The following is a 60,948-nucleotide window of genomic DNA, read 5'->3' as shown; positions in this document are numbered from 1 at the left end:
GCCAGTTATATGGAAAACGTTATTTGAGACACCCCACTTGGAACGACCTTCAACAAATATATGAGGTGCATCTAGAAAAGCATGGAATACCCGGCATGATTGGTAGCTTGGATTGTCGTCAATGGCGTTGGTATAATTGTCCAACCGCATGGCGAGGTCAACATACACGGGGTGATAAAAAAGGGCCACCTTTGGTATTACAAGCTGTTGCGTCATACGACCTTTGGGTTTGGTCGGCCTTCTTTGGTGTAGCCGGGTGTTTTGACGATATTAATACGTTAGAGGCTTCACCATTAATAGAGGGCTACATTTCTGGAACTATACCAAAGGCCGGTTTTCATGCAAACGGGAACGACCACGAGCATGTCTACTACTTGGCCGATGGTATCTACCCGGAGTATTCGATTATTGTTAAAACGTTTTCTGAAACGTTCGATGAAAAAAGAAAGTATTTTAAAAAATTACAAGAGTCTTCGAGAAAGGATATCGAGAGGTGTTTTGGGGTTCTACAGCAACGATGGCATTTTCTCAGAAATCCTTGTCGCATGTGGCATAAGGATAGAATACGAATGACCATGTATGCTTGCATCATTTTGCATAATATGATCATTGACGATGATGGAAGAGCGATATGCCAAAACTATATTCCAGAAGATTTAGTCGAAGGAACCCAAGCAACAATGGAAGAGAGACTCGCAAATGCTCAGCTATTGCGATCTAGAGAAATACATAACACGTTGAAGGCGGATTTGGTTGAGCATGCTTGGGCGATTCGCCCAATTCGATTCAACAGTGATCACGACGAAGATTCCGAGAAAGAAGAGGTTGAGGAATTCGAAGACGGGAACTTTGAAGACGTAGGTTTGAATGCTGGAGAAAACGAAGAGGAAGAGGGAGAGAACGAAAATGAAACCGAAGAATAAATTTATTTTTTAGGTGTAATTTTTTTTGCTTTAACTTTTTTTTTATTTTAATGTATTGTTTTTTATTTAATGGAATATTTTTTAATTTTATAAAACTTAGAAATTAATTAAAAAAATTAAAATTAAATTAATTGAGTAATGATGACAAAGGAGCTTTATGACTACGGCATCAAATTGCATAACGCCCCATAAGGCCCCTTGCTGACGTATCATATCATATGTCGCATAACGCCCCCAAAAAGGCTTTATGACTACAATGGCCTTATGGCGGAGATTGGCAAGTTGGTGTAACGTATTTTATGAAAAAAAAATTAATTTAAGTCAATTTATATTATTTTAAAAATATTCCTTCAACGAATGATAAAACAAAAAATGCGACGTAATTAATTAACGGTTACAATTCCAAACTATGAAACGGAGAGACAGAGGGAGAAAATAAAAATAAAACATTTTTTCATATAATAATAATATTTCCTTACAAATGCTGCTTCAATCTTCCTATCACAAATTCATCATAGTCATACGTGACGGAACGGTTACGTCCAATTGGCTTCGTGTACACAATTGGGTTTCTCATCTCATCTCATCTGGTATGTATGTATGCTGCTGCTGATTCACTTTTTATGCAATCATACATACCGGAGTTTTACAAGCACACAGTCCAAAAAGAAGTAATTTAGTGGCAGTTGCTTTGAATGTTAAATCGTCTACTCTTCAATTGCAAAGTTGATTACAGTTTATGAAAAAAAAAAAAAAAATTCGATCTAATACCAATAATAAATATTCTTGCAAATTTTATATGATCAAGTTCCATTTTGTTGTAAAAAAAGATAGAAAGTAAAAAGGTTTTGATAACCATAGCTAGCCCTATGAAAAAGAAGAAGGAGGATGTCATAACTACAGGATGATTATTTTGATTGAATGATAATCACTCAATAAGAAGGACAAACCACAGGATGATGATTCTGATAAAAGTATCTATCATCTATTTTTATTAATTTTAATTCTTATCTTATTATATATTAGGATGTCACAGTTGGATTGAAAATCAATCATCAAATCAAATAGAAGATGGACAAGAGACCTATTCACGGTGACCCCGCCATGGAATTTCGTGATTGGAGGGCTCAACTTCAACGGAAAAGGATAATAAACAAGATGTGTGTACTTATTTGTTCTTTTTAATTTCTTATTGTTTGTGCACTATAAAATTTGGTTATGCTAATCTGCTTCAGTCTGCACTTTTATTTTCTAAAATGTTGTTTTCTACCTGAAATTTGTGCTTTGTATTTGCATCAGTTTGACTGACATGTGTCGCCCTTGTGTAGAATGGATACCTTGAAAAAGCATCTTCCTTTCTCTGGATATGAGAGACTTCAGGAACTTAAGAAAATAGCTGAGAGGGTTGAACGGGAGATCCATACTGCTGCCACAAGCCAGGTTTGTTGTGTTCTTTATATACTTCATACAAGTAGTTTTGTAGTTTTCGGTTATTGCCCTTTTGCTTTTGTGGAATGAAGAATTATTTGCAACTCTTTAAGAAATGGAAGTGATATCATGTTTCTCGTAGTACACCGTAAGGTGTTTCTGGACCTAAAATCATGTAATTTCTTTCGTTTGCAGTCTGAATATTCACGTAAGGTATGCTTCATGATGCTGACTATGGAGACTAGATTAAAGAATCCCATGCTGTCAAACTCTGCTGCTATTACGGTAAATCCCTCAGTGCCAGTAGATTCGACAGCTCAAACGGACAATCCAAACAACGGAGATTGGCAAGAAGAAGTTTACCAAAAGGTATTGTATATTATCTTACATTTCTTTTAAAGCAGTGAAAACGTCTGACATCACATAACGCTTTTGACTTGAATAAAATCATCACCACTAGTACTGTTCCATTGGTGTTATGACTTATATGATAAGTAACTAAAGGGTAAACATGCATTTTTACGTATGTTTTTTTATGATCGGTGAGCTGGAATATCAAATTCTTTCCAATTCAGGCTCCGTGACATTGATTTCATTTATTCTGATTACAGAATAAATGAAATTCTGATTACAGAATAAATGAAATCAATGTCTTACAGATAAAAGCTACGAAAAAAGCTTTTTTACGTATGTTTTTTTATGATCGGTGAGCTGGAATATCAATTTCTTTCCAATTACAGGCTCTGTGACGTTGATTTCATTTATTCCTATTACAGATAAAAGCTATGCAAAAGCTGTATCTACTGGAATCTGATGATTGGAAGGCTCAATTGCAAGACTCTTCTAGTTTACCTTCTGCATTGCCACCTGGCAATGACTTACAACAACCCACCTTGACAAACGTTGCTGGTCAAAATATAAACATGCAGACCATTCAAAATATGTCTAGTGTTCAACAAAACCAGCTCATCGGACAACAATATAACTACCTTGTAACACAGGGCCACCCCCTGTACCAGGAGCAACTCCAGCAGCTCCTGCAACAGCGGATGCTGCAACAGCAGAGGTTGAGGCCTACTGAAGGTGCAAGTGTGGCTGTTGGGGACCCCACCATGGAATCTGGTGATTGGAGGGCTCAACTGCAAGCAGATATAGGGGAAAGGATCATGAACAAGTTGTACGTACTTATATTATTCTTTTACTTCTCTTATTTTTTGTGCTCTAAAAATTTGTATAATGATGTTTTCTACCCAAAATTTCTGCTAACTATTTGAATTATTCTTGATTGACATGTATTGATCTTGTGTAGATTAGATACCGTGAAGAAGCATCCTCCATTCCCTGGACATGAGGGACAACAGGTTCTTACGAAAATAGCCGAGAGGATTGAAGAGGAGATTTATTTTGTTGCCACAACCCGGGTTAGTTTATGTTCTTTAATATTATACTGATTGTTTTGTAGTTTTTATTTTCTTCTGTTGATTTTGCAAGTTATATCATGTTTATCATATACCTCAATGTATTGTAACACCTTAAAGGCTTAAATAATGTAATTTATTTGGTTTGTAGTCTGATTATTTACGGAAGATATCCTTGAAGATGCTAATTATGGTGAATACATTACATAATCCCATGTGATCAAACTCTGCTGCTCAACAGAACATGATGAATTCCATAGAGTCCTTTTATAATCCTTACAGCAGGTCACAAGTGAGTTGGCCCCCGAATCTGATATTTCAGATTGTATGATATCTTTGTGAGCTGCTCAAATGTTGCTTGATCTTCTTATCTTCTTTTGAAGTTATGTTACCATTAGCAGGGTAGGGTTTGCTATTTATAAGGGGGTGGCGGCGCAACTTGTTGCTCGTCTACCTGCCATTAGTCTGTAATCGTCTCTATTTTAAGTTGACTTTATGTTTAAAATTAAAATATATTAAAACTGCAAAAGAATATTCAATATCCAACTCTAAAAAAAATTAAGAGTGAATTTTAAGGATTGTCCTTTATCTTTATACTCATTTTCAGGCGTTGTCCTTTATGTTCAAAGTTGACGAGTTTTGTCCTTTATGTTTTCATATCTTACACGTTTTGTCCTTTAAGCCTAACCCAATTAGTTTTTTCAGTTAAATTTGGTCATATGCTTTGCACATGAGGGCATTTTTGTCAATTCAAAGGTAAGTTCAGTGGCAGATTTACAGGTCAAAGCTTCTACAACCTTTGAATTGACAAAAATGCCCTCATGTGCAAAGCACATGACCAAATTTAACTAAAAAAACTAACTGGGTTAGGCCTAAAGGACAAAACGTGTAAGATATGAAAACATAAAGGACAAAACTCGTCAACTTTGAACATAAAGGACAACGCCTGAAAATGGGTATAAAGATAAAGGACAATCCTTGAAATTCACTCAAAAATTAATGGTCTAAAAGTCGGTTTACATTTGCATATTTCAACAGGAAAAAAAATGATCTAAACTTTTTCATGTCGTTTATGTTTATAAACTTTAGCTGTTATAGTTTCTTTTTCGAGTCTGGGAGTTTTGTTTTGCATCTTTATTGGTATTCTAACCCGGAGGTGGCGGGTTCGAGTCTTGCTCGTTCCCAATGCCCCTACGGTAGCGGATTTACCCCCAAACTCAGGCTTACTGGGTGGCGGTCTGCGAGGTGGGATCACCTTGGCGGTTGGGAGGACCGTGGAATATCCCCCCCTTCTTTCGTTAACGTCCTAACGCCCAAAGTGGTCCAAGTCAGGTAGGTCCACCTCCAATACATCAATCAAACTTTTTTGTTTTTTTTTTATTATTTTAACTTTTAATTGAAACATAACATTAAAAGATGAGTTAATTAAACTCCATTAACCGGTTACATGCTATATTAAACCACAAATAGTCTACACAAGACTCATATAAGGGCGTGTTTGACTAAGCAACTTATTAAATTATTGGCTATTTGAAAACTCATAACTCATAAGCTTAAGCTTTAAAATGATGTTTAACGAGTATATATATATATATATATATGAGGGAAAAAACCAATAACTCAATAATTCACTAGGTTGAATAGTTTTGAGTTTTGTTAGGGATGGAGCCTGCGACCAATTGCTTCGTGTGCGCCCTGCTACCGAAACCCTAAATCCGATAAATAGCCATCTGTGACTGGTATGTATGCTTTGAATGTTAAATCGTTTACTGTTATATTGCAAAATTGATATAATTTTGACTTCAATCTAACAAACACCACTACTATTGCGAAATTGATTCCATTTTTATTACAAAAAAGGTAAAGAGGTTTTGATAACCATAGATAGCCCTAAGAACTTCCTTCTGATTGGATTGGATTGGATGAAACCACTCTTAACCATAGGATATATGCATTTACAAGATAAAAATATGATAACTTCATTTTAGAGACTCAAAGTAAATGAATGATCACCAAGTAGAAGATGAATCAATACGTGTTTATTTAGCTTTTGATACATAGCCCCGGACTGGGTTTAGCGGGTTGTGTATAGTAATTTCTCGACCCGGCCCCAAACTTTGCTTTTAGTAGGATTGGTTTTGCTATTCAAAAAGGGTTGCGGCGCAGCTTGTTGCCCGCTTTATTGTAATAGTCCTTCAACGTATTATGATATTATTTACCTAATTGGAGGCCTGCTCTACGTGCAGGTGCCGCTGTCAGTGACTCCACCATGGAATCAGGAGATTGGAAGGATGATGAGCAACGCCAAATGATAGTGAACAAGATGTATGTACTTATATTATGCTTTGAGTTACTGGTTTTCTACACTTTTATTTTGTAAAATTGTGTTTTTTTACCTTAACTTGTGCTTTATATTTGCATTAGCTTAAGTGATGCGTGCCGACCTTGTGTAGAATGGATATCTTTAAAAAGCATCTCCCTTTCTCCGCATATGAGAGACTACAGGAACTTAAAAAAATAGCAGAGAGGGTTGAAGAGGAGGTTTATACTGCTGCCACAAGCCAGGTTTGTTCTGTTCTTTATATTATATATGCCAGTGGCGGACCCAGGAATTTTTTCATGGAGGTGCGGAATATTTTTTTTTGGATTTTAGGCCCGTTGGTATATAAAAAAATTCGGTTCATATCGAGTCGGTTCGGGTCGGGTCATGTAAAACAAAAGAACATCAAGCTAAAATATATATAATCATCAAAAACATGTCAAACGTCGTTACAAATATATTTAAAATGTCGCCCTATGGGTTTTCATTTTTTGAAATCTATCCAAAACTTCTAGAGCTACTTTTCTAAGCAAATCTTTCTCTATATAACATATACAACTAATTTTCAACACTAAACACTTAAACAATAATCACCAAACTTCATAATTTTCAACTTTAAAATCAAGTACTAGTTTTAATTGTTGATTCCTTCTAACTAACCATTTAAACACTCTAAAGTTTAACTAAAACAACAAAATCAGCCAACTAAAGTTTCAAAAAACAACAAAACAACTAAAATTTCAACCTTTTTTAACAATTTTATTTCTCCTAAAAATCCAAATAAAACAAGAAAACAACAAAGTAATCGAACCATACCCGGAAAGAGTGATGAAGATGTTGTTTTCATGAGTTTGGTGGCCGGAATTGCGGTGGGTTGGGTTATTATATTTTAATTCAAATTAGATTATTATATTGGGTTGGGCTTGGATTATGGTGTGTTTATTGGGTTAAAGGTTAAGAGAAAGTTAATTAGTTAAGTGGAAAGTTAATTAGTTTGTATTTTTTTTTTTTTTAAATCAGTGTTTACATAAAAAAATTTATAAATTCATAAGATTTTTTTCCTAAGGAAGGCGGTCGAAAATTTCCAAGGGGTGCGGATGAAAATTTTCAAGGGGTGCGGTCGGGATTTTATCAGGAATTTAACACTAAATTTTCTTTTTTCAAGGGGTGCGCCCGCCCACCTTATTATATATGTGGGTACGCCCCTGATATATGCTCATGTGGAATGAAGAATTTGCAATTCTTTAGGGTACGGAAGTGTTTGTCCTACACCGTAAATCATGTTTTTTTTTTTTTTTTTTGTTTGCAGTCTGAATATTCACGGAAGATATGCTTGAATATGTTGATTCTGGATACTAGATTACAACATTCCTTAGAACCATTAGATTCGACAAATCAAACGGATGATCTCAATGGCGAAGATTGGCAAGAGGAAGTTTATCGAAAGGTGTTGTATAATATCCTACATTTCTTTTAAAGCACATGACATCACAAAATGCATTTGAGTTGAATAAAATCATCACCATTAATACTGTTCCATTTCATTTGAATAGCATTGGCGGTATGATTTATCTATACTACTATGGAATGCATTTTAAATGGGTAGTAAAGTAATTTAACTTCATTTAAGATGGACACTATTGTAATTTACCATAAAGTTTAAGACACGTTAATACATTATTTAATAAACTTCTAAATAAATGCACTTATTGCACTCATATAAATACAAAAAAAAGGAGTTAAATGCCATTTTAGTCCTTGTGGTTCGGGCCATTTTGTCAGTTTAGTCCAAAGGTTTGAAACGTTGCCATTTTAGTCCACTGGGTTAACTCCATCCATTTTTTCTGTTACCTAGAAGGGTAATCCGATCATTTTATATGGTCGAATTGCCCTTCTAGTTAACAGAATTACATATAAAATGAGCGAAATGCCCTTCTAGTTAACAGAATAAAGGGATGGAGTTAACCCAGTGGACTAAAACGGCAACATTTGAAACTATATGGACTAAAATGGCAACGTTTCAAACCTTTGGACTAACCTGACAAAATGGCCGAAACTACAGGGACTAAAATGGCATTTAACTCAAAAAAATACTACAAATATAACTAGATCCCATAAGAAAAATATTATAATAGATAAAAAAATATTAATAATAATTTCATGCAATAAGTAATAACAACGTATATTTAGATGTTTTTCTTATAACCATGAGAACCTCACCAGCTTTTTCTTCCCTCAAACCGGACTGGGTTTTTTTTAAGAGGGATTAGAACCGGTTTTGGCTAGAAATCGGGTTGGGCCAAAAATAAACTGAACCTCCTAGAACCGATTGTGGTTTGGAGAAACTAAAACATTTTTTGTTTTTTGTTTTTTTTTTGTAATGTTTTAGTTGTATTTTTTTTTTTAATTCATTAGTGTTATTTTTACTTTTTCGCCTACATTTCCATTTAAATTTTGTTCAAAATCGGTGTCCCACGCCACGAAGCACGGTGGGCCACTTCTAGTATTAGTAAGCAATTTAAGGTGAATCATGTATTTTTATATATGTTTTTGATGACCTATGAGTACATGCTCTATGTCATTGATTTTTTTTCTTCTGATTACAGATAAAAGCTATGAAGGAGTTATATCTACTAGAATCGTCAACCGGAAATCCACATGGCGAAGATTGGCAAGAGGAAGTGTATCAAAAGGTCTTACATTTTTTGAAAGCAGTGAAAGCACCTCACATACTAATTTGCTTTTGAATTGAACAAAATTCATCGTCATTATTGTAAACCAAAGTTTAGTTTTGTTTCTTTCTTTTTCGCATTGATTTCAAAATATAAAATCCGAGTAAAAACAAAATAGTTACTGAAAATATCAATTAAATGGAAAGAGCGTATACAAGTGTTTTGTTTGTTTGTATGATTGTGTTACCATTCTCTTGTTTATTATAGGTTATCGCAGTTATTACTGTTCCATTAGAATGTCATTAAGCAACTAAAGGAGATATATGCAGTTTTTTTGTGAATGTTTTCAATGAACTGTGGGTAGGAATATTAATATATTTTATTCTGATTACAGATAAAAGCTATGAAGGACCTGTATCTACTAGATTTGAATGCCGTGCACCAGAAAGTCATTTCCAAATTGCAGCAGGTAAGTTAGTGGCTTGTATCAAAATTGGAAATCTTTTTAGTTTAAATGCATGTCGAATCGTTTAAAAGTTATATGTTGTCTTGCAAAGGCATTTGATGAAAACCTTTTGTTGTGCAGCATGTTTCTCTTCAGCTACCAGAAAACGAGCGAGTAGAGAAGCTGAAAGCGTTAAAATATATGTTGGAGCGTTACATGCAATTCGTACAAATTTCTAAGCGTGGAATACGAGCTAATCATAAAGACAAGCTGGGTACCTATGAGAGTCAGATTATTATTATCCTCAGTGCAGATAGGAGGTTACGAGCAGCGACTCCTCAGCAGCAAACACGAGCACTTCCTTTACCAAGTACACAATATTTGCAGCAATCTGAACCAACACATTCTCTGACACTAGTTCAATCAGGGGGTCCAAATATCGCTGCTACTCTCTCAGGGGGTTCAAATGCTCAGCAGAACATGATGAATTCCATACAGCCCATTTGATCCGGGTCAGAATAGTTGTATGAACTCCTTACAGCAGGTCTCTAGTCGGTCTCTCGGCAACAAATTACAGTGAGTGGATCTCAACAATTGAACTTTCATATTGTATAGTCCTGTTATCTTTGTTTGAAATTATGCCACCTAGGCAATAAGTATAGATGTCCTGCTTTTACATGTGTATATTTGAACTAAAACTTGTATAAACGTTCATATTATATGATGTATTTGTTTTAAAGCTTATTTGGGTCAACAATTATCTAAATCTAAATGAGTATATGATAATCTCAATCCTTATTTTTGTTTTTATTTCCTTTTAGGGAAAATTTTACAAACTAGCGACATTTCACCCCATTTTACCTCAACCTAAAAAAAGGATTCCCCCTATATTATTTACTTAATTTCTATTTAAACCAACAAAAAGCCGTTTACATTTCACCCCATTTTACCTCATTTCTCTCCAAATTTCCTTCCCTACTCTCTCATTTTATACAAATATTTCTACCATGGATCCAAACTTCCCAAACACTCCGAACCGACCCCCATTTACACCACCCTGCTACCCAACCACACCCGTCAACCCCACTAATGTGTACAAATTTGTAGGAATAGAATCGGATGGTGATGGTATGATGGTCAACCCCACTAATGTGTACAAATTTGTAGGAATAGAATCGGATGGTGATGGTATGACGGTGGGTGGTGATAGGTGTCAATTGTACCGGCGCTTGCGGAATGATACTAGATCACTTGCGGAATGCTACTAGATCCATTTTGAGGATGATATCTAGTAAATTGGATAACAAATATATTACTATTTGTAATCATTAAATTTGTGCACAAAATTTGTCGTAAACAAATTTGTCGTAGACAAAAGTTATGTTGACCATGTGCTAGTAAATGGAGACTAGAATTGTTTCTATTCAATTGAATGACAAAGAATGACAACGATGTCATTTATGGTTCTTGTAAATTGAATTCATCTAGTAAATTGAATTCATTCTTTGTAATCATCAAATTTGATTGCAATTTTGTCGTAGACAAAAGATGCCTTCCATTTGATAGTACTTTGTAATCATTAAATTTGATTACAAATTTTGTCGTAGAGCCTTGGCTAAAACAAGTATAGTTTATGGGTGTCATTTTTTGATTAAAGCCATTATTCTTTTTGGTTGTCATAAGTAGCAGTTGGTTCTAGACTTTCGTCATAGAGGGCTATTTGATCTTGAATAGCTTTTAATTCTATGAAAACCAAATCATGTCGGTATTTGAACCTCGGGAGCTCTCTACAATCACCATATGATATTTCTTCAACTTATGGTCTATCTTATATAACTTCTATTTCATTGTTTGATGCGGTTTTATAAACTTCTGTTATATAAATCCATCACAATGTCAAATGCATTGATTTCATTATATCAAAACCATTCCATGGAAATCAACTGAAAAAAAATCATTTCAATGTAAGAAATCAGATGATCAATCGACCCAACGAAGAAATCAAAATCAGACAAACAAAACTAGGAAAAAAATGATTGAACTGCCACTGGACAGAATTCAAACGATGATGTTGGTGGAAATAAAAAACGATGGTGTTTTGGTAGATATTTTCAGTTTTGCCCACCATGACCCGCGAAAACTTATATCTTACGGGGCAGGAAAAATGTGCGTTATGTGCCATTTGGCAACCACGTCAGCACGTGTCAGAAAAGTAGCGTGGTGCAAAAAGGGAGGAGCGGGAGGGGCGTGAAAGAGTGGCGTTATTTGACATGTGGCACACACTTTTTAGCTTGCATTTGTTGGGATAGATTCGCAAGAAGATGGTCGTACGCTAATGTGTTCGGATCGGGATAATGGGGTTGTGTTGTTTGAGACCGTTGAGACGACGTAGTGTTCGGTATTTCGCCTACACCATAGGGGTTGTTCGGATCGAAGGTGTGGTTGTGTGGATGCGTATTTTTTTTTCATCAAAAGTAGAGAGATGTTACATATATTTTTTTGGGTTGGGTTGAAAAGAATGTGCTAAAATTAGTGGAATACGTTAGGTTTTTTTGTAAGGTGACTTATTATTTTTTTTTTTTTAAATTGAAAATCGTTTTATGTTTAAAATTAACCGTTGGGGTCGAACGGTTATAATCCAAACCAGCTGAACCACACCAACTCATCACACAATTTCACTCCACGCCGGTGGAGTGGAGATGTTGTCACCCCACACACAACGCCCCTCCACGTCGTTCGTGAGCCGGTGTACCCAACATTTAGAGGCCACAAGGATGTTATTTCCACGCCCACCCCGTGTGGTCTAAGAGTGTATTTGGGATTGCTCATTTAACTTTAAAAGTGTTTTTTTTTGTCAAAAGTGCTTATTAACTTATAATTTTTTTAAAATGGGTTTTTAAAAAAAAATGTTTGAATTAACTTTTGTGACGGGGAACGTGAGATAACTAAAAAAGATGTTATAAGTTTCAATGTTTAGTTCCTATTTTAAAATGTGAGGGTTAAAATAGTAATTTATGTTCAAACAACCAAAAGTCATTTAAAAAGAGAGGATTTTGTGGTTCAAACACTTTTTAACTTATTGGTTTTTTTTAAGAGTAAACTGCCAAAGTGGTCCCTGACGTTTGGTCACTTTTGACACTTTAATCTGTGGTTTCAATTTTGTTGTCATTTTCATCAAAAATCAAAATATAGTTAGATTTTTTAGTTAACATCCAGTTTTTTTTGTCTTTTTTCTTTCTTTTAATAAAGGGCAAAATGATCTTTTAACATTTTATTATAACAAATTAAAAAACATGATCATTTTAGCCTTCATTAAAAGAGAGGAAAAAAAACTGGTTGTTAACGGAAAATATAACCATATTTTGTTTTTGGATAAAAATGACAACAAAATTGAAATCACCTAAAACTAATTCAAAAAATTTGAGTTTTAAACTAAAGTGATAAAAATAACGCTTGATTTTTTAAAAAAGTAAACTGGTCATAAGGTTGGGTTATTTTTATCACTTTAGTTTAAATCTGGTTTCAATTTTGTTATCATTTTTATCCAAAAACAAAATTTGGTTATATTTTAGTTAACATCTAGTTTTTTGTCTTTTTTCTTCATTTTAATGAAAGACAAAATGGTATTTTAACGTTTTATTATAATAAATTAAAAAACCTGACTATTTTGGCCTTCATTAAAAGAGAGGAAAAAAAAAAAAAAAAAAAGTAGATGTTAACTGAAAATATAACCAAATTTTGTTTTTAGATAAAAATGATAACAAAATTGATACTAGTTTTAAACTAAAGTGATTAAAAAAAAAAACCCCAACCTTATGACCAGTTTACTTTTAAAAAAAAAATCAATAACAAGTCATTCTCAAAATCAATCTCAAACGCTGTAAAGTGTGAACTATAAAAAGAAAAATGGCTTCTGAATATCTGCTTGATTGAAAAACCCTCTGATATCTTAGATACCCTCCAATTGCTCTGTGTTCGCCGGTTACCAAAACCCTAACTCCGAGAATTCGGCATCTGGTATGTACCCTTTTTACACAATCATATTGCGGTATTATATTCATAATACTGGAGTTTTAGAGTATTTGCATCACACTATTTCGTTTTTCTTTATGCAATCTAATGCGGTTATATCTCTGATGATACTTTCACATTGAGTGTCACAATATGATTGAAATTGAAAATTAATCATGAAATAGATGTAATCAGAAGCCTACTCAGGGTGAAAATTGCTCTGTTGCCATGGAATCTGGTGATTGGAGGGATCAACTGCAACGGCAAACTTTCCTGTGCAAGATGTATGTATAAAGTTATCACTTTTGATTTCTTATCATTATTGTTTTATTTTATTATGATTTAAGAATATGAATTTGATTATTTATGATGACCTGCTTGAGTGTCAATTGATTGGTGCCACATATGTTTTAAGATGTATGAATTTTGTGCTAAATAACCGCATCATTTTGCGTTGATCTTGTGTAGAATGGATACATTGAAGAGGCATCTTCCTTTCTCTAAATATGAAAGACTACAGGAACTTAAGAAAATAGCCGAGAGGGTTGAACAAGAGATTTATACTGTTGCCACAAACCAGGTTTATAGTGTTCTTTATATTATATAACTATATAAGTAGTTTTGTAGATTTTGCAACTGTTTAGGACATCTATATGTTATCATGTTTATTGTATACATGTGGATCTAAAATCTATTAGAGTTAATTGCCAATTTCGTCCATGTGGTTTGTCCAATTATGACAATCCAGGCCAAATTTCAAATTTGTACCATTTCCGTCCCTAACATTCTTGAAACATGCCAGTTCCGTCCAAAAAACTAACGGCTGTTAAAACCTGTTGTTTAATGAAGGGTAAAAACGTCATTTTATTTTTTATATTCCTTTTTTCCTAGAAGGGGTGGGATTTTAATAGGGTTTAAAAAAAGGAAAAAACTAAAGAAAAATGGAAAATGACGTTTTTTTACCCCTCATTAAACAACAGGTTTTAACAGCCGTTAGGTTTTTGGACGGAACTGACATGTTTCAAGAATGTGAGGGACGGAAATGGTACAAATTTAAAGTTTGGCCTGGACTGGCATACCACAGGGACGAAAATGGCAGTTAACTCAAGATATTAGTTAGGATAGGTTCTCTGTATATTATCCTTATTGTATTCCTATTTACAGTTAATTAATACTACATAATACCTTACAAGGTTTTCATAATTATATATAAAATCATGTAATTTTTTTGGTTTGCAGTCTGAATATACACGGAAGATATGCTTTATGATGCTGACAATGGAGACTAGATTACAAAATCCCGTGCGATCAAAGTCAAACTCCGCTATTTTATATAATAGTGTAAACCCCTCAATACCATTAGATTCGTCAGCAAATGGAGATTGGCAAGAAGAAGTGTATCAACAGGTGCTGTATATTATCTTACATTTCTTTTCTTTTACACCAGTTAAAGCACCTGAGATCACTTTATGCTTGAGAAAATAACCACCATTATTCTAAACCAAAGTTTATTTTAGCCTTTCGTTGCACTGGTTTCATATTTTACCAATCAAAGTCAAGAGTAGGGATGGCAACGGGCCGGGTATGGTCCGGGTTTAGCTAATCCCGGCCCCGGACCCGAGTAAAAAACCCCGTCCCAAACCCGATGGGTTTCCCCATGGGTATCGGGGATCCCCGTTATTAATGATTAATATCAAATATCTAGCAAGACTCAAGAGTGTGTGTAAGTTTTTTGTCTGTAATCATGCTTGTGTTGATTTTCAATAAAGTTGCTCCATTTGAATAGAAAGTGATGTTATGACATAAAATAATAAGCAACTAAAGTGGGATCGTTTATTTTTACTAATGTTTTCGAGAAACTGTAAGTGGGAATATTGATCTCTTTCAGTATAGGCACTCTAATCTTCTGTCTTTCCTTCTGATTACAGATAAAAGCTATGAAGGACCTGTATTTACTAGATTCTACAGCTCAGACCGGCAACCCAAATGGCGAAGATGTGCAAGAGGAAGTGTATCAAAAGGTTTTGTATGCTATCGTATATTTTTTGAATGAAGTGACATCTCCTTTGGCTTATGAGTTGAATACAAAATTCATCAGCATTGTTCTAACCAAAGTTTAATTTTGCTTTTTTTTTTTTTCGCACTAATTACAATTTTCAAAAGGCAAATTGGATTTAAATAATCCGAACTGGCTCTTTTTTGCCGATAATAATCTCAACGCAGTTATTTACCCATAGTGGTCCGAACTTTTCCATTTTGTTTGTAAAATAGTCCGCCGTTAAAATAAACATAAAGGAGTTAAGTTTTTTTTCCAAATTACGAACCTATGTTTTCGGGCTTTTGATCAGATCGAGGATACGAGTTTATTGATGTAAAACTTACCTCGAAACAATGCTCTTAACGACTTGATTTTTGTTGATTAGAAGTTCAAACACCCGTATTGAAGCACGTACCGTTTTCGTTGTTTAGAGCATTGTTTCGAGGTAAGTTTTACATCAATAGACTCACATCCTCGTTCTGATCAAAAGCCCGAAAACATCGGTTTGTAATTTGGAAAAAAACTTAACTCGGTTATGTTTTTATAACGGCGGACCATTTTACAAACAAAATGGAAAAGTTCGGACCACTGTGGGTAAATAACTGAGTTGGGATATCGGCCAAAAAGAGCCGGTTCGGATTATTGAAATCCAATTTGCCTTTTCCAAATCTAAAGCTATTTGAGTAGAAAAAAAGTTGTTACTGAAGATATCAATCAAATGTCAATGGTGTTTGCAGTTACTACTGTTCCAAACTTCCAATTAAATAGCCATAACTGCTAAAGGGGAATAATTAATTTTTACAAATATTATCGATGAACTATGAGTGGATATATTATTCTTTTTCAATATATAGGCGGCTATATGAACTGGATTATTTTTTTCTTCTGGTTACAGATAAAAGCTATGAAGGACCTGTATCTACTTGATTTGTTTGACATGCATCAGAAAATCGTTTCAAAATTCCAGCAGGTAAGTTGGTGGCTCTTATCAAATTTGGGAATCTTTTCAATTTAAAACCATGTAGAATCATTTAATTCAATATGTTATCTTGCAAATGCATACAGAAAAGACTTTTGATGATAACCTTTTGTTATCCAGCTTGATTCTCTTCCTCAGCAACCAGAAAACGAGGTACTTGAGAAGCTGAAAGTGTTTAAAAATATGTTGGAGCGTTACATGCAATTCTTACAAATCCCTAAGCATGGAATACTAGCCAACTATAAAGACAAGCTGTGTACCTATGAGAGGCAGATTATTAGTGTCATCAATGTAAATAAGGGGAAACCCGGGCCTTCTCAGCAGCAATCACGAGCTTGACCCGGGTCACAATAGCTTAACATTGAACTTTCGTATAGCAGCAGGTCTTGAGTCGTTCGTCCCAACAATTGAACTTTCGTATTGTGTGGCTGTTTTAAATGCTGCTTAATCTTGTTATCTTTGTTTGAAGTTATGACACCCTGGCAACAAGTATAGATGTCATCTTCCTGGCTTTTACATGTATATTTGAACTCGAACTTATTCAAACGTTTATATTATATGATGTAGGGTTCAACGCATGTTTGATCTGCCAGTAGTATATGGGTTATTGGATTTTATCATCCCAATTATTGGCTATTGGCCACTACTATTATAATATATAAACTTAAGAGTAAATTACAAGTTCTGTCCTTTATGTTTACACCAAATTACAAGCGCTGTCCTTTTTTCTAAAAGTTTACAGGCGGTGTCCTTTACCTTCTAAAATCTTGCACGTTATGTCCTTTAAACCAAACCCAGTTAGATTTTTTTGTTTAATTTGGTCATGTGCAATGCACATGACTGCATATTTGTCAATTCACATTCCTAGGTGCTATGTGAAAATAGTTAATGTCTAGGGACTACTATGAAAAAATATATATATGATTTAAAAAAAACAATATGCCTATCTATTTCTTCTTCACTTTTCTCCATATTCTTCTGAAACTTTCAATTAGGGTTTACACCTTTCATCAATGGAATGGAGAACACACAAACCCTAAATTAACTACACGATCCATCACCATGGAGCCTCGTACTCACAGAAACGGTACCGACGCCGCATCAGACGGCGCCGGCGACGCCGTTCCGCCGCCTGCACCGCCGCCGCCGATGTCCAGTGTTAATGCTCCGCCACCGTTCTTAGTGAAAACTTACGATATGGTTGATGATGCTGCCACCGATAAGTTTGTTTCGTGGGGTGCTGCGAATAATAGCTTCGTTGTGTGGAATCCACCGGAGTTTGCTAGAGATCTTTTGCCGAAATACATTAAGCATAACAATTTATTCAGCTTTGTTCGCCAGCTCAATACTTACGTGTTGTTCACTTGTTCTGTTTCCTTTAATTTCAAGTTAGGGTTGAAAATGTTATGATTGTCTGGTTGTTTGGTAATTGATTGATTTGATGTGTTTTTAAGCTATGGTAAATGATTGTATGATTATGAATTTGTAAGTTATTCGGTTTTCGACTATGATGATCAGTAGGTTTCGAGTTCAAGTTTTAGGGCAAAAAATGGGAGTGTTTTAGTTTGATTAAGATCATCCATTTTTTAGTGTGACTTGTTTATTTAGCAGCTTCGATTTCGCATTTAAAGTGTTTCTCTTTTTTCCGGCAAATTTGACGACTTGTGGAGACTGAATGATTGTGAACAGGGGTGGGTGGGGGTGGGTGGTGCTGGTCGGTAGGTATTGACAGACGGTGGTGGCTATGGTAAACATTTAAATTATACATATATCTTTTTCTTATATTACATAATAGTCCCTAGACATTAAACATTTACACAATAGTTCATGTAATGGTGAATAGACAAATATGCCCTCATGTGCAATGCACATGACCAGATTTAACCAAAAAATCTAACTGAGTTTGGCCTAAAGGACGTAACGTGCAAGATTTTTAAACATTAAGTACAAAACTTGTCAACTTTTGCGCTAAAGGACAGCGCCTGCAATTTGGTGTAAACATAAAGGACAAAACTTGTAATTTACTCTAAACTTAATTATATTTGTATTAGAGAAAAGTGCCCGGATAGTCCCTGTGGTTTGCCAGATTTCACCTATAGTCCCTACATTTCTAAAATTACAGCTATAATCCTCAAGTTTTGCAAATTCGTTCTCGGATAGTCCCTAGCGTGGATGAGGGTTAATTTATCCAGTTAAGTGGGTGTGAAATGACTAAAATGTCCTTTCCCTCCCCTTTCTCTCTATCCCCTTGTCTGCACACCTCCACACCTCACTTCACACCTCCACACCTCACTCCACTGTAACACCACCCCCAAATCCAAACCACTACAACCAAATCCTGCCGTCGCCGGAAAACGAACCACCAAACCACCGCCACTTCATCACCCCTACCCACCCACCAATACCCTCACCGGAAAAGTAAATCAAATGATAGATTAACATGCTTCTGCAGATGGCAAATAGTAAATCAAATGTCTAGATCAAGTGTTTTCTAAATTATAATAAACCCTCTTAAAACCCTAGAGAGAGAGATTGGGATGGGAACGTACAGGGGGAGGGCCATTTTGGATACTTCAGTGTAGTGCTCTTTAAGAGAACGGAGAATCATGGAGTTAACTACTGCAGACGGAGAGTTGGTGCTCGAAGAGTAGTATCGGTGGAATGGTGTGGTGGTGATTTCCGGCAACTGCAACCGAATAGTGCCGGTGGTGCGTGCCATAGCAGTTCTCACATTTCTGCGATTGATGTAGACACCCTTATGAATTGTGATTTTGATTCTTTAAGGTTGAATGTTATAACCTAGCAGTTCTCCACATTTCTGTGATTGATGTAGACGCCCTTATGAATTGTGATTTTGATTCTTTGAGATTGAATGTTATAACCTGCAAATGATAGATTAACATGCTTCTGCAAATGGCAAATAGTAAATCAAATGTCTAGATGAAATGTCAGTGGTTTGGTGGTTCGTTTCCGGCGATGGCAGGATTTGGTTGCGGTGGTTTGGATTTGGGGGTGGTGTTATGGTGGTGTGAGGTGTGGAGATGTGCAGACAAGGAGATGAGGAGAAAGGGGAGGGAAAGGGCATTTTAGTCATTTTACACCCACTTAACTGAACAAACTAACCCTCATCTACGCTAGAGACTATAGCTGTAATTTAAAAAATGTAGGGACTATAGGTGAAATCTGGGCAAACCACAGGGAATATCCGGACATCCGGACATTTTTCTCTTTGTATTATGTATGTATTAGGATATTAAACCTATGCTTATATGTGTGTAACGAAAATATTCGAACGGTTATGTTGGTTTGAGAGACACCGTTTCAATGGCGATTCCCTCCTAAATCAACCACCATGTAACCGTCATGTATTATGTATATATATGTCTTGCCGGGAACTTTTACCGGCACCAAGACACTTCCTACTCGAAATTGTCCATTTGTCTCAATACTACTCATATTAGATCCTGTATATCATAAACATGAATCCGAATACTCATGTTTGTTCCGCTGCAAATCATTATGATAATCAACAACTACCACCCTCAACTATCACTGTGACGTCCGTCACCCCCAGCTTAACACTTAGTGTGTTCTGTCACAATTTCGTTAACTTATCACTAACTTTTGATCTTGTTACTATACTTTTAGCCTTTTAGGGTGTCCTAAGATCCCTAAAACATTTCTAAGATCCCTGTGACACCCCAAAAGTATAGTACCAAGATCAAAAGTTACTGATCAGTTAAAGACGTGGTGACGGAACATACTAAGTGTTAAGTTGGGGATGACGGGCGTCAAAGTGATAGTTGGGGACGGTCGCGGCCGCGGCCAATAGCCAATAGTTAGGTGGTGATAAAATCCAATAATCCATAATATAACTATTAGTTACTTGACTTTGTATACATTTACTGATTGGCAGTTGATCTAAATGAATATGTGATAATCTCATACCATTTTTTGTTTTTATTTCTTTATAGGATTAGTTTACAAACTACTACATTTTTCAGAATAATATTATCAGTAATGATGACATATTTTCCCCAAACTAAAATATAGATCAGACTTTTATATTTGTTTCCTTTTTATTATGATAGTGTTTTTGCTTTAAAACACGTGTCTATAAAAGTGTGTATTTGATAAGCAAAAGGCATTTTGGGTGTATTAAGATGTCTATCTCGGTGGTGGTGGGTGGTATAGGAGAGGCTTAGTGTTTTAAGGGATTTAAGTTCAATTCCTGCTCTCTCCATTATTTTTTGCAGTACCTGGGGATGATGGGAGAATAGGTGAGTAGGCGGAGATTGCTAGTTTGTTTCTCGAACTGAGCGCACTTTACCTCACCGCACTGTCGTGTCTTCGGGTGAGTGTTCACGGGCTTCGGCCCTAGGTGAGGGTTTTCCATGGTTCGGATGCGAGTGTCTCCTAATGTAGTGAATTTCGTCAGTAACTCATTTTGAGGATTCGTTGGCCGTTCAAAAAAAAGATGTCTATCTCGGGTTCAAGTCGTGTCTCTTAAATGTAAAGTGGGCATGTAAGTACGTAGTTAGAGCATTCACAATCCTTACACCAAATTATGTGAGAGGTTTTTATATTATTAAAAGTGGTTGTAAGTGGAGAAGAGAGAAAATGATATTGTTCATTTGTATATTTGAGGGACATCTTCTATAATTTTTTAATATATTTTGAAAGTGGTCGTGAGGAGAAATAAAATATAATGATAAAAGTATAAAAAAATATTTAACTGAAGGAAAAGAGAAAATATAGTTGTTTTTAGTGTAATTATAGGATAAATATGATGAAAAAGATATACACGACCCAATTTCATGATAAATTACAGAAATCCAATATGAGAACTTAGCTTGGATTTCTTCACAAAACATGTAGCACTATCGTATTAACCTATTTGGTGATACCAACAAATGAATCGGATTAGATGTGAAGATCTTCAAGAACGAATTTGTTTCGTTGAGAATAGAAATAGATGTAAGTTGTAACCGTATACACTCTGTTCCATCAAAAGTTGGCCCAAATGTATAATCATTGTATTTAATAAATCCATAAGCCAGTCTGATGATTCTGATCCATGGGCCCATTTACTCCCCATTTAATTAAGAAAATCCATTTGATTATGAGGCCCAAAATAAACGAACAAAACAGGCCCAAATTATATAAATCAATTAATTAATCCTTAAAGCCCAACTAAATACAAAATGATCACTATATCATTTATCGTATTAGTTTAAAACGAGCATACACTCTCGCATCTCCTAACCTAACTCGTTTATTATTTAGTACCATCAAAATCAACAAGTTAATCTAGTATCACCAAAATCGTTGATAACATTAAAATTACCAACAAGTTAATACGTGTAAACTGTATTTTACATATGTGTAAAAAAAGGATATTCATGAAATATATGCAAATATAACAAGAAACACAACATTATATAAAGACAAACATACGAATTAGATGATAGTCCTTTTGGTGTAACACACACGTTTATTCAGAATCAGATTGATGCCAACCGAACAACATTGGTATTTTCATAAGATTTGTTTTTTTATTTATCATGTACTTTGACTTTTTTATATAATTGATTTCTATACCAAGTGTATGTATCGTACTGGTACTGTAACGAACCGAACTGATACCGATCTAATGCAAACGGTAACGTACCACCACATCGCATAGGCAAATAGCTTGTAATGTTAAAAGAATAAACATAGATGCGGCTTTTGTTAGAAAGTTAACACTAAAAATCAAATTTAAACTTATATAAATACATAAAAATATCATTATAAGTTCCACTTCAGTTTGTAAATTAATAATATATATGTATAATGAACATAGTTCATTCAGTTTGTAAATTAACAGATAGTAATTAGGTATGATATTACCAATATAAGGGTTGTTTGTTTAGCTCTTAATGATTCAGACCTCTTACTAGTTCAGCACTTAATGATTCAGACTGTTTCGCAAGCAGATGTCTGAATGGTTCAGACATTTGCCTCTGAATGGTTAAGCATTATACATAGTCTGAATGATTAAGAGCTCTAATCTGAATTAGTCAGACATTTGCCACTTAACGGTTAAGCATTATACTGGCTCTTAATGGTTCAGATCTCTTACTGATTCAGCACTTAATGATTCAGACCTCTTATTGGTTCAACACTAAACAGCCCCTAAGTATTATTTTATATTTTATGCATTTACTGAATTCTTATCAATTCTGGCCGGATAATAATATGACAAGTTCAAAACTCAAAGGGAATCATTAGAAAAATCATTCCAGTCTTCCTATCGTAGCACCCGATCACACGTAATACATATATCAACTTGAAGGTGATTTCAGGGCTCAACTGCCTCTTTCCCGGCAAGAAGATAAAAGATTTCCTTCAGGCTATAGTTGGGAAAGGAACGGATCACAAGCTTCGCACTCTGCCAACATATTCACGGGAAGTGATGGTGAACAAGATGTATATACTTGTATTGTTTTTAATCAACCTCTCTTTTACAAACCAACATTTATCAACATTACCGAATAACCACAATCACTTGTTCTATTTTGTTTACATATATCACTTGTATCATTAACTAGTAAGGAAAACACATCATTACCATGGGCGAAGCTTTTAAGGGGTGGGAGGGGGCGGCCGGCCCCCGAACTTTTCCCTCAGTAGTGAAAAGTTTGTAGTTTTTTTTATAGAAATTTGTGGGTATATACATTTTCGACCCCCGGTTTTATATAAATTTTTAGATCTGGTGACTTCCGCCTCCGGTCGGAAATCTCAAGCTTCGCCACTGATCGTTACCAATATGGGTTAAATTTTATAATGGGTAAGGGTCTAGTGGGGTTAAGAGTTTGCTTAACAGATTTTATTTGTTAATGTAAACTAGGTTTATCACCCTAGCCGCGTTGCGGCGAACTTCTTTTATTATTTAGTCTGTGTTTACATGTGTTTTGAAATCACTACGAGCGCGTTGCACACGAAACCACTAACAATAATAAAAAGAAAATGTAAAAAAAACAATAAAAAAATCGAGAGAAAATCAACCAAAAAAATTGTATGTTAATGATGTTGTTCGTACGAAACTCGTGGTCAGAGATGAGCAAATAATACTGGGTACCGGTACCGAATTTCCCAAACCGAAGGATCCTAAGTACCAAAATAATAAAACTATTAAAAAAACCATATATATTATTATCACTTTTACTGTTCAAAGTAGTACTGGTTCGCTACCGATTTTTATCTTCATATGCCGGTACCGTAACCGGTATTTTCGGTATCGGTTGTCACCGATCTCATCTCTACACCTGAAACTAAAAAAAGAAATCATTAAAAGTTGAAGAAAATCAACAAGAAAAAGTTGTACGATACTGTTGTTGTTTGTACGGCACCCGTAATCAGGGATGAGTAAATGGTACCGTCTAGCAATACCGAATTTCCGAACTAAAAGATTTTCAAACTCAATCTGGTACCGACTTTTGATTTTTCTATATCAGGCTGGTGCCGATTTTTAACTTCATGTACTGATAATGAACCGGGCCATACCTGTATTTTCGATACCAGTATTGGTTGACACCAAACTTATCCAACTGAGAAAGTAAAGTAAAGAAAATAATAATAATAATAATTATTATTATTATTATTATTATGTTAAAATATGTTATTATAATATAATATAGTTACTGTTAATTTCATTTCTATTTCTAATGATGAAGAAAGAATATAATATATAATAATAAGAATAAAACTAATAATATGATATTAGTGATAGTAATTTAGTCTTAAAAAGAAATCACTATGAAAGAATATATTATTTGAAATTTACGGGTGAAGTTTGAAAATTTGGGGTAATTGTATTTCAAGGCAGCATTGCTTTATAAATTTCCTTTCACACCATTGACTTTATGTAAGATACATTACCAGTGCTTAGTCACTTGTATAAAGAGCAATAAACACTTGCACATAATTGAAGAGTGTAAACAACTCATAAAAGAATTTTGCAAATTAATAGTGGGGAAATATATAGTAATGGGTCCAATAGTTAGTTAATTTTTTTAATAGGCCAAAATTTGTAAACTAAAAAGTGTTGTGTAAAACAACACTGAATATAGCGTGGAGCGGCACAAACGCCGACATCCACATATTAATTAGCAATCGGTTTATAATATAGTGTTAACTTTTGTATAACCTAATCAAATCTAAAATCTAAGAACTCTAATATTTTAAAAAGAAAAAGCTCTGGGAATCTGTAAGTTACAATTTGTATGGAAAAATGAACATGTGTTTATACTAGTAGAAAAATATTAGAGATAATTACCAAAATAGCCAAGAATTTCTTTGACTTACCAAAATGGCCATTTGATGCCTCCTTGAAGCAGGGCATCACGGATTCAAATGTGCGGGATACCTCTTTCAAGACCCCTTATGCGTCTTTATACATGGAAGTGACACGTGTCTCAATGATTAGGTAGACTCCTCCAATGCCCCTCAGCAGACTCATCCAATGCCCCTCAGCAAACTCTTCCAAATTCCAATGCCTCAGGCATGAGTTAAAATTTTATGTGGGACCTACCACCCACTTCATCTTCACCACCGCCACCACCACCATAAAATTGACCAATATATACATAAAGTTTTTGGATGAGTCTGCTTGACCAATACAGCTTTTGTATATATAGGTCAAGAAGAAGAATAATAAGAACATGAATGGTGTGAAGGGGAAGTTCTTGAAGAAACTGAAGACGATTAAGACGGTCGGGTACTTGCAACACGATCGAATTCTCCATGTCGATGCAGCCGGTGTGTGTAACGCCCTATCACGTTTTAACCATAAGTCGCAACGGAAATACGAACTTGAAAAATTTTCTTTCGTTATATTCAATCTAACATACTAGAAATACATTAAATCACTCTTTTACATTAAATACATTTATGCTTTCTATAAATTTATACAATCTGACATACTACTATTAAATTACGTGACCATGCACCCACATGTACAATCCATGTCTTGACTTGATCTTCAACCTTTTACACTCCATGATGAGAATCCACAGTTCTGTACAACCTGCAGACACCACGTACAATCACATTATTAGTAACCGGTGTCATCATATGTAAAATTTAAACATGCATAATTAGGCGTCAACATATCATGCTTTCGCTTATGTTTGTCAATTCATCCATCCATTCAAACCATCCGCATTGGATTTCGGCGCCTACCTTCAACTTCCATCATTAGTATACCTGCATTCCCTATTTCATTCTAAATAGGAAAACGGTTAGCATCATTAGATTTCATTCATACGAACATATCCATGTATACGCATAATAAGTCTCATTCATTTGTACATATAACTAAATCCCAGTTCATGCATACATACCCTTTCTATTTGTATATGTACTTACAACTTACATTCTACTCAATATTACTTACAATCCTAAACACACACGTCTATACATGTAATTTGCATACACGTAATTCTCCATACTTACGAGTTTATAGTCATACTATCCTATGATTCCCAATTACTTACTTACAAACTAACCCCTACCTACGCGTATAACTACTTATTTCATCTTTATGCATAATACCATCATGTAAGCTTCTTTCTTACCTATACTTAATAGAAACTATTTCTTAACCATTTTCGACACATTTACCGTAAACTTACCTTATTACTTCCATTGTATCATACTTTCTCACATGATTCACAATAATCATTATACTACAATACATTTTACATCCAAAGTGTAAGTTCGGGATTCACTTACCTCGTGCGTCCGAGTTCAATCATAGCTTCCGTGTTTATCTTTGGCCCGTTGCCCTTCCATGCTTGTGTCTACGTTGACATGACTCCTATCCGTACATGCTATCACATCCATCATAACATGATTAGCATACATGAGCATACATATCTTTTAATGAAGGTTTCTAGCCATATAATCTTATCAAACTAATTTCCCACTTGTAATTCATTCAAAACACATTACTTATACAAATCTATTATTTAATACATCATCCTCACACTCTACATACATTTATTCATTCTTAGCATACAATTTCACTTATCATTTTCTCCTAAGCATTTCATCAAACACCTGGTGCGCGTATCACTTTCTAAGCATAATGTACAAGTGATTTAAGCATGTTCTTCCTTATTTCATCTTATGAACCATTACATTCAAACAAAAACTCATAATCATAAATTTTACTTCAAGTTTATCTATCTTAGTCTATCATACAACACAAGATTACACTATAACATCTACAAGTTCATCATGATCATCATCTTCACACTAATGCAATGGGTTTCCTTCTAAATCACCCAATTACTTGAAATTATTCATAACACAAGTTCTATTTGGTGTTTCTAACACCTCTACATGCTTAATTTCATACATTTTCATGGAGTGATCATAACCCACTTCAAACAAGATTACTAAATCTAAGTTTTAAGACATACCTTATGATCCCCTTGTGAAGGTGATCGTTAATTCATGTTCGGTTGTGAATTTGGGCTTCGTTTAGCCTTTCAATTTGGAGAATTTGATGAAGTTTAGGGTTTTGGCTCCATGGGAGCCTTCCCTGCTCGTTCACGAACACACACACACGATGTGTGTAAATGTGTGTGTGTTGTTTTCTTTTTAACACAACAACTATCAAGTTGTTCACTGTGGCCCCTCATGTTTCGTTTTAATCAAACAAGGCTACAACCCTTTTGTTTAATACCAACGATACTAATATTCAACTAGGTTAATTATCCCTAGATAATATTTATTTATGGGTTAACTTTTCTCATTAACGGTACCTTACCCGTTTCTTAATAGTAACCAGGTTTAAATTACCAAACCCGTTTTTGGGGTGTTACAGTGTGCTTATCGATAAATTCTTTGCGAAGTCAAGCGATAAATCTGAAAAAGAATTAATGCAGATTGAAAACAAGAACAATGTTTTAGAGAAAGGATATGAAGTTATTGATGTGTTGGAGCTCATGAAGGATCTTGAAGATGAAGTGGTGGTGGTGGCGGTGGCGGTTGCGGTGGTGGTGGCGGTGGTAGTAGTGGTGGCGGTGGTGAAGATGAAGTGGGTGGTAGGTCCCACATAAAATTTTAACTCATGCCTGAGGCATTGGAAGAGTCTGCTGAGGGGCATTAGAAGAGTCTGCTGAGGCATTGGATGAGTCTGCTGAGGGGCATTGGAGGAGTCTACCTAATCATTAAGACACGTGTCACTTCCATATTTAAAGATGCATGAGGGGTCTTGAAAGAGTCATCCCGCACATTTGAATCCGTGATGCCCTGCTCCACCGACTTATGAAGTGGCCATTTTGGTAAGTCAAAGAAATTCTTGGCTATTTTGGTAAATATCTCAAAATATTAACTATTACTCCGACAACTCAAGATTCTAAACTCTTTTAAACACGTAGCTAGGCACCTATGGGAAGACACTTGTTTTGACAACTAGTTCTGCAAACCATAGAGCGGTTTCTGGCTTTCTGCTTGAAACAAGTGATGAAACAAATGTTGATTCCCTTGGGAAGATATGATACTTTGATTCTCGTCATGACAACATGTCACACCCCCAAAAATCCACACGCGGAGTATCACCGCTTGGGAGCGTGACTGACCAGGATCAAGCCACCAATCATATAGAACAATGTATAAAGTAGAAGTAATTGCAATATAATTCAAAACAAATCCATATGAAAGGTGTTTCCAAAACATAAGTCAGTTATCAATGTTTAGCGGAAGCGTATATATAAAAATATCCAATGTAAATGTGTATCAAGTATCATATGGGTTTCATATGACGTTCACGATCCAAGTCCACAACGTCCGCGCCTCCAGTGCAAGCTCCCAGTACCTAACGATCTGCAAGGCATGTAAAAGAAAGGATCAACAAAATAGTTGAGCGAGTTCACAGTAAATAAGTACGTAACAGTAAGTACAGGTTGGCTCTACTGGGCCGATAGTAAGTTATATAGGTGGGGGCTTCCCATGTTATGTGACCACTAGACTATTCGTATTATCCCTGTTCTTCGTCCGAGAACAGTAGCGCGTATGAGGTGTGCGTAGCACGTATCCTTTGCATCGAGGATAGTAATTAGTATATGACCACGTAGGTGTTATCCCAACCTACGGAAGAAGTAAGTAATGCGTACACGTAGGTTTTACGTGCGTGCCTGACATCCGAGGCAGTAATGGCATATGACCACGTAGGTGTTATCCAACCTACGGAACCACGTAGGTGTTATCCCAACCTACGGAATTAGTATATGACCACGTAGGTGTTATCCCAACCTACGGAACCGTCCTGACATCCGAGGACTATGATAGGTGATAGTCTAGGAAAAGCGTTTGTACGTTTATGTCAATTGAAACCTTTAACCCATTCCCACGACCCGGGAATCCCATGCCTTAGTAGGAGTGTGAACTCACCTTGGTTTGCTCGGTATGCTAGGTTATGCACTCACAAGTAATTAATCACGTCCTATTGTATGCACGTATAACAAATCAGTTCATGTTCACAACGATACGCATGCAAGTTAAATGTTCACAGAACAGTCAGTTTGCATAACGGCACAACACGTAGTATTTCACATTAAATCATAAGCTATCATTCGATTCACACCACCCATCCTTCGATTCATTGCTCATCCTTCGGTCTAACAGTTATCACAATTGTCACAATTATGTTTCGACACGTCTTTCGATACACAGTTATCTTTCGGACCAAAGTTATGTTTCGAACCAATGTTATCCTTCAGTCAACCTATCTTTCGGTTGTCACTATGTTTCGACTAACTACTATCTTTCGGTCAATGTTATCCTTCGGTCCAAGCTATGTTTCGAACAACTAGCATCTTTCGGTTACAACTATGTTTCGAGTAACTGATATCTTTCGATAGATATCAGTTACGTTACAAGTTTCCAAGTTTTATCCAATTATCAATTAACACAAATTCAGCATTCAATTACTTCAGAATCGATCAAACAGGGAGTTTCATATTAAGCCTAATGAACCCTAATCTAACCACATGAACAATACTAGCACTTAATCATATTATCCGGTTCCATGAACAATAATAACCCCGAATCGCATATTATCACAGCCGATCCATCAAACATTATCATTAAACATCATCACACAGATCCGATTAACATACACATCCGATCAACAACCATATTGATTAGCATGCATATTCGATTAGCATTCATGTCCGATTAACATACATATTCGGTTAATATACAAACAATATATTGCAAGACAATCGATAAATCATGAAGTTATGTATACTCAAAGCATCATCTATTAACATAATAACATCACATACTAACCGGAAATCTGGATTACGGAACGGAAATCCTTCGAACAGAGAATAGGTTTGCTATGCCGTCACGCACACACGCAAGGGAACTAGGGTTTTTCAGAAAATAACCCCCTGTTTACATGTATTCACGTATTTAAATCATATCACCGAAGTGGGCCAAGCCCACTAGAAGGACTGGGCCGAAAGATATCGAAGGATAAAATCCTTGGTCGAAGGATACGTTTCGAGCTCGAAGGATATGTTTCGAGAACCTTTAAACCGAAGGTTGATCCTTCGAATCGAAAGTTATCTTTCGTGTTCCTTCGAATCCTTCGAACTGTATGTCACGTTTCGTGATCTAGACTAAGTGTTTCTAATAATATTTATAATATTATTTTCTATTACAGCAAGTAATCACATACAGGCAACATGACAATACGTTTCATTAAGATACAACGCGTACAATTTCAAGTCCAACAAGTCAACTACTAAACAGTCAAAGTCAACGCGCATTTAATGCGAAAGTGAAAGTCAGAAACTCGAGTTGTCACATTATCCCCAACTTGAAAGAAATTTCGTCCCGAAATTTGGTACGCACTCACTGAGGAAGCTAGGTGAGTTACATCGTTCACTGGTTTTCCTGGGGTGTCACATCATCCCCCCGTTGATTTGGAATTTCGTCCCGAAATTCAGTAGTAGTAGCTTCAGCCTCAGAAGTGGATGCATTGGTTTCGAATAACTGGGGATACTTTTCTGTCATCTGGTCTTCGCGTTCCCAGGTGTACTCTGGGCCACGTTTGGAGTTCCAACGAACTCGGACAAGAGGGATTCTCTTGTGTTTGAGGACCTTAACATCCCGGTCCGTGATTTCAACTGGTTCCTCGACGAACTGCAACCGCTCGTCGATAGTGAGCTCCTTAAAAGGAATGATGAGGGTCTCATCTGATAGGCATTTCTTCAGATTCGACACGTGAAATACATTGTGAACTGCACCGAGTTCAGCTGGTAGGTTCAGTCTGTAGGCTACTTTGCCAATCTTTTCTAAGATTTCGAATGGTCCGACGTACCGCGGATTTAGTTTGCCCCGTTTCCCAAAACGTACCACACCCTTCCAGGGTGAAACTTTCAACAATACTCGGTCCCCGACCTGAAATTCCAAAGGCTTTCTACGCTTGTCCGCGTAGGCTTACTGACGGTCGCGTGCTGCCGCCATGCGTTGTCGTATTTGTGCAATCTTTTCTGTGGCGTCCACTACAAACTCTGGACCCGTAATCTGACTATCCCCCACCTCTGCCCAACAGAGAGGTGACCGGCATTTACGCCCGTACAATGCCTCGAATGGAGTGGCTTGAATGCTGGTGTGATAACTATCATTATACGAGAACCCCACCAAAGGGAGATGCTTTTCCCAGCCGTTGCCGAAATCGATAACGCATGCTCTAAGCATGTCTTCAAGTGTTTGAATCGTACGCTTAGACTGTCCATCCGTCTGAGGATGATATGCTGTGCTCATGTCTAACCTTGAGCCGAAAGATTTATGCATCGCTTGCCATAGTTCTGACGTGAATCGTGCGTCGCGATCCAAAATAATGGATGTGGGCACTCCGTGCCTCGAAACAATTTCCTTGAGGTAAACGTCTGCGAGAGTGGAGAACTTATCCGTTTCCTTAATCGGTAGGAAGTGTGCAGACTTGGTGAGTCGATCAACTATGACCCATATGGTGTCGTTTCCCCGCTGGGATCTAGGTAAGCCTGTAACGAAGTCCATGGAAATTTCTTCCCATTTCCACTGTGGTATCCTGGGCTGCTGAAGTACGCCAGCTGGTTTCTGATTTTTCAACCTTGACTCTCACACAGGTTAAGCATTTTCCAACGTGCGTAGCGATGTGGGCCTTCATACTAGGCCACCAAGAAGTAGTGCTGATGTCGTGGTACCTTCTATCCGACCCTGGATGTACCGAGTAGCGAGACTTGTGAGCTTCATCCCTCACAAGTTCGCGTAGACCGTCGTAAAGTGGGACCCAAATACGCCCCATCACGTAGTAGGCGCCGTCTGCCTTCTGTCCTAATCGTTGTCGTGAGCCGCGTGGGGCTTCAGCCTTGACGTTTTCGGGTTTCAGTGCTTCTAACTGAGCAGCTCGTATCTGTGCAGGAAGTCTGAACTGAATAGTAAGCTGTAGCGCTCGCACGCGCTTAGGTAGAGTGTCTTTCCGACTGAGGGCATCAGCCACAACATTGGCCTTGCCTGGATGATACTTGATGGCGCATTCATAGTTGTTTAGAAGTTCAACCCATCTCCGTTGACGCATGTTCAAATCCTTTTGCTTAAGAATATGCTCGAGACTCCTGTGATCGGTGTAAATCGTGCACCTGGTACCGTACAGGTAGTGTCGCCATATCTTAAGCCCGAAAACAATAGCTCCCAGCTCTAAATCGTGCGTCGCGTAGTTCCGTTCATGAATCCTTTAGTTGTCGAGAGCGTAAGCAATAATCTTATCCCGTTGTGTTAATACACCATCGAGACCCTGTATGGATGCATCACCATAAGCCACGAAGTCATCTGTGCCCTCCGGCAGTGAGAGAATAGGTGTGCTGCAAAGCCTATCCTTAAGGTACTGAAAGGCGGTCTCTTGGGAATCTCCCTAACGGTAGGTGACACCTTCCTGTGTCAGCATAGCCAGTGGCTGCGCGATCTTGGGGAAGTCCTTGATAAATCACCTGTAGTAACCTGCCAAACCCAAGAATTGGCGTATCTCTGTTGGTGTACGCGGTGCTGGTCTGTTCCTGATCGAATCTATCTTGGATGGATCGACATGAATCGCATCCCTGTTCACTACATGGCCTAAGGAGTGGACTTCACGTATCCAGAAGTCGCATTTGGAAAACTTGGCGTACGTTTGCTCCTTCCGAAAAGTTCCAAGATAAGACGTAAGTGCTGCTCGTGTTCTTCCTGACTCTTGGAGTAGATCAGAATGTCGTCGATGGAGACAAGGACAATTCGTCCAGGTAGAGTTTGCACACCCTGTTCATAAGGTCCATAAATACGGCAGGTGCGCCCAATAATATCAAACCATTCATCATATCAAACATAAAGTATAGTAGTTAAAATAATTCATAAAACCCAACATGATTAATGTTCAAACCAAACTTTGTTTGAGTAGCGTAAACATAATAATGAAAACCCAAAACAAGTTATAAGTTCAATTAGCGTTCATTGCGTCTCCTCCTCCTAACACGAAAACTCGACCTCTTGCCTCGTTGCCATTGTTGTTGTTGTTTCCCCCGTTGTTGTTGTTGTTGTTCCCGTTGCCCTGATTGTTGTTGTTGTTGTTCTGGTTCCTGTTTAGCTGTGGGCAGTGTCTCTTGATGTGACCTTCAGCACCACAATTATAGCACCCCTTGTTGCCCTGTTGTTGATTCTGCTGAGCGTGTGGCTGCTGCTGATTCTGGTTCTGGTTCGCAGGACGAGGGCTCCTGCAGTCTTTGGCCTCGTGACCCATCTTGAGGCATCTTTGACAACGACCTCTGTTACACTGGCCGTTGTGGTGCTTGTTGCAGTTGTTACATTTCGGAAGATTTCCCCGATATCCTCCCTGTTTGTGACTGCCCGAGAAGTGCTGACTGGGGCTTTGATAACCTTCCGTCTTTCGTTGCTGAGCCTGGGACTGGACTGATGCTGATGCTTTGCTTGAATCCCCCTCCCACTTTCGCTTATTGTCACTGGGAGTAGCAGTAGTAGCAGACGTAGTAGCAGTAGTAGCAGCGCTGATGCGTTTAGGCAGGCGATTCTGATCCACTGCCTGATCGGTGATGCGATGAGCGAGGCGTTGGATTTCTTGGATGTTTTCGAGGTTAGCCGACGTAACGTGGCTCTGAATCTCTGGCGCCAAACCCTTGAGATACAACTCAATGCGCTTGTATGGAGGGTCCACCATAGTAGGACACAGAACGGCCAGCTCGTTCGACCGTTTAGTATAAGCTTCGATCTCTGACCCAACCATTTTCAGATTATATAGCTCGTCTTCCAGCTTGTGAATATCTTCACGCGTACAATACTCACGCTTGATGAGTTCCTTAAAATCGTTCCATGGGGTGGCGTTAGCAGTTGCCAACCCAAGAATCTGCACCTGCGCGTTCCACCAGGTTAGCGCGATTCCTTCCAAGGTGCCAGTAGCAAACTTGACCTTGCGAGCCTCAGGGCACTCGCACATCTCGAATACTGATTCTAGCTTCTCGAACCAGTGGAGGAGTCCAACCGCTCCTTCTGTGCCGCTGAAAGAGTTAGGACGACAATCCATGAAGTTCTTGAAGGTGCACCCAGGCTGCTGCTGAGCGGGTTGACCTATTGTGTACGAATAGGGCAAAGTTAAGTACGAGAATTAATGTAGGATCTAAAGATCCTAGTGTCTATACTGCAGGGTATACTACCTGCTTGGGCGGCTGCAACTGCCGCAGCAATGAGAGCCTCTAGCTGGGCTTGAGTCATGTTAATTCGTGCGGCCATTGATCTTCACATCAAAGGCAACATAAGTGAGAAAGGTTCGCGAATAGTGCGATGACAGAAGAGTGTAAGCACATAAGTATTCTCATGCAATGACAAGTTGTGAGCAAGGTAATGTAAGCATACTACGAGCAAAGTTCTATGTAATTCTAGCAAGCAGGTAATAAACATAAACCTTATTACCTAGGAAGTTGAGTCTTGCACGTGGAGCGAAGCGTCGTTGTGGATCGTTTGAGAGCACTGTTCTGGTTATAGTCTGGTTTTAATAAAAACGTTTTCCCATATTAAAACCAAGTTCTCTATAACCAATGGCTCTGATACCAATCTGTCACACCCCCAAAAATCCACACGCGGAGTATCACCGCTTGGGAGCGTGACTGACCAGGATCAAGCCACCAATCATATAGAACAATGTATAAAGTAGAAGTAATTGCAATATAATTCAAAACAAATCCATATGAAAGGTGTTTCCAAAACATAAGTCAGTTATCAATGTTTAGCGGAAGCGTATATATAAAAATATCCAATGTAAATGTGTATCAAGTATCATATGGGTTTCATATGACGTTCACGATCCAAGTCCACAACGTCCGCGCCTCCAGTGCAAGCTCCCAGTACCTAACGATCTGCAAGGCATGTAAAAGAAAGGATCAACAAAATAGTTGAGCGAGTTCACAGTAAATAAGTACGTAACAGTAAGTACAGGTTGGCTCTACTGGGCCGATAGTAAGTTATATAGGTGGGGGCTTCCCATGTTATGTGACCACTAGACTATTCGTATTATCCCTGTTCTTCGTCCGAGAACAGTAGCGCGTATGAGGTGTGCGTAGCACGTATCCTTTGCATCGAGGATAGTAATTAGTATATGACCACGTAGGTGTTATCCCAACCTACGGAAGAAGTAAGTAATGCGTACACGTAGGTTTTACGTGCGTGCCTGACATCCGAGGCAGTAATGGCATATGACCACGTAGGTGTTATCCAACCTACGGAACCACGTAGGTGTTATCCCAACCTACGGAATTAGTATATGACCACGTAGGTGTTATCCCAACCTACGGAACCGTCCTGACATCCGAGGACTATGATAGGTGATAGTCTAGGAAAAGCGTTTGTACGTTTATGTCAATTGAAACCTTTAACCCATTCCCACGACCCGGGAATCCCATGCCTTAGTAGGAGTGTGAACTCACCTTGGTTTGCTCGGTATGCTAGGTTATGCACTCACAAGTAATTAATCACGTCCTATTGTATGCACGTATAACAAATCAGTTCATGTTCACAACGATACGCATGCAAGTTAAATGTTCACAGAACAGTCAGTTTGCATAACGGCACAACACGTAGTATTTCACATTAAATCATAAGCTATCATTCGATTCACACCACCCATCCTTCGATTCATTGCTCATCCTTCGGTCTAACAGTTATCACAATTGTCACAATTATGTTTCGACACGTCTTTCGATACACAGTTATCTTTCGGACCAAAGTTATGTTTCGAACCAATGTTATCCTTCAGTCAACCTATCTTTCGGTTGTCACTATGTTTCGACTAACTACTATCTTTCGGTCAATGTTATCCTTCGGTCCAAGCTATGTTTCGAACAACTAGCATCTTTCGGTTACAACTATGTTTCGAGTAACTGATATCTTTCGATAGATATCAGTTACGTTACAAGTTTCCAAGTTTTATCCAATTATCAATTAACACAAATTCAGCATTCAATTACTTCAGAATCGATCAAACAGGGAGTTTCATATTAAGCCTAATGAACCCTAATCTAACCACATGAACAATACTAGCACTTAATCATATTATCCGGTTCCATGAACAATAATAACCCCGAATCGCATATTATCACAGCCGATCCATCAAACATTATCATTAAACATCATCACACAGATCCGATTAACATACACATCCGATCAACAACCATATTGATTAGCATGCATATTCGATTAGCATTCATGTCCGATTAACATACATATTCGGTTAATATACAAACAATATATTGCAAGACAATCGATAAATCATGAAGTTATGTATACTCAAAGCATCATCTATTAACATAATAACATCACATACTAACCGGAAATCTGGATTACGGAACGGAAATCCTTCGAACAGAGAATAGGTTTGCTATGCCGTCACGCACACACGCAAGGGAACTAGGGTTTTTCAGAAAATAACCCCCTGTTTACATGTATTCACGTATTTAAATCATATCACCGAAGTGGGCCAAGCCCACTAGAAGGACTGGGCCGAAAGATATCGAAGGATAAAATCCTTGGTCGAAGGATACGTTTCGAGCTCGAAGGATATGTTTCGAGAACCTTTAAACCGAAGGTTGATCCTTCGAATCGAAAGTTATCTTTCGTGTTCCTTCGAATCCTTCGAACTGTATGTCACGTTTCGTGATCTAGACTAAGTGTTTCTAATAATATTTATAATATTATTTTCTATTACAGCAAGTAATCACATACAGGCAACATGACAATACGTTTCATTAAGATACAACGCGTACAATTTCAAGTCCAACAAGTCAACTACTAAACAGTCAAAGTCAACGCGCATTTAATGCGAAAGTGAAAGTCAGAAACTCGAGTTGTCACACAACACTTCCAACAGACGCTCATGTGCACCCTCCAGAGCGTGTTGTATTTCATTATTTGCAACCTCTAGGGCGCGTTCCAGCGCGCCCTGGAGGATTACCCCATTCCTCAATTGAAGGCCCTCAACCACAAGCTCATTTACATATAAGTATCCATTTCCTCGTTCAACATTGACCTAGAACGAACATTAATCAATTTAGGGGTTTTATGTTTCTTTGTGCACCTTGTTTCTATATCTTGTGCAAGCATTTCAACAGCATTCACCCTATTGAACCAGTCAGCCATGACTTGATCATCTGTTGACTTGTGATTTGTCATTTTATCTCTCATGTCATCTCTTTACGCACACAGCGCGCTCAATTTATCATTCAAACGTAAATGGTTCGCTTTCATACCGATCGAAAGGTCAGCACTTTGTTGGACACGTTGACTTGCTTTCATAATGGCACCACCACTTTTGTTGCCGTTGTTGCAACAACAAATATCTCCATCTGTAACATGAAACATGATCAGTTGATATTGATAAACAAAATATTTAAAATTAACTGTAATTTAACATGTGCATGCATGTATACCTTTGTTGCAGGGCCGGCCCAATGGGCTTCTAAGACTAGGCACAGGCCTAGGGCCTCAAGAAAAATAGGCCTCCAATTTTTTAGAGAGTATTTATATTTGGTATTTGGATTAGGCCCTATTACTTATCAAAAAGGCTCCATTATTAATCAAAAACGCACAAAGCCCAATCCACAAAACTTAATCAACGCGTGTTCCAGGGAAAAAAGGCGGGATGTAGAGATATTAGGGTTGCGACATTCATTGCAGCAAGCAATTAGGCATAATTAATCGACGATTGATGCGACAATCGATCATCCTTGTCTCCTTGAACCTATAAAGTAGGGCCGCCAATTTCGTTTTTTTTTTTGGATCTTGGAGGTTTTTTTTTTTTTTTTTGGATCTTAGAGTCTGAGGAAGCTGTTTGACACTCAATGGTATCATTGGGGATTGGGTGAGCGTGTATGATGGCTTATGGATCTCAAATTGGAAGGCTTATCAGGTATGTTTTAATTTTTAAATGCACCTTTGCATATATGTTTGTAAGTTGTAGAAAAGATATTCATGAATTTTTCTATTCTAATATCTACATAACGGCTGTTGTGTACTTGTATTTTTTTTAACTTAATTTCATATTGTGTGAATCCTAATTATTTGTCTTTGAATCTTTGATATTCACGGCTATTGAATATTTGATACTCATGGCTTATGGCGCGAATCCAGATACTTGTATTTTGTCTTTAATACTCACGGCTGATTATTGTGCGATTGAGATTTGGCACTTTGTTTGGAACTTGGAATGCAGAAGGCAACAAAACCCAATTCAAAGAAATAAAAACCAAGAAGAGTGAAGAAATTGGCGATTTGTATTGGGTATTGGCACCTTCAAGTTGGCTATTGCACAAGTAAGTTTAGATTTCAATTGCTATTTGTTAGGTAATTTCAAACTTCAATTGTTATTTGTTAGGGAATTTTAGAGATTTGCTATTAGTTTCTTAAACATTTGTTTAGCCTCTTAGGGAAGTTGATAGCTTAGAAGAACTTGAATACGAATAATTTGCCTCAATTAAAGCTAGAAAATATATAACTTTCAAAAAGAAAAAAATTTAACTTCGCAAATTATAAACTTTTTAGTTTATAATTGTCGGTCCTAAGCCCAGGTAGGAGGAAGGTTTTGTTACTAAATATGTTAAAAAGATAATTTTGAAAAAGGGCCTCCACTTCGTAGTTCGCTTAGGGTCTTCAAAAACGTAGGAACGGCTCTGCTTTGTTGCTCAAGAATTCTGAAAAGGAATATCTAATAAAGGAAAGATATGATATATGAAGACTGAGAATGTTAAACAATATATATATATATATATATGAGTAGGGTTCCTACGGAAAGTGTGTTTTTCCTAGAAAGTCTAGGAAGCGATCTGGTCCATCGGATTGGTGTGTTTAATGGTTGAGATTAAATCAATGGCATTCTTCTAATATTTAACTAAATTTAATGGATTGTTTTAAATGAGCAAGGGTAAAATCGTCATAACAGTGTTTTAAAACAATCAAACATAACCGTCAACACATCACATCTCCTTAATACACGCGAATTTCCCTCTCTCTCACTTTCTCTCTCTAAACCCCCAACGAAATCTGTAAAAAATCATACCAAAAATACCTAGAATCATGGATGAAGATAAGAGATTTTCAAACTTCTATATACGTAAGATCAAATGGACATTGTGTGCTGTGTTTTAGAAGGCGATTAGGGTTCAATATTGTTCTACATTGAAGTGTTTTATGTTTGCAGGTAAGAGATTAAAAAAAAAGGTGGATTTGAACAAGATGGATTCTAGCAAAATCGAAGTCGCTGAAAGTGAAAACACAGTCGCCGGGAGCAAAGTTGTAGTAGCGAGAACCGTAGGTATGTGTTTTAAAGTAACAAATGTGTGTATGATTTCCGTTTGTTGGGGATGACTGTGTTTTTTCATTGGTTGTTTTTGGTTATGTGTGTTAGGGTATGGTTATGTGGGTTTTATAGAGTATCAATTTGTGTGTGGGAGTTGTGTGTTAAATTTTTTTTTTGTGTTAATGAGTTTGCCCCAAATGTGTTTTATGGGTGTGTTCTAAACAGGTGTGTTGTAATGTCAGGTTGTTAGAGGGTTTTCCCAGAACAATGTGTTTTATGTACCGTTTTTGAACAAATGTCTTTTATGGGCACGTTTTAACATGTTGAGTTTTAAGGTTAGGTTATTAATGGGTTTTCAATAAGTTGTGTTTGTTAATGGGGTTTTATTTGAAATGTGTTTTAAACAGATGTGTTTTAAGGTCAGTTTGGTAGTGGGTTTTCCCTGAAGAAATATGTGTTATGTACAGTTTTTGAAAAAATGTCTTTTATGGGCACGTTTTAACATGTTGTGTTTTAAGGTTATGTTATTAATGGGTTGTCCATAAACTGTGTTTGTTAATGTTTTTTTTTTTTTTTTGAAATGTGTTTTAAACAGATGTGTTTTAATGTTAGCTTGTTAGTGGGTTTTCCCTGGACAAATGTGTTTTATGTACAGTTTTTGAACAAATGTCTTTTTACGGGCACGTTTTAACATGTTGTGTTTTAAGGTTAGGTTATTAATGGGTTTTCAATATACTGTGATTGTTATTGGCTTTTTAAATCCTAAACAAATGTTTTAAGTTAAGGGTGGGAATTGTGTTTTATAAATCCTAAACAAGTGTTTTCAGTCAAACGGAGAAAGAGTGAGAGAATAAAAGGAAAATGGCTTTCAAGGGTACCCGGAAACCCACCTGACAAGCCAATTATACTGGATGAATCAGACACAGAAGAAGCATCACCTTTACAAGGTGCGGTTAGTTGTGGCAGTTAAAGGTGGGGGGTAACTTATATGGCTATCTGTCTGATCAGATGTGTTTTTTTGTTACTAACAGTTGAACGTGTTAACAAAACTACAAAAAAAGTAGACAACAAAGTAGACTGCACAAAACAACCGCCTGTCGGCACCCTTCTGTCTGACATTGCACATCTATTTCCGAACGTAATGGATAAAAATGACGTTTTACAGTAGGAACCCAACGAAAAACGTGAAATGCCCATATGTAAATTAATTGAACAAACGTGAAACCATATGTTTGATGATTTAAAACACAAATGCATAATACTAACACCTTTTATGGGCTTTAAATCAGCCGACGCAAGTAAAAAGGGTAACGAGACCGGTAAGAAAAGGAAGGACAAAAAGGCTGGAATCAAACTGAAAGAAAAGAAAGCTGCGGTTTTACAAACAGTTAAGACGACTAAAGAAGCAGCACACGGTAAATTTAAAATTATGAATTGTAATTTCAGATACTGAAAAGACTGACTTGCTGATCGGCTTCGTATGTTGGTGTTTTGGCAGGTTCCACAGAAGAAGATTCTGATGATGATTTTGACAACCCACCTTGGAAAAAAACGAGGTCGGGTGCTGGCCAACAAGTTGTTGAGAAAACACAACGACCCGCAGATGCTAGAACAATAAAAGACTCTAAAAAAAAGCAAGAGGCCAACAACGGCCAAGAATTACATACCACTTTCTGATGGGAAACTAACTTTGCGATTGGCTCTTAAGCACATGGGGGAGTTGATGGAATCTTTGAACGAAAATCAACGGGGGGGCTGTCAGAAACATAGGTTTCGGGTCAATACTTAGCTTTCGAATGGGTCAGATTCCCTCAACTCTGAGCTGGTGGTTGGTAAATAACTACGACACTAAAACACGGGTCTTGAATTGTGGTAGCCACCACATTCAAATAACAGAGGCATTGGTGCACGATGTGTTCGGAGTACCAAGAGGGAATGAAGTAATAAAGGAAGTAGAGAGAGCAAGGGCTGATTTCCACGAGGTTGTGGCAGAATGGAAAGGACAATTCGAAATCGCTCCTGCACGCTTGACGCCTGTTCAATTCAAAACATACATGCAGGGGCAACAAGCGAGCGGGAGGATCTTTGTGTTGAACTTTTTGGTGTTCTACAACACACTGCTCGGAGAGACAACTACAAATTCATCAATTAATATGAAGTTTTTACCAGCCTTGCAACCCGGGAAGGATATCAGAAGTTTTAACTGGTGTGAGTACATGATCAGGTGTCTGGATCGAACGGTGGAAACATGGACACCAAAGGAGCCCTTCCTTGGACCAATGCCATTGCTAGTGGTATGTTCTAAATACATATATAAATTTCCAAGTCACACACTATGAATGTGCTTTAAAACACATATGTTTGCTGGTAAAACACATTAATATTGTTTCAAAATATAGTAATGCACCAGTATACTCATAACATATTGTGAAAACCATTATGTATATAAAAACCATCAACACACATTCGAAGTGTAGTTAAACAGCATTATAGGTGATAAAACATAATCTGATGTATATAAGAACTTTAAAACACATCTGACATCAGTTTTGTTATTGGTTCTTTACAGGCTGCGTTGATACGTGACCAAAAGATATACGAAGAAGGTGAGCCTAGAGCAACTCATCTCATCGAAGATATCACTGATGACGATATTGAGGAAGTCAACATAAAGTTGGACTCGGTCAGATTTGATCAAATCCTAGTGGATGCATATGAGTTGCAACCGGAACAAAGGTATCCATTTGCAAAAGAGTGTGATGAAGAAATTGAAGCAAAAGAAGTGAAAACAAAAAAGAAAGATGAACCCAAGACTGAAAAACACACTAGCAAATGTGTTCCGGCAAAAAGGAAAAAATCTGTTGTGAAGCCGGCCGGTAAAACGCATGGAAAACCTCCGGTCTCGCCGGTACCGAAAAAAAACAAATTGAAAAGGAGCTGACGAAAACCGATGAGGCTGGGAAGAAGAAAACTGATGTTGAAAGTGGCCCGGAAAATGCGCGTGTTGTCGAAGAAATCCCGGTTAATGCGGGTTTCCATACAGATTTTGCAGAATGCATGAATGAAGAAGTTGGCCCGGAAAGAGTGCCTTTTGTGGATACATCCGATATAGAAAAATACTACAGAGAAACAGGCAAGTGGGGCAAACACAACAAAGTCAGCCGGGAATTACCTCACCTATGGTATCTCAACCTGGATCGACACAAGCGACACAAAGTGACGAGGTAATCTTTTAATTTTCCAATTAATTATACTTCACAAACAGAAATAAAATTTTTTGAGATGTGGCAAAACTAACACCTTAAAACACAATCAGAATACCAAAAAACAGAATTTGGCGTTAGTAAAAACACACTGCTGAGTGGTAAAACACAATAATGATGAAAAAAATATAAAAAACAAAAAATGATTGGTAGATATCATTTTCAAAATGGTAAAACACTTTAAGAGTAGTAAACACATTGAAGCTTGAAAAAATGCACACTGAACATTTGATACACATATTCTGATTGCTAAAACACAATGCTGGTAGGTAAAACACAATAAACATTGAAAATAAAAAAAGAAACACAAATAATGATTGGCAAAACACATTTTAACACTGGAAAAAACACATTGCATATTGGGAAAATAAGACAATGATAAAGTGTGTATGATGTAATTCAGGTGCATGCGGGAATGTTGGAAGTGTTCTTGAATCAATTCGACGAATGTGTAAAAAGGATAAACGACACTTTTGAAGAAGGTTTCCAATTGTACCCACAAAGTGAGAAAATAAAAGATATACACACATTGTGGACTGATAAGCTGAAAAAGGTCGGATCGACGTACGACAACTGCACAACCACAAACTCCTGCGGATAAAACACCGGAAAAAGAGGCAAATAAGGAGAATTTGGATATGTCACAGTTGTCGCAGTGGACACCTTCGTTGGTAGAAGAGGTATGTAAGACGGTTGACAAGACAACCACACAGACGACTCAGCTTGCAGTAATTGAGCAGCCCGCACAGAAGACTTTGGTTGAAGAAATGGAGCAGACCGCACTCGCTGTCACACCGATCTCCCAAAAAACATAGGAGGAATATGAATATACGATTAGACGTGGGCAACTTATACACGATTTGGACCTTGGAAAGCGGAAAGTAAGACCGGAAAGACAAACAGAGTTGACCGATGCTCTAAGGTCTCCTTACGTGAAGCGGGCAGTAGAGGTTAAGGCAAAGCTTGAAAACGCTGAGCTCTCCGTCAGCTCATACATGTTCTCAGCCTGGGGTTCGATGTGGTATGTTATAAAAATGCACTTTAAAATAAGAATGTTTCTACAAAAATATTTTCACACAATATTTGAAACTGATTCTGATGAATATATTATAACACATTTATTAAAACACATTTGTATGCATTAGGGATGTTGTGTTTAGAACTAAGAAAGGAGTGCCGGTGATGAGATCTCCGCTCGAATCATTATTGCCGGGAATCGAGGTGCACATATTGGTAATAAGCGCATGGGCGGATTTGTTGAATTATGAAGAAAAAATCAAGCAAAAGGGGAGCATCGCACGGCTGTTCTGTTCAGTAAATATGTTGGTAAGGCTGATCATAATGGAATTGAAATTTAAGTTGACAACTTTAGTAATATTGTTTAACGCGATCGTTTTAAAATGCAGAATGAAGACGACTACATTAAAAATGCAAAATCAAGGGCAAAAACATTCGCAGACAACATGGAACCGGTTTTAGTTTCAGCTGATGTGAAAAAGATACCTGAACAGTCGATCATCTTTGTACTAGTCTTACACGACGCTCATTTCTATTGTGTATGTTTTAATTTAAGGGACATGAAGGTAGAAGTTTTGGACAACAGCGCTAAGGATATCTCAATGCAAGCGAAGTACAAAAAATGGCCGGAAAAATTGGTACGCCCCTCTATATATAAACTACAAACGTCCTTTGTTATGGAAATGCATGCCATTCAATTACACCTTTGTTATAACACAAAATAACAAACTGCAAAAAAATGTTTAAAATATTTCATAAAGTTGTATAAAGTTTGATGTTAAAACACAATTGATACTAAAATGATATTAACTCAAAACCCACTTCAACTGAATTATAAAAGTCTTAGGTTAAAACACAGTTGATAAATGAATGATACGTTATCAGCACTAATAATACTTTAAAACACAGTGTAATATGACAAAACATAACTCTCATAGAATATTAACTTATAACACACTACCTCAAGATTTTAAAATTTGTTGTTAAAACACATTGATACTGAATGCTACGTTGTCAACACTATTAATACTTTAATACACATGTGTTTTAAACAGATGTGTATTAAGGTCAGGTTGTTAGAGGGTTTTCCCTGAACAATGTGTTTTAATGAATTCAGTTTAAAACACAATCTGATTAAAACTGTTTAAAATAAACTCACTTAAAACACGATGAGTCAGAACTTCAAAATAATCCCTTTGTTAATTACGTTGTGCATTTTAATGAATTCAGTTTAAAACACAATCTGATTAAAACTGTTTATCATGCAGCGTGATGCTTTATCAGTGTACTTGGAAAAAAATGGGCATCCAGCGGGCGGGGTGATTGATAAAGTTGAGCCGGTACGATTGGAGATGCCATGGCGTACAAAAAATAATGTAATCGATTGTGGCGTCTTCCTGATGCGCCATATGGAAACATACAACGGCGTATCTGGAAAATGTTGGGAATGCGGATTCTCAAACGAGTGCACTGATGCGGGTGAGATTTCATACAAGCAGTGCAAAGAGATTGATGATCTGAGGCGTAAGTACATCACGAAAATGCTCCTAAGTGAAGGAAACGAGTACAGAGGTTTCGTTAAAGCTGAGGTTGCTAGATATAACAAGTTGTCGGCCGATGAAAAAAAGAGGCTAGAAGCAAAAGCCTGTGACGCAATCCTTGCAAGATTGGATAACTAACTTAAAATGGCATGTTCTCGAAAAAAACTTCGTTGGCGGTAGTTTGTTGAAGTATTGTGCACTGATGTTCTAAAAAAACAGTTTTACCATTTTGTTCAGTTAGAATATGTAGTTTGAACCTCTTTAACCTTATGAATTTATGACGATATTGTTACTTTGTTTCGATCTACATCAGACATACAGTTGTATGACCTCTTAAAATACAGCCTATATACTTCGTGCAAATACTGTGATCTGGTAACCAACCCATCTATTTCATCAACTATCTATATTACCAAAAAAAAAAGTTAAAACACTTTAATATCAATACAAAAACTAAACTGTATACCAAAACCTGCATGCTAATAAAGTAATAACCATGGGATAAAACAAAATAATGGACAATAAAACACACCGTATATTCAAGTATAAAAAACATTGACTTCAGCTTCGAATATATGTGAAAACACATTACATATAACCGGCTAATGGATTCTAAGGAACTTAAACCACATTAGCTGTTAAAACACATTACATATAAAAGGCTGATGGTTTCTCTGGAACATAGTTAATACTTAAAACACAGTAGGAAAAACTGTGAACTGGAAACCAGCCTATCTATTTCATCAGCACTTTATAGTTTAAACACATTTAAAACACTTTTTTTACAAAGTAAACTATATGCCAAAACCACGAACAAAACAATAATCCTATAAAACACAGATGGCTATTAAAAAACCAAACTTAAGACTAAAACACAAAGCAACAAATATCATAAAATGTCGAATCCAATAAGTCTTAAAATCAACAAAAACAAATCCAAAACAAACATAAGAGAAAAATAAAACAGAAAATTGAATAGTTCAGCAATAGACTTAAAATATTGATAAAAAAGATCCTACTATGCCATGTCCTCATCATCCATATCTGCATCGTTTCCAGATGTGTAAAACACACCATCATCATCGTTCGACCCAGGACCATCACCTTCAACAACCATAGCAGCATCTCCTTCGCGAATTGTATCTTCATTACCTCCAGCATTCCGCGAAGCACCTGCCTCAGGCACAGCCACGGTGTATTTCCAGCACGTTACTCTGTTATGACCGTATTTTTTACATAATGAACATTGACGACGTTTACTCCCAGACTGACTTATGGCTCGCTCCTTTTGAGATTTAAGGCGTTTATGAGAACCACAACCCTTGAACCTGGTACCAACTGGAACACGGATAGTGGCCGTGCTATCTGGAGCAACTCCTAGGAGTTCAGCAAATCGATTACGTCGTGTCTTGGGAGGTGCATTTATTTGAGCTTCATCAGCGACTGACATAAAATGCTTGATATGATCACAAAAATCAGACAACTTATCAAATTTTGAAATCAACTTGTTCACAACATACTCAGTTGCGTGATTAATCTCACGAACACAACGGTTAACCTCCTCACTACGATCTGGATCTCCACCATCCGTAAGAATGGACCCGGGGGAACTATTTGGAACAGCTTCACGCGTCCAACGCCTCAATATATATTGTTTCGGAAACTCCCTTATATCAAGAATCCGTAACACGCAAAAAATGTGACTACACAACAATCCAAACTGCTCAAACCTGTTGCAGATACACTTAACAGTAACATCCTCCTCGCGTATCATAACCTGTAACATTTAATATCCATAAAACACAGTTCATATAAAAAATGAATAATGAAAAAAAAGGGTACACATAAAGTAAAACAAAAAATAACCTCGAAGAACGAAGAACATGGCTGATCGAGATCCTTTATAAAAAACTTAATGAAATCATCGACGTGATCTAATATGACACTAGTACAACGATGAATGGCATGTTGAATCTCGAGTTGAACATCCAAAAATAAAGTTCTGGTATATATCTGAGCTGCTTGCTTCTCAAGAACAAAATCACTCCACTCTCCAGGGTTGGTGTATCGAGTGTCATGATCGTTTTTCCGATGCTCGTGCCTTTGCGCTTCAATAGCCGTATCGAAGTGGCTAAGAAATTCAACCAACGTGCACTTTGAATTGCTAATCTTGCCAAAAAAGTGATTCTCGCTTTCGGACCTAGATGTTGTCCGCATAAGACCAGACATTTCTTCTTCGCGATAGTAAGCTGGAATCCATGATTCACGTAGCCCGTATATATACGCCAGCCATTCATGGTCGGTTAAACCGAAATCATGAATAATAGCTGCCCATTCAGCCTCAAACGCTTCGGGCAATAGAGAATCAGTCCAAACAACTGCAGACAATCTTTTCCTGAAATCTGTATTTGAACATAGGGCAGCCCCGACCTAAGGGAACATTGTATCATGAATGACAAAAAAAAAAATTTAAAACACAGTAAAAATCACACATATAAAAAAAATAAAACCCTGCCATATAAAAACCAGACCTTTGTAGTGAGTTTATCCATGATATGCCACATACATAACTGTCACGGCCCCCGACCCACCCTGGACGGAATCGGGTGCCGTGAGCAGTCCCGTGGTACCGGTGATTATTTTTAAAAAAACATTGCAGCGGAATTTTCATCAAGACCGTGAGTTAGGAAAAATATCAGAGTTTAGAAAACACCGGATTTGATTTAAATAGATGGGATAAATCCCTATTTTAAAATGGTAGCTTTAATAAAGATAAATTTTATTTTATAAAACAATATTTCTTTAATAAGCCATTTCTTGATGTCTTTCAGTGCCGTATCCAGCCTTATGATAATTACCTGAAACATGTTTGAAAAAGGTTTTGTCAGCGGGAATACTGAGTGAATTCATTCCATTTTTATACAATATATTGTTATACCTTACAGTATTAAGGTTTTATATTTATTTTCATTTACCCTACTTAATCAGTATTTTGTCCCATAATGGCAATTCCAATATAACAGCAATAATATCACTCATTGGTTTACTTTCATCTAATAGTGAATTAATCAAATAACTATACTTTACTGTTATTCAATTTATCTGTCATTAGGCGATTCCTATGACTGGGTCATATCACTGTTGATCATTCTTTCAACTAGTGACTCCGGCCATATCACTGTTGATCATTCTTTCATGACACTGTTGATCATTCTTTCAACTAGTGTCTCTGGACATTATCACTGTTGATCATTCTTTCAACTAGTGATTCTAATTATAACACTGTTGATCATTCTTTCAACTAGTGTCTTTGGACATATCACTGCTGATCATTCTTTCAGCTAGTGACTTTGGACATAATGATGTCTTATTACTTTGTCAAATATATTATCTCTAGCACCAAATCATGCAATCCAGAATAATGACATTTTATGTCAACTATTATAACTTATCAAAATATGTTAATTTACTAATTGTAATATCAGGGTATAGTAACCTGACTAAAAGTATTATACTTGACTATTTTATTATGGTATGCACCATTTAGATTTATACATAACTAGGTTATCACCCGCGAACTTCGCGGGTAGGAAAATTTACTTTATATTAATCAAACTATGTCAGAAAGTTGTTTTATAATTGTTTTGAATTGAAAGTTGTAGTCATTAGGGTTGCGAACAAACTTGTTTTTTAATTGTTTTGAATAGAAAGTTGTAGTCGTTAGGGTTGCGAGTAAGGTTAGAAACTTTGGGCAAGAACCGGAGGCAGAAATTTGCCTTACTGAATGACCCACGACAAAAAAAAAACTTTTATTTATTATAACAGATTATTAGAACTTTATTAATATTTTGTTCGTTCTTTATTATAACACTTAACATGTACAAAAAAAAAAAAAAAAAACTATAATGAATTCTCCAAGCCTTTAACACCACCATTGTCACCAACCTTTGAAACACACAAACACGATATCTTTTGATATGCACAATCACATTGGTTGAGTACCACACATATAGGCCAAACAGGTTGAAAGTTGACTGTAGTGCAATCCAAATTTCAAATGCATAGTTTTCAAATGTATTTATTATTGTTATAATATTATTTACGTAACTATATTTGACCTATTAATTATTATTTACAAAACATACTAAAAGTGGTTTTTGAAACTTTAAAAGTTAAACATATGAGGTAAAATCTTACTTCATAATAATAGATTGTCAATTTGTAAACAAAATTATTAACTCAAAATTATAAAATAAATCTATCTATGGAGTACGCATTGGTAAACATACACGACATTCTCAAAATTACAGAGACAAATTTCAATAGTTTGTTTGATTTGCAAAATATTTTATAAATTGATATTAACAAACGGGAAAAAATAAAGATAAAATATAAATTATTAATGTTTAGTTTATTAACAAATTCGAAACCTTAAATTTTTACCTACTTTGATTTTAAAAATATAAGAAAGTACTCATGGTTACGTTATTGATGGTTTTAATTCAATTTGTTTGTTTTTAAAAATAAATTAATTTGGAAATTCAAATTGTTTGTGTAAAAAAATATTCATGTATTGATCAAATAAAACGTTGTATCCAAATGACTTGTTTTTGTATAATAAAACATAAATGATATTAGTTTGTATTGATACAAAAATTTCCATGATCACAACATCAAACGGAATTTGATCCATTATACGAAACACCTAGTAAAATGGAAACGTATAATAAAACATAAATGATATTAGTTTGTATTGATACATGAAAAAGAGATTGTGTATTACTTAAAATTTTTGCAAAGTACCTGGTTGAAGAAACCAAAGAATAGATTGAAAGTTGATATGTAATGGAGATGTATGTTGTAATTTATATAAAATGATATTATAAATGGAATGTTCTTTTATGATGAGAAATTTAATAAGATACATTTTTAAATCCTAGACTTAATAAGATACATTTTTAGGTTTTAACAGCACCAAAATGAACAGATTTGACAACATGGGCTTCAAGATCTTGACTAAGCATGTACGAACACATGTCCTTCGCATAATCATCCCAAAGAGTTAAATCAACCTCAACATCTCTAAAAAAAGAATATAGGCAATTAATTTCAGATTAACAAAATTAGGTAATATTTATAAAATATAAAGAAAAAAAATGTAAATTGTATTACTCGAGATCTTGAAGCTTAAGATTGAGGCGTTTTCAAATTAACATGAGATTTAACACTTACCTGCATAACCCAACTTTGATCAAAACAAAACCTCATTTTCAAATAGAAAACTATGACAATAAAAATAAGGATTTTTTTATTAGTACTCAACAAATGATCGTTAAATAATTAATTAAAAGTGTAATACCATAGAACAAAACAAATATTATATTTATTTTGATAAAAAATAAAATATCTACATCAAAATTATTTGTCATTCTATTGTAGTTTCCATTTTACTTAAAAATGATTGTCAATTAATAAAGAAACAAATTTATCTAAAATTAATTTGGATATGTTATTGCATTATAAATGGAAATATTAATTTACAAAACTTTGGAAATTACGAATAGACAAAATCGACCAAATAATTTAACATAAATAAATTATCATTGTTTTGTTAATTATTATAAATATTTATAAGTTTCCTAAAATAAATAATAAGTTAATAAAAATATAAGATATACATCTAGAAATAAGTCAACATACAAATTCAAACATCAACTTATTTGGTAATTTGACTGTTATGTTTTATCGTGTGTAAGATATACTCCCTCCGTCCCATTTTAAATGTCCAAATTTCCACTTTTGGTTGTCCCAATTTAATTGTCATTTCCAAAAATGTAAATATAATTTCCAGTTTTGCCCTTACCATTACAAACTTCCATTTTTTGTTGTCCCAATTTAATTGTCATTTCTAAGGACATTATTGTCATTTTACAACTCAAAAAATAAAATACTCAAATATTTCTTAAATTGTGTGAATGTGGGTCCCATGACATCTAAAATGGGACGGAGGGAGTATTCAATTGTTATATTTTTTAATAAAAATATATAAAACTAACATTCGTATTGAAAAAAATTATATATTCGTATTAAAATAATATATGTAGAGGTTCGGATGTTTGCGTTGGATACTTGGATATTAAAAAAGTAATATGATTGGTTGTGCAAAGCTAATAATAAAATTGGAAAAAAGAGTAGTACCAAAATTATGTTCTATATTAAAACAAAAATTAACTTGTAAACTTTCTTACAAAAGAGGGCATGTTTAAGTACTAATTGTCCAAACAGAAAACATAACTGACATCCAACTTGGGCCATACGAAGATCAAGTAGAAACTATGCAAACAACTGTAAACCCACCATCAACTAATAACTACCAGTTCACGAAAACATATACAAAACCAACTAACAACCACAAATGCAAACAGTCACGGATGGCCTCTTTTCTTTGTCGTCTTGTGTACAAATTTGGTCAAAATCAAAAGCTGCGAAGACTTGACATATTTAAAGAAAAGAGTAGCGCCATGTGTATTTGATTTGATTTCAAGAAAGCCGACCACTTGGAAAAACCATACCTGTAACCATCTCCATTCTTTTCCGCTATCGTCTTCATGTTTGTTACCTCACATCTAATGTTTTGGATTGAAACATCACGGAGGTTGTGAAAAGAAAGAGACAACTCATCGGAAATAGCAGACGGTAAACGCTGAAAGTCACAAAACAAAAAATTGTCAAAGTAATCTAAAACATATGCTTATTACTTGAATAAAATATATAAATTTTAATAATATGAAAACACATACCATTCTGTTCTCGGCGACTTTGGTGAACTCAATGATTGAAATTGTTTTCGACCTTTTCAATGTAGAACGTTTACGGCTAACAGATGTGGTTTCAGCAGCCTTAAACTTATCAACAACCACAGATTCATTTTTGTTTCTAAACTTTGAACGTGTACGATGAGCGATAAGAGACTCATCGTGTCACACCCCAACCGATGGCGGAAACATCGGGATGAGACGAAGTGTGTAGATTGCTCAAAACGTCATAACACTATGTGACAATATTTAATTAAATTCAAATTTCATTTCAAAACTAAATGTCATACAAGATTCGAAAGAAAATAACAACATTGTTTCAACGAATAACATAACAACAAAGATAGATAAATCTAGGTGTGTATCTAGTCCACCCTAAACTTGTTTCATGAATCATCCATACTTCAATAATCAACCTGCAACATGTATTAAAATAGAGTTTCAATGCAAAAGCAAAGAGCGAGTATACAAGTTTGTTTACATAGCATAATAGAATAAAAACTCATATCCAACATGAACATAATAAAATAGTTTCAGCCATGCTAGTTTACGCAGTCCAAGTGATAGCCCAAGTTTCCAATGCGTTAAAGTACCTAACCCAAAGTTTCACGGGAGGTTAATATGTCTCCTCCTAACAATACCCCAAAGACTAACGGGGAGGTGCATTACTCCTATAGCTCTAAAATTGGCGGATGTTACAGTCTCCCCTACTTTAGGAGATTTCGTCCTCGAAATCTAAGATTAACGTATTTTCATAAAAATTTAGAACAATCCACATGCCATACTTAGTTAACAAGATTAACGTATCCCTGGCATGTGAATACACAGGTCAACCCATCGAGTGTGTTAAGGTGTGGCTTCTTACGAAGTTAATGACAAGTTTATCACATAAAGTTTCACCCAAGTAACACGAATCCAGTATAACGTATTAGCATGCACGTGAAATAAATTCCAAAATTTTTGAAAAGGAACGTTCAATCATAAAATTTCATTGAGAACGAAGAAAAGTTGGTAACTACCTCCGAGGTAAGAGAATCACCTCTAGCTCGTTGGTGAAGTTAGAAAGTGAGTGGAGCTAATCATCAAGGTTTGGGAATCACCCCTATCTTGATGATAAGTTTCCATTTTTTCAAGTTTCATGTTTAAATGGATAGAGTAAGTTTCAAATAAGTTTCAAGTGTCATGTGCGTTTAATATAGAATACATGTTGCACCCAAAGTGTTAAAAGTAAAATGGGTTCGAGTATACTCACATTGATTGCGTTTGCGATTTCTTGCAAGTTATGCACGAGTAAGTTTGGGAATACGAACGAACAGAAGGATCGTTTCGAATGATGAGAATCATCCTAGAGGAAAAAAAAAAAGGAAATACACATTCCAAACTTAATGAATATAAAACCACAATGAATGGTAAAGTTTGATTATTTTAGATGTTTATAAATCGCAAGATACGTCTTATGTCATCATCATATCCTGGATCCAAAGGATCCGGGTGAGATCAAGAATCGTCACCACCTGGAGGATTTTGATAACTTATGTAATATTTAGAAAACTATAGTTTATTACTAACATGGGTGATAATTAGCTTAACAAGATAATAATTTAATATAACTTTAAATCTGTGTCTTAACAAAAGTTTATAAATATACTACTAAAATTCATACTGTAATTAGTTTTTAAACTAAAAAGCATAATATAAGTTTATATATTTTGAACTTAGTGGCTTTAGTTGTACGTAATATTAATTTTAAAATGTTAAATTTATAAAGTTTATAACATACATGACATTAGCAAATCCAATTGATTTTCAAATAAAACAGACCCAACTCAAAAGAATTTTCATCCTCATAAATGAAATAGTGAAAATAATAATACCTCACTATGTTTAGCTTCTATAATTGGTTCATCTTCTCTATTATAAAGGAACCGAACAGTGACAGTCGGCCATTGATTTGTTTGACGATTTAGCATGAGGTTAAATCGAAAGTTATCATGTAACAGAATAAAGAAAGAAAAAAAATATATACCGCAAACTGTAAAGTCTCGTCGTGATGTCGTCTCCGAGCTCCGGTGCCGTCTTCGAGGTTCAGCGATGTGAGTCTAGAGAGTGAGAAGGCAAGACGAGGTATACCGAAACGATGAGCGAGCACAGTCTCGTTGTAAAATTCCAGCGAGCTCGGTTCACTCCGACTGAACTCTTCAATCTCTGGCGTGAGCTTCTTCTCCCATTCCGGCGACTTCTGACCTCTCGGGCGATGCTTCGAACCCCGGTGAGATTTCGACTACGGCGAATGGCTGTTGCGTTTTGAGAGAAAGAAAGCGAACGAGGGAGGTGGTTGTGAGATGTTGTTACTACAAAACCTCCGACGAACTCACTGTTTAATGTTGCAACGGAGTCGGCGGGTTTTCCCGGTTTGAGTTCTGGCAACGATACGTGTTCCCCGACGACTTCTCGCGACTCCGGCGACAATCGGTGAAGACACGGGTTCCGATGACTGCGGCGAAAGCGTAGAAAGGACACGAGTTCCGACGTCTTCGAGTCCGACAAGGTTTCTAGTTAGCGAGAGATGGTGATGAACGGTTTCTTTCGTTAAGAGTAGACAAGGTTGAGTAATATGTATGATTTTCAATTGGCTGAAGGTGTTCAGTTTGTGAGAAGGTGACATCGAAGGTCTCGTTAAATATGGAAGGAACTATGATCGATTTGTATGCGAGCTAACAATAGTCTAGGTTCATGACTTAGCTTAAAAGAAACGAAACGAGGAGCCATTGAATATATCGAGAAATTAGGGAAGATGGAAGGACAACTAGAGTCTTGCTGTTGTCGTTTTGGGCGGAAAAGTTAAAGGAAATTGAATTTTAAGCCAAAAACAACTTTAGTCCCTGGGATTTTTACGTTGTGGCATAATTCCAACCATAATTAGAATTTTATTTTTCTTTTATTTTATTTCAATCAATAAGTTTCACAAAATTTACAACTAACCCCCACTTATATTTAAATTGACTAACTTGGTTATCTTGTATCACCTAAACTAACATTAAAACCTAACGAGTCTAACTATATTGTTTTTATAAAAGAATAAAAAAAAATAAAACTTTTATTTGTAAAGTTAATTAATTTAATTAATTAACTAATGAATAATTAAATGACCATATTTATAACGAATTAAACGACTAATTATTTTGCGAAGCTCTCGAGTTTCAAGGGTTAGGATCCAAAATTCAAAACGGATCGGATTTTGGGAACCCATTTTTTTTACGAATGTTACAGTCTCCCCTACTTTAGGAGATTTCGTCCTCGAAATCTAAGAGATATACTTTTGAAAAGATGACATCTAAAGATTCCAAAGAGGGTATAGATGAGACTTGATCATAATGTTTGTTTAAGAAAATTGTTTTCATGAATGTGTCCCATAGCATATAGTTTCACATACCAGATAAAAGGTTCAGTTAGTTTCACATAGCATAATCATGAATTTTACGTAGTGTACATAGATAGTGAAAGCATCGTAAATTTAGTTTGTTCACGAGAGATTATCATTATTTGGTTTAGATTGCGAAGACAGTGTGATTCGTGTCTCCAAGCTTGAAATGAAAGTAACGTTCAAATATAAAGTTTAATTGAGAACAAAGAAGAGTTGTTTAAAGTCTGTATCAGGTCCAAAAGGTCCGCAAAACACCGAATTTCTCATGGCACGTGTTACGAAAGTTTGGTAACATGGTGAAAACACTTATATATAGGAAGTACCAGTGTCGTATCCACCATGCTTTGACCACGTGACGTGTCTTACCATACACAGTAGTACACTCCATGATTCTCATGCGCCTACCACTATAATCTCGTGTGCACCCGCGATTATACTGATCGCCGCATGATCCGCATAGCTTGTACTAGTTGTGTATGAATTAGGGTATACATAAATTTGAAAATAAAATAATAATAATAATAATAATAATAAGATTGCGTGCGTATAGAAATGTAACATATAAGCATGTTTGCGTTCCAAATAGTATAAGATCAACGGAAGTGAACCCCTCGGGTTTCGCTCGCATACGGTGCGAATGTATGAATTTTGAGTATGAATAAGGGCATGAGCATAGTATAAGTTTAAATATGAACACGCACGTGAGCATAAACACAAAACGCACGTCAGGAGTATGAGTAAAAGCATAAGAATAACGTGTATTAAAAATGACCATAAATGTGAGTACGATTTGAGCACAAACGAATGACGTGAGTATAGACACAATTCGTATAAATGAGAGTACGAACAAAAGTACGAGTATAACAGAAATCTTATAAACGTGAGTATAAATGCGGGTACGAGTATAACATAAATCGTATAAATGAGAGTATAAACACGAGTACGAGTGTGATTACGAGTATAAATATGAGTGTAAACATGAGATGCATGAGTATGGATGTAAATGTGAAAATTAAGTGTAAAACATGAATGTTTAAATACAAATGGAATGTATGAGAATATATATATATATATATATATATATATATATATATATATGAGTGTAAATGTGTTTGTATAAGTACAAGTACAAGTATGTCGTTGCGAGTATGAGTATAAATATGAGTACAAGTGTAAGCATACGAACGTATTATGGGGAGTACGTGTGTAAATATGAGTCAAAGTACAGACACGAAACGTGTCGTGGTAGTTATGAGTATATGAATACGAGGATCATAAAAGACGTGAGAATGTGTCTGAATATAAATACAAGTATAAACATAGCGGTATAAGCGTATACGCAAATTGCATACGTATGAATGTGTATATGATTATAAGTAAAACGTATGTGTATAAATATGAATTTAAGTATCACGTAAACTGCGTGAGTATAAAGGTGAGTGTGAATGTATACGGGTAAATATACGTGTATGGGTACAGCTATAAATGAAAGTGTAGGCTGTACAAGTATAAACATGAATATGAGTATAAGAGTAAACACAAGTGTATGAGCATGATTAAAATGAGGGAGCATAAATTTAAGTGTAAAAAAAGAATATTTGTATAAGTATGAATAAGATGTAGGTGTATGAATATAAGGGTATACGTTCATGCATATTTGACAAATATAAGTATGAGCGTGTATCGTATGAATATGCTAAGCGTAACGTAAATGCATATATGCAAATATAAGTGTAGACGTATAATTGTATGAATAAGAATAATAATTGGAACATAAGTGTAACATAATGCATTGTTGTGAGCGAAACGTGGAGTTTTTTTTTTTTTTTGAATCGAAACGGGTTGAGTTGTTATGAAATGTAGAATCTAGTTTATGAATGTAAAGAAAGTATAAATCATCCACTATTTATGCAAATAGTACTTTGTAAAAGTATGGGAATGCTACTATGGTTTTAAAAGAGTTTACATAAGTTGAAAATTTGTCGGTTCTTATGAAGTTTCCTTGCCCACATGTTTTGAATTTAATTGTTGTATCGAGTGGGGTTTTGAAAAATTCTAGAGATTAATAAGTTTGCATCGTTTTAAGTAACTTTGTGTTAGAAAATTTTGAAACTTACAGCTTCTTGTAAAAATTGATCCTTAGAAAAAGGAATTTGGTACATGAACTTAGTGATTGTTGAAAAATGTTTCATTGGTTTTGAAAAGGAATTTTAGTAGATGATTAAATAATATTGGTAATATTTTATAGGTGTGTGCGAAAAAGTTGATTTGATTCTCAATTGAGAATAACAATCTCTAGTTTAATGGCGTGAGAGGAGCATGTTTCAATGTTTACGTTGATTGGTGAATTTGTGGGCAACGGATTTATTAAACCGATTAGGCTGACAAGTAGTATTTCGTGGAATTTTTGAAATCGAGGAACACACGTTTATGGTAACATTTAAAATTTTTGTGTATGCGAGTGATGTGAAAATAGATTATAGAATAAGAGGTACGTTTAAATAAATGAAGCATTTTGAACTACATGATAAATGATTTAGGTATAAACATGATCGTGTTTACGTAATATAGTCTATTAAAGAAAGTATTGGTAACGATCACCTAGATAAAGGAATCACCCCAAATCCGTTGGTGAGGTTGTTGTAAGATGAGAAAAGAAGCGAAGTTAATCGTCAAGGTAAGGAAATCACTCCTATCTCGATGATATATCTCTGCTCGTTGTTATGAAAGCGTAAATAAAATTACGTGAAATTATGCATGCTAATAATGTATAATCGTATGAAAGGTAAGAGTATGATGTTACGCAAAAATGAAATCTCGAAAAATTGTCCAAAATTGACAAAAATCGAAAATAATAAAGCGTAAGCTCGAATAAAACTTGGATGGTTCCAAAACGGAACATTGACTAACCAAAGTGGTCGAAAGGTCTTCTGAATCTGAGAGCATGCTTTGGCCTAATAGGTGGTATACTCTCGCCGACAAGTCGGTTAACGGTACTCACCCTTCCGGTTACTACATGCCCCAATTCAATCGAAAATTCGAGACTTGGCGAGATTTATGTAAAAATCAAGGAGTGGGACTAGTCGACTAGAAGCAGGTTTCACCCCTAGCTTGACGAGTTCGTACCCTAAGTGTGGTTGGTACTCGTTGGGCCGAAATTTAATTTCGACACGTTAACGAGGGTCCACTAGAAATTGGATTTGAAATTTGAAATTTGAAATTTCCATTAAGATGTGGATTTCACTCCTAACTTAATGGTGTAATTTCGTGCAAAAATAGAATCAAACAGAATGAAAGTCGTTTACCAAATTGTGGGTTTCACGCCTATTTTGGTAACTCGTCTCGTTTGTACAATACGAGTGTTTTCGAGTTTAAGAAAAATCGAGTAAAATGCTTTAGAAAAGGGGAGTATGTTAAAGGAATACGCAAACAAGTATAAACACATAAGAATTCACATCAAGAACGGTACATAAAGAATAGGACAATAAAACAAGTACCAACACATAGAGGAATATGCCAAGAAATCAAGAATACACATAAAGAATCGAACAATGGAACAAGTATTAACACATAATAAAACAAGTATAGCATGTCAAGTGTTAACGCATAAGTGACATATATGCTTGAAAGATGACAAGAGAATAAATAAAGGCAAATAAGATAACATGCAAGTAGTTTCAAGCAAAACATGAGGATAAAGCTCTAAAACTATAGACTAGGTTAAAGCATTCCTACTTTTCCTAATTCCCTATAGTTATGGCTCTGATACCAATCTGTCACACCCCAACCGATGGCGGAAACATCGGGATGAGACGAAGTGTGTAGATTGCTCAAAACGTCATAACACTATGTGACAATATTTAATTAAATTCAAATTTCATTTCAAAACTAAATGTCATACAAGATTCGAAAGAAAATAACAACATTGTTTCAACGAATAACATAACAACAAAGATAGATAAATCTAGGTGTGTATCTAGTCCACCCTAAACTTGTTTCATGAATCATCCATACTTCAATAATCAACCTGCAACATGTATTAAAATAGAGTTTCAATGCAAAAGCAAAGAGCGAGTATACAAGTTTGTTTACATAGCATAATAGAATAAAAACTCATATCCAACATGAACATAATAAAATAGTTTCAGCCATGCTAGTTTACGCAGTCCAAGTGATAGCCCAAGTTTCCAATGCGTTAAAGTACCTAACCCAAAGTTTCACGGGAGGTTAATATGTCTCCTCCTAACAATACCCCAAAGACTAACGGGGAGGTGCATTACTCCTATAGCTCTAAAATTGGCGGATGTTACACATCGGACACCAACATAACTGCTTTACATTTCTGAGTGGCCTAAAAAGTTCAGATAAAATAATAATTAGTTCTTTTTTAAGAAATAAAATTAAAAGTAAAAAAGTTATATATGATACTATACCTTCCTCTTTATCGGCAAAACAATTTGACCAACATCAACTTTATATTTCGGAATGGTCTAAAACAGGTAAATAAATACATAAGTAACTATCATAATTCGAACAAAATATCGAATCAGAAATACTCACATCAGAAACAACTATGGAGGACAGACTCGGTTCAGAAATAAAAATATTTGTTTTTCGTGTAGGATCAACCTATAAAACAAAAGAGTATAAAAATTATTAATATAGAATGAATTAATACATTGAATTATATAATACTTAAGTAATCAGATATACATGGGAGTTATTCTTCGGTATCAAAAATTTGTCCAGGTCCATCTCAAAGTTGCTTTTGTCCTGAAAAAAGGTAAACGTATAAATAAAAAAAATGTAAAGTAATCAACTTAAATTCATAAAAATATAATTAAGTAACTGAACCAAAACCTTTAAACTTAGATTTTCATCAACAACAACATTTGTTTTCCCCTTCGGATCATCGTAAGAAACATAAAACATTAACGGTTTAAAATGAAAAAAATATAGGTAAAACAATTCAGTTAATTACAAACTCCTATAAATGAACACAAACTTTTAAACTTTGATTTTTATCACAAACAACACTTGCTTTGCATATCGGATCGGCTTTTTTATCTCAATCATCTTTGAACTACATATAAGGGAAATGTGTTTAACAATATAATAAGAATAATAATTAAATTTAATAAAATACGAAAAAAAACAATGACAAAAAGTTACCTTCTTCTTAAGGTCTTCCATTTCAAGTAGAGATGAGAAAAAGTTATCAAACTTCGAATCATCAATATCCTACACAATTAACAATAAACAAATGTATAAATACAAAAAAAATATTTATGATAAGTTTTAATAAATTAGATTAAAATATAGGGGTTTACATTGAACACAGACTCAAAACTTGCCAACTGAAATTTGTCGTCTTCACATTCCACAACAACACTTTCCTGAAAGTCAGTTTCGGCAGTACTACACTTCTCCTTATGTTCGGACTACAAAAAAAGATAAAAAATAACAATGTGTGAAATTCAAGATCTACTTGTAAGCTCGCATTAATAACTAAATAATAGTATAGATGTATAATTCTAACCGCAATAACCAAATCATCACCATCATCACCATCATCACCATAGATGGAGTCATCCAAAACAACTAACTCAACCTTGTTGTTCTGAATTTGAGTACTGGTTTGATGATTAAAGACTGAAAGCTCGAAAATTTTATTTCCAACCATTGAAAAGACAAAGATAGATCGGCTGTCTAAGGCAAGATCGTTTACCATCTTAGAACATCCATGAGTAAAAACACAGCTGTCAGTTAATCCGTCCATCT

General features: G+C 35.9%; 5 protein-coding genes across 12 annotated transcripts; 4 read left to right on the top strand and 1 right to left on the bottom strand.

Annotated features, from left to right (window-relative positions):
- Positions 1–1,400: 1,400 nt before the first annotated feature.
- Positions 1,401–4,308, top strand: LOC110929995 (mediator of RNA polymerase II transcription subunit 15a). Of its 2 annotated transcripts, none has more exons than XM_035987560.1 (7): positions 1,401–1,513; positions 1,950–2,083; positions 2,252–2,363; positions 2,547–2,636; positions 3,128–3,528; positions 3,661–3,772; positions 3,921–4,308. In XM_035987560.1, exons 2-7 carry the CDS (start codon positions 1,995–1,997, stop codon positions 3,987–3,989), a joined length of 873 nt encoding a protein of 290 aa, XP_035843453.1. In that variant the 5' UTR covers positions 1,401–1,513; positions 1,950–1,994; the 3' UTR covers positions 3,990–4,308. The 2 variants fall into 2 exon arrangements, with proteins under 2 accessions (XP_035843453.1, XP_022028890.1); XM_022173198.2 differs by having other exon boundaries at positions 2,547–2,720.
- A 1,086-nt stretch (positions 4,309–5,394) lies between these two features.
- On the top strand, positions 5,395–9,950 carry LOC110929996 (mediator of RNA polymerase II transcription subunit 15a). 5 transcript variants are annotated; one of them, XM_035987561.1, is made up of 8 exons: positions 5,402–5,508; positions 5,922–5,932; positions 6,026–6,094; positions 6,223–6,334; positions 7,399–7,536; positions 8,696–8,782; positions 9,156–9,230; positions 9,348–9,950. In XM_035987561.1, exons 3-8 carry the CDS (start codon positions 6,039–6,041, stop codon positions 9,711–9,713), a joined length of 834 nt encoding a protein of 277 aa, XP_035843454.1. In that variant the 5' UTR covers positions 5,402–5,508; positions 5,922–5,932; positions 6,026–6,038; the 3' UTR covers positions 9,714–9,950. The 5 variants fall into 5 exon arrangements, with proteins under 5 accessions (XP_022028892.1, XP_035843454.1, XP_022028894.1 ...); XM_022173200.2 differs by lacking the exon at positions 5,922–5,932 and having other exon boundaries at positions 5,395–5,508; positions 6,016–6,094; XM_022173202.2 differs by lacking the exon at positions 5,922–5,932 and having other exon boundaries at positions 6,016–6,094; positions 6,194–6,334.
- Positions 9,951–13,094: 3,144 nt separating this feature from the next.
- On the top strand, positions 13,095–16,765 carry LOC110929997 (mediator of RNA polymerase II transcription subunit 15a). Of its 3 annotated transcripts, none has more exons than XM_022173204.2 (7): positions 13,095–13,223; positions 13,413–13,501; positions 13,686–13,797; positions 14,457–14,624; positions 15,146–15,238; positions 16,151–16,225; positions 16,355–16,765. In XM_022173204.2, the coding sequence occupies exons 2-7, from the start codon at positions 13,446–13,448 to the stop codon at positions 16,571–16,573; spliced, it is 723 nt and encodes a 240-aa protein (XP_022028896.1). In that variant the 5' UTR covers positions 13,095–13,223; positions 13,413–13,445; the 3' UTR covers positions 16,574–16,765. The 3 variants fall into 3 exon arrangements, with proteins under 3 accessions (XP_022028896.1, XP_022028895.1, XP_022028897.1); XM_022173203.2 differs by having other exon boundaries at positions 13,403–13,501; XM_022173205.2 differs by having other exon boundaries at positions 13,135–13,223; positions 13,425–13,501.
- Positions 16,766–17,201: 436 nt separating this feature from the next.
- Positions 17,202–17,841, top strand: LOC110929999 (heat shock factor protein HSF8). The gene has a single exon (XM_022173207.2). It carries the CDS (start codon positions 17,297–17,299, stop codon positions 17,642–17,644), a length of 348 nt encoding a protein of 115 aa, XP_022028899.1. The 5' UTR covers positions 17,202–17,296; the 3' UTR covers positions 17,645–17,841.
- A 41,632-nt stretch (positions 17,842–59,473) lies between these two features.
- On the bottom strand, positions 59,474–60,732 carry LOC110892499. Its single transcript, XM_035988211.1, has 7 exons — positions 60,707–60,732; positions 60,498–60,608; positions 60,340–60,408; positions 59,881–59,940; positions 59,728–59,796; positions 59,601–59,657; positions 59,474–59,518 (listed from the first exon to the last, which is right to left on the bottom strand). The coding sequence occupies exons 3-7, from the start codon at positions 60,358–60,360 to the stop codon at positions 59,474–59,476; spliced, it is 252 nt and encodes an 83-aa protein (XP_035844104.1). The 5' UTR covers positions 60,361–60,408; positions 60,498–60,608; positions 60,707–60,732.
- Between the last annotated feature and the right edge of the window lie 216 nt (positions 60,733–60,948).

The sequence above is a fragment of the Helianthus annuus genome, chromosome 3 (genome assembly GCF_002127325.2).
Source record: "Helianthus annuus cultivar XRQ/B chromosome 3, HanXRQr2.0-SUNRISE, whole genome shotgun sequence".
Lineage (NCBI taxonomy): Eukaryota > Viridiplantae > Streptophyta > Magnoliopsida > Asterales > Asteraceae > Helianthus > Helianthus annuus.
The sequence above is the reverse complement of the archived record's forward strand: the minus strand, read 5'-3'. Positions and strand labels throughout refer to the sequence as shown.

Excerpts from the sequence above, each read along its gene's own strand:
- LOC110929995 (XM_022173198.2), top strand. The coding sequence starts at position 1,995 with ATGGACAAGAGACCTATTCACGGTGACCCCGCCATGGAATTTCGTGAT. Across the intron at positions 2,364-2,546 it reads ATACTGCTGCCACAAGCCAG|TCTGAATATTCACGTAAGGT; the intron begins GTTTGTTGTGTT and ends TTTCGTTTGCAG. Across the intron at positions 3,529-3,660 it reads GAAAGGATCATGAACAAGTT|ATTAGATACCGTGAAGAAGC; the intron begins GTACGTACTTAT and ends GATCTTGTGTAG.
- LOC110929996 (XM_022173200.2), top strand. The coding sequence starts at position 6,039 with ATGGAATCAGGAGATTGGAAGGATGATGAGCAACGCCAAATGATAGTG. Across the intron at positions 7,537-8,695 it reads AAGAGGAAGTTTATCGAAAG|ATAAAAGCTATGAAGGAGTT; the intron begins GTGTTGTATAAT and ends TTCTGATTACAG. Across the intron at positions 8,783-9,155 it reads AAGAGGAAGTGTATCAAAAG|ATAAAAGCTATGAAGGACCT; the intron begins GTCTTACATTTT and ends TTCTGATTACAG.
- LOC110929997 (XM_022173204.2), top strand. The coding sequence starts at position 13,446 with ATGGAATCTGGTGATTGGAGGGATCAACTGCAACGGCAAACTTTCCTG. Across the intron at positions 13,502-13,685 it reads CAAACTTTCCTGTGCAAGAT|AATGGATACATTGAAGAGGC; the intron begins GTATGTATAAAG and ends GATCTTGTGTAG. Across the intron at positions 14,625-15,145 it reads AAGAAGAAGTGTATCAACAG|ATAAAAGCTATGAAGGACCT; the intron begins GTGCTGTATATT and ends TTCTGATTACAG.
- LOC110929999 (XM_022173207.2), top strand. The coding sequence starts at position 17,297 with ATGGAGCCTCGTACTCACAGAAACGGTACCGACGCCGCATCAGACGGC.
- LOC110892499 (XM_035988211.1), bottom strand. The coding sequence starts at position 60,360 with ATGGAAGACCTTAAGAAGAAG. Across the intron at positions 59,941-60,339 it reads TGGAAGACCTTAAGAAGAAG|GACAAAAGCAACTTTGAGAT; the intron begins GTAACTTTTTGT and ends ACCTTTTTTCAG. Across the intron at positions 59,658-59,727 it reads CCTCCATAGTTGTTTCTGAT|ACCATTCCGAAATATAAAGT; the intron begins GTGAGTATTTCT and ends TACCTGTTTTAG.